The following is a 70,444-nucleotide window of genomic DNA, read 5'->3' on the forward strand; positions in this document are numbered from 1 at the left end:
ACCACAGTGAAGCATGTTGGTGGTAGCATCATGTTTAGCGTTACTATTGGTCTCCTGCTTGATTCTCTTCTAATCTCCTCCTTACCCAAAAGTCACTGACTTTCGGTGGACAGCCTCCTTTAGGCAGCCATGCTTGTGCAACATTCTTTCCATTTTTTTATTAATGGATTTACTAGTGGGGTTTTTTTTTTTACAGGTGTATTTATACTGATATCACATGGCACATAGGTGGACTCCATTCCATCAATTATACAGCATGACTTTGGATGGCAAGTTGAATACTTACACAATCACAACGTTTACATCTTTCATTTGTACATAATTTTGCAAACTATATTGATTTTTCTTCCACACTTAAATTATTATTCATGACATTCATGACATTAAATCCATTCACAAATTTACCATTCCGGCTCCAGGTTGTAGCAATGTGGAAAAGCAACGGTTGTAGCAACGGGTCCTCGAGCAAGGCCCCTAACCCTCGAGTGTGGATGGAAAAACATCTGCTAACTGAATACAAACATGTGAATGTAAAACAAGCCACCGTTGGTAACATCCATCATGCAGTGTGCTGTAAAAGATGCAGTCAGTGGTGTGTGTGTATGTGAGAGAGAAATCAGAAATCTCAAGGAGAAACCAATAATCCCCGGTGCTAATTTATACTAACGACTCTAGTTTGTGTCGCAAGTTTGCCTTTTTTATTGCTCCATCCATTGTCGTTAAGAGTTTCAGAAGTATCGACTTGCACAAGGTTGGCTTTTGCGGCTTTACCTCAGCAGTGATTTAAATGCAAATTATAAATCGTGACAGATGAAGGGGCCGTGACTGAAAGAAAACAGTCGAGTGGTTTCATGGAAAACCATTAACACCTAAGCCTTGTATGCATATTAAAGCCTTGGAACAGTTTGTTGGTGTGATATAACCGTAACTTATCTAACTTATAGAATCAGGTTTGTTTTCTCAATTTTAATGCCCAGCTTCATCCAAAATGGTGCATACCTGCTGTCCAAACTGATGAGCATCATGAACCCGTAGGCATACTGGTCAAATTAAAGAGCACTTTCAGCAATAAGCTGATCCAATCATGGAGAAGTAGGAAGTCATTCTTGCAGAACGTTTGCCGGCTCTGAGTCTGGACTTGGTCGATTACTCAGGAACAAAATAGTTTTTCTGTACGTTGTTATTAAATCAACGCCACCACCAGATCAAACAGATCACCAACATCCCAGTGGATTGACACTTGAATCGCAATTGCAATATGGTAAATAAGTAGAGTAATTCTAAATAGTGTGGGTAATAATCAAAAGATAGTCATTTATCATATGTTACATTGTAATGTAATCTCCGGGGGCTGTAATAAATCTAGCATAGACCTCCCACTCCAACAACAGAAGAATGGTCATTTGTGCTTTTTAGTAAAACTGCTGGAGGTATATTCTCTTATGAGCTAGCTGTAGAAGAACGTTTTGTAATGTGGGTTGTGCTTCAGTGAGAATCAGTTCAGTGGGCTTGAGTTCAGAGCTCTGTGCAGGACTCTTGAGTTCTTCAACATCAACCTTGGCAAACTTTATGCACAGGGGCATCGTCATGCTGGAACATGTTTGTGTCTCTTAGTTCCAGTTAAAAGAAATTGTAAAGCTACATCATACAAAAAGACTTTCTGTAGAATTGTGTGCTTCCAACTTTGTGGCAACAGAACCACATATGGGTGTGATGCTCAGGTGTCCACAAGCTTTTGGCCATATAGTGTAATTATCTTCATCTCATCAGGAATGAAAGCTTCACAGTCTTTAATCAATCGACTAAATCGCCTGATACAACAGAGTTTGAAATGGTTAAAGAACAGAGAAACACCAAGCATGCAATGTTAGCCACATGCTCACATTAAGGATGATCAAAAGCCTTTTGCCTTACTTTCACCCAATATAACCGAGTTTTAAATGCATAAAGTGAAGAAAAATATATCTAAAATTTACAACACGTAAGGGTTCTTTTCTTTGATTGTCCCTCTGGAGAAACCCTATGAACCCAATAACCCTATAATTGAGCTTGTCCAAAAAGCTAGTATTCATCAAATTGTGATTAAAAAATGTCAAATGGCATGCTAGTCAAATCCCAGAGGTGGCCTCTTTCAGCAGGATAATGCGGCCTGCCACACTGTGAAAATTGTTCAGTAACGGTTTGAGGAACATGACAAAGAGTTCAAGGTGTCGACTCGGCCTGCAGATTCCCCAGATCTCAATCCGATCGAGCGTCTGAGGATGTGCTGGACAAACAAGTCCGATCCACGGAGGCCCCACCTCGCAATTTACAGGACTTAAAGGATCTTCTGCTAAAGTCTTAGTGCCAGATACCACAGCACACCTTCAGAGGTCTTGTGGAATCCATGCCTCGACGGGTTAGAGCTGTTTTGGGGGCATAAGGGGGACCTACACGATAGTAGGCAGGTGCCTAATATAATTTAATGTTATGGCTGATCGATGTACCTTCCAGTACATTCCACACTTGGATTTTCTTTCCCAATTAGCTCCTAGTTACTGTTTAAACAGTTGTATTTTTCCCTTCTTGACTGTTTTGCACCTTGTGGCCTTGACCTTTTTCTTTTTTCCTGTTTTAAATTGAATGATGTCTACATGTGTTTTGGTCCCAGCTCTGAAGGTCGAGCACGATTCAAGGATAAGCCTCAATAGAGACTCCGTGATGAGGTCCTGTTCTCGCCCATGCATATGAAGTAAGTCAGGAGAACAGTATTAATAAACAAGTCTGTATTGATGTAGTTCCTGAGTTTGTTCCACCTGGCACTTTTGAGATTGTTGCCCTGCTTTATGTCACCCATTTTAATGTCTTCAGCTCTACTAATTAGCTGAAGACTTAATAGCAGTGAAGAAGCTCTTACAAGAAGCGCTGCCATCTTTAGCATTGTGTTTAGTCTTCATGTGATACAACAGCACACATACCAATTGTATGAAACTTGTTTATTACAAACGTATTACAAAACAACGTGTAGTAATAATGATCAATTTGACATATATTTACAACAGGCATTTGCTTAGGCAATATGTAGAAAATATACTCAACGGCCCACAAATATGTAGTTAAGCTAACGTTTTCATTGATTAGCTCATTTACATTTCCTCCGCCAAGCTTCATTGATAAAAACAAACACACCCTGACAAACATCTCAACGAGGGTGAAGTTTAAATGAAGATTTATCTCAAACTTAATCATGCGACATCAACGTTACCCATTTTTCATATCGATTAGCTTAGCTACGATTAACGATAATTCTCCAGGAGTAGCTTCCTGATATTAACTAGCTAGCCAAGCTCACTAGTCAGCTAGCTAATTTTATATCAACTGATTTTTCCGACACATGCTTAAATTTGCGACTAAATGATCTGACGTTTGGCAAAATCGGGATGTACCTTAAGTTGGCAGTGTGTATAAAAACAGAAATGGAGGCTGGACATTATTTTTTTGTAGCCATGACCTCAAGATCATATTTCTTTCCAGAGATAACAAAATTGTTTCTTGAAATGATTTTTTGTTTGTTTGTTAAAAAGCTAGCTATGTACATTCACTACACACATGCATAAAGCTAATAGTATAGCTAGCAAGCATAGCTTCTAGGTGAAATTCCCAGAACAAGGATCTCATAGCACTTTACATCATTAGATCATAACCGCGATCCTTTTCCACCTCGGTGTATAAAAAAGCAATACATCATCATTTTAACCCATAATGTTGGATCCATTCAACAGGTGAAGATGTCCAAGCAGGAGAATGTCAACATAAGAGTGAAATAAGATCAGTCCAGGAGGATAAATAAGTTAATGTCCCATCCCTTGAGTGGGGGTGAAAACTTGCATGTGGTCCGTTATTAGAACCTGCAGCAGAACCCACAGCCTTTATTCTTACAGCAGTTGCAGCAGTATCGGCACAGAGAGAGGTGACTCTGACGCTTCGTCCTGAACAGCGCCTGGAAAAGAAAATAGTGAAGAAGCTATAAATGACCTATCAGCCTTTTTTTGGCTTGCCTTAGGACAAGGGTTGAATGAGTACACAATGGTTAGTACCTCAGGACTCGTCTCCTTCGCCAACGCTGCAGCCACGCCCTGATCAACACTCCGAGCTGCTTCGCTGTCCTCTGGCTCCTCGAGCCGTACCTCAGGATCGAGCCGTACCTGAGGATCGGGAGCAAAATACGTGGAATTAAAACCGAATCTCATGACTAAAAAGATGTAAAAATACAGCTTAAATCGAATTTCAATTTATTTACAAATTTAAAAAAAAACATAACCAAGAAAATGATGTGAATAAATATTAACACAAAGTTCATGACGCGATTAAAGAAATCAAATACAATTATTTCACGTACAATTGGAAATTTCACAAATATAACTTAGTTTACGTATTTGTTTTCTAATGTTAATAAACAAATAAACAAATCAAAAAAGACTACCAACCGTACTGTATACAAATAAATATTATATAAAACAAATACAACTATTTAGGCTAGTTGTAATCAAATAATTAAACAAGATATTACAATAAATATACGATATCTTAATTAAATTACAAAATTTATATCAAGTAGATATTAGATATGATATTTTATGAAAATAAACTTCAATACAATAAAAATTACATACAAAATAACTAAAACATTTTAGTGTGACTAAATAAAAAAAATTCAGCTGCGTTTTATTTAATTAAAAATATGAAATTGCATAAAATCTAACTTTAAAAGGAAGTTTTAAGGTGAATAAATGAATAAGTAGGATATTGAAGTGGATGTAAAGTGAAGGTGAAAGGTTACCTCAGATGGTAAAGCTGCACTCTGTAACGCGCAGACGCACGCGATGATGACGGCGACGGCGCACGCGATGCTCATTGGCTTCATTTTGTCTTTTAGTTTTTTGGGAGGTTTTTTAACCAGTCGTTTTAAAAGAAAGTTAAGAACTTTCACAAACTTTCGTTCCTGTTTCGGGAAAGGTTTTCCTTCAAAGGTTCTCCTTCTTCTGCTGCTTCTTTTTCTCTCAGGATTCTCGTCTCCTGTCTACCTGAAAACTTCGCGCGCCGAGCTGCCATTTATGCTCGAGGTGTCCAGTACACACGCCTCCTTCAGCACAAGCCCCGCCCCTTCCCGCCAAGCGCACGCCCGGGGCAAACCGAGTGGAATTTCCACATCTAGGTTGTGTAAAAAAAAAAAAAAAAGAAAAAAGAAGAAAATAATTATTAAAAAAAAATAAAAAAATGCTTTAATATTTTCGAATAAAAATACAAATGCCTTATATAAATATGTAATATAATATTCATATCATTATCCAGCATCAGTGTTATTATTGTCATTATATAAAAAAAGTGTCATTATAAATATTTGAATAGTATTTTTAATTTATTTATTTATATATCTAAATAATATACATATTTATATATTTAATCACATTTAAAATAATGTTTTTTTATTTAATATTAAGTAATCGCCCATTATTACTCCATTAGCTCTTTCTTTCATTATATATCCATTTATTTATTTAATTATCTCTCTATCTGTTTATCTATGTATGTATGTTTGTATTTATTTACATTAAGAATTGTGCTTTAATTCCATTTGAAATGTTTTTAATTTAAATTTAAACTAATCTGACATTGTTGCGAATTTGGTTTTAGAAAATAATGTATTTTTTTTTATTATTTAAAAAATTATTTCATTTAAATTTAAACGTAGATTTTTGTTATGTATCCCATGCTCCTATAATTCCAGAAATACAAAGGGGGTGTTTTTAGTCTTATTTTTATGTAGGCTATATCAGTGAAGGTTATTTTAATTTTCAACAGTATTTTATTAATATTCTCATAAACGTGCCACAAAATGGACAAATAAGTGTGGAAAGCTATTAGTGATCATTATTAACAGCCTGACACCAGCTTGTCTTTTACATGCTAATGGTATGAGTCCCTATGAGACACATGGCTAAGTGAAGGAAATCAAATCTATTTAGACATTTCCATGTCTCTTCACAGAGACTGCTGGTCAGAGGGGAATTCTGATGTCCGACCATAGGAACAGGCTCAGTCATGTTGGGACCACTTGGGATTTGTCACTTCTCCTCACTTCTCAACCCTGGGAATTACATTTTACCCAAAAGACAACGGATGCATTTGGAATTACAATATAATATCATCAGTGCTACACAGAACATGGTACCGAGTTGTAATCTGGACCTCAATTTGGAGTTTATTAGTGGTACTTTCCAATATATTGTATGTAATCAATGTACAGTAAATCATTATAAAATGTTGACCCATTAAGAATAAAATCAGGTCAGGTTGTCCTCTTATGAATGTTCCTATTTTGGAAGAAATGTCAGCCCAAGTGCTGAGTCATGTTTAAGAATCTTTGCATTACACCCTTTCAGTCTTGAGTCATGAAAAAGTCCACGCGTCAGGCTGTCTCATTCAGCGATAACCTTTTGCCACTGCATATTGGCTCGGAGTAGCTGACAAGCCTGAGTCAATAAATATAACCCTGAATGGCTTCTGGTTAGATCCGAACATAGTGTCATGGAATTTTTATGTCATGTCGTCATGGACACAACGATAATCAAGTGGATTTCATCTGTGGGTTTTTTTTTGTAAAACTGTGCATTTAATGAATATTTGCCTACCAAAACAAATAATTATTTGTTTCCATGTGTGGCTCTTTTCTAAATAAGGTTTCTGCAATCTGTACTCATCTGCATTTGCCATACTTGCAATAGAAATACAAAATTATGTAGGCCATAGACTGCGGCAAATGGAAATGTTGTCATTGACATTGAAAGGTATAACATGGCATAGATTAAGATAATTCCCTCCAAAAAAATCGGGCACAAAGCTTCTTTCTACGTAACTCTAGAAATGTAAAATACCTAGAAAGGTAAATACCGCTGACAAAAAGCATCACTGTGGGAAAATGGATAGAAATTAATCAGACCCATTATAGTTTATGATAAAAATGTGTTTGATAAAGTGTTTTTTTCTTAGCTTAGGAAAGCAACACCATTTTCACCCTACATGGTTTATTTGATACAAACAGTCTGGAGTTAGTGTTAATGTTAATTTGATCTGTGGCAGTATATATTATTGAATAATTAATATTCAAATGCATTTGAATACTACATTTTTCAACTAATAAAATGTTAGATAAATTTTATAGATAGTAGTTGACAGCCCTAGCCAATAGAGTTCATTTTACATTAGAAATATTTCATGCAGTTGACATTTTCCACAAAAAAAAACTGCATAATGCATGTAAAAGTCAGATTATGACCTTTGCAGAATTTTTCGATTATGACACATCTAAGAATGTATTATTTTTCCTATGCCTAATGTACATGTCTACATGTGCACTTTTAAGGATGTGTCTGTCATTTTCCATGTGTGTGTGTACGTGTCTGTCTGTATCTCTGTGTGTCCCAGAGGAAGGGACGACAGCACTATCATAGAGGATCTTCTGGTCAAACAGAAGCTGGCACCAGCGAGACACACACTATCACCCTGATAGGCGCCACTCCACCACCCTCCCCGTCGCCCCCTCTCTCCTGGTCTAGGCCAGTGACCTCTCTGTCTCTCTGTAGTATATCCAGTAATACTAATGCACATGTTCCCGCCCTTTAATTCATCCCTGAGGCATCTGTTTATCTCTGTTTCATGTTTTCATCTGCTTTCATACTTTCCAAATTACCACTCCTCCCAGACTATGTATTCCCAGAACAACCAAGCATGATTGTTGGTATTAACTGGTCAGATCTGACGCAAAATAAAAACACCACGAAACAAAAAACAGCCTGGGATGTTAGGAAACCAGGTCAGAAGACACACTTATTAAATGACAATTTATAATGATAGACCATTTAGTAAATGATAGAAAATCATTTGTTACGCTCACAGTTTCCATTCACGCAGCAGGAGTTACTCAATTACTTGTGTGCACACTCTGCTGCCATTTAAACACTACATCATATATTTCTTTCTTTCTTTCTTTATTTAATCAAATACATTCAGCGCATGTGTATATTTAATTAAAAACAAAAAGGATCAGGTCCTATCAGTTGTAGTTTTTATGAAGCACTATAAAAGGATATTTGGTTAATTTCGTACCATGCACGTGATTATATAAACTGTATCTAAGTTAAACATACAGCCCTGTTTTTAGGTCAAAGCGATGGATCGAACTGGTGAAACCTACCCTTACTCATACCGTAGGAGTAAAAAGCCGAAACTACACAATCAACAAGACCATACAGCCAATTTTGTCACAAAACCTGAGACGGTACACTTAACACTGTCCCATAATCCAACAAGCTTCGAGCTCCACTGTCAACCAATCAACCTATTCCAAACCACAGGGTCAATCAGACCAACCAGGCAACACTTTCTTAGACCCTGAGCCAAAAAGCCAATCATGCACCAATTCCTATTCCCTGGGTCCAAAAAATAAATTATGCCCCAAACTATATAGTCAACTAGACCAACCTGCCAACCTGGCCAACACCCTTGGTCCAAAAGCCAGCCATGTCTCAAACCACAGGGCCAAAAACCCAACCCTGTCCCAAAGCCATAATCCAACAAGCCTCAAACTACACAGTCAACGAACCAACCTTGTGCAAAACCCTTGGTCCATAAAACAACCCTGTTCCAAATTGCAGAGTCAACCAGAACAACCAGTGAACCCTGTTTTAAACTGTGAGCCCAAAGTCATTGAAACCAACCAGTCAGTTGGGCCAATTTGTTATAAGATCTAAGGCCAAACACTCAACCATAATCCAACAAGCCATGAACTAAACCTCCATCCAGTCAACCTTGGTCCAAAAAACAAACTTTGCCCAAAAGAGGGCAACCTTGTTCCAAACCACACCACAAACTGGACCAATTATTCAACCCTGTCCCAGGTCCAGGTGTCAATCAGGAAACTATCCCGTACCCTGAAGCCCATTCAACCTTTTCCTAAACCAGGGGTGTCCAATCTTATCTGCAAAGGGCTGGCGTGGGTGCAGGTTTTCATTCCAACCAATCAGGAATTAAACAGGTGGAAACAGGTGTGGCTCCTGCTTGGTTGGAATGAAAACCTGCACCCACGTCGGCCCTTTCCAGATAAGATTGGGCACCCCTGTCCTAAACCATAGGGTCACACAGCACATACAGCCATCCCTGACCCTAATGCTTGACCCAACCAGTCAACTGTGTCCCAAACCCTTGTTCCAGCTGATTCGAACAAACCCTATTCCAAGCCCTGGGGTCAACCAGCCAAGCTAGCCCTCATTTTAGTGAAAATGCCAGACGTGTCTCACTTACAGCTGCACCTTCACTACATGGCCAATCTTCCCAGGAAGTCCCAAGCCTATTCCTGCTCTCCAGCCCCATGGCAGCCAAGCAGTGTGTGAAGCACTGGCCTTCTCCTCATACTCATGTATGCTGGCTGTGTAATGTATCTCTCCCCGAAGCGCATCACTTCCTGTTCCAGACCACTTGTCTATTTGGCTAAGAGTGAAATTGCTGCTTCTTTATTTGAGAATGGTGGAAGGAAAGCAGCATTGCACAGTGATTACTGAAGCCCTCGTTGAGAAGTGTCGGGGTATAATGGGATGAACCTGTATGAATAAATAAAAGCAGCAAGCAGCCTGGATGTATTCGCCCATACAAAACCATGCACACAAGCAACACACACAGGCTAAATGTCAGGCTACATCCACTAAAGAAGCATTTATAAAATGTAAAAGTCAACAGAACATGATAAAAAGGAAGTGAAACCGTTTGGCAACAGTTTCATACTGTAGATTTGCATTCTAGCAAAGGTTAAAATGGGGGCATAGGTAGGAAAAGTAACACTATTTGGATTGATCAGCATATAAATGGTAAATGGTCTGCACTTATATAGCGCATTTTTTAAAACCCTAGCAGTTCTACAAAGCGCATTACACCGTGTCTCAGTCACCCATTCAGACACACACACTCACACACCAATGGTAGCATAGCTGCCATGCAAGGTGCTAGCTTGGACAATCAACCTGTCAATCAAGAAGGACACTTCCGCATGTGGAGTCATGTGACCCAGGAATCGAACCGCCAACCCTACGATTAGTGGACAACCCGCTCTACCACCTGTTTTTAGATCAGCATATAAAAATGTTAACTCGGTTAACTCCTTATTTTTATGAAAATGAATTCTGCTGATGGTCAGCTTTCACATATGCAGTGTTTTATCCATCTACATTGATTCATTTATGCAGGTGAGAACAGAGCAGTCAGTCCAGAACTTCAGTCCAGTTCCAGTCCAACGCTAGCTTGGTTCAATTTCAGTGACAAAGTGAGTCAATCCTGAATCAATACTACTGCACAAAGTGAACCAAACATGCCATGTGTTTTGGGTTGTGGGTGAAATTTTTCTTTTCGATACGAGCTGATAAACTGTACTACGAGGCCAAACTGAGCCACAGTATAGTACTTAACTGAAGTGTTACAGACATGTTCGAGAGATTTGGACTGACAAATCCAAAGAGAAAATACAATCACAGTGGATACAATCCCAAACTGTTTTACACTGGTTATTTATCAAAGTATCTAGCATTTGTTTGAGCGTCAGCACTGTGTTGTTCATGCTTGGATGATTTTTATGATTTCTATCTGCATTTGTCCATCCATCCATCCATCTTCTATACCGCTTTATCCTTTTCAGGGTCACGGGGAACCCTGGAGCCTATCCCAGGGAGCATCGGGCTCGAGGCGGGGTACACCCTGGACAGGGTGCCAATTATCTGCATTTGTTTACTTTTTTTTTTCCATCGTCAGATTTCTGACCAATGAACGGACGAGGTTTATATATGCATTTTTAAGCCCATCAGTCAACATTTTCTTCGCTTTCTGATTTGTTTAATTGCATACATTACGGAAACAAAACAAACCAAATATGAAAAGTATCAAATTTCACTCCGATTCAATCTACAAAGTGTGAAAGCACACTATGAAATATAATTTATGACACATCTGTACTCCCTTGCTCATTCTAAAAAGAGTTTTCTGAAAAGGTACTCATTTATTCAGCACTGTTCAGGTTGGATTGTCTGAATAAATAACTAGCTTTTGTCTGGTGGAACAATTCCTATAGACGTGTACGTGCTGCTGTAGAAGCAGTGGAAGGTTACTGTTTTTGAGAAAATGAAGTAGAATAAGCAATTATTTTCCTCAGCATGTAGCTGAGAGTTTAATGCTACGGTCCTGTGGGGCCGTGTGTTTATCGTGGTTATAAGAAGCTCACGCTTGTGCAGCCTTGAGTTCACATGTTTTGATATACTGTTGACATTTCTCAATACGGAAGAACCCACGGAATCTACGATGGCCCAGCAGTACACAATACAACGGAATTTTTTTTTTAAAAAAAGCAAACATACATTAACAACACAATGGAAATGCAAGGCAGTGTCGGCATGGAAACCCACCCCCCAGATATTTGTGGTGTTATCCACCGCTGGATAAATTGTTATGGGCTAAATTTCCAGTATCTAGCAGAAGTGACCATAATAGCAGAGGTCAGATGGAGTGTGTTTATTGATTGAAAATACCTGACTCCAATTTAACCTTATATATATATATAATATATATATATATATATATATATATATATATATATAATATATATATATATATATATATATATATATATATATATATATATATATATATATATATATATATATATATATATACACACACACACATTCAGAATATATTTATGTCACATCCCATTTGTTTAATTGGGTTCTCGTTGTCTACTTTTACAATTTGTATGAATATCTGATGATGTTTTAGGTCATATTTATGCAGAAATATAGAAAATTCTATAGAAAATTCACAAACATTCAAGCACATATATATACACACACACATACATACATACATATATATATATGGTACTAATATATATATATATATATATATATATATATATATATATATATATATATATATATATATATATAGTAACATAATCTAATAATAAACAACTGCAGTTTATTCAAGATGTCCTTGAATAAAGGAGCGGAAACACACCACTATAACAGCAAGCTGCATAAGTTCATACATTTCATTTATAACGTATTGCATGTAATCTCAGTGCTAGACAGGACACACTATAAACCCCAGCTGAAGGCCGTGTAGTTGCAGTAATCCTGCAGCGGTAAACACTTATTGAAAGTGTAAAGGCCCAACAAGGGTTCAGAGATCAGTCAAACAGAGCAGGGGACACACAGACGCCTGTCTATATGTAGTAGTCTGTCTGACTGGCGGCTGACAGACAGGGCCGAGAGGAAAAAACAGGGTTCAGGAAAGAACGTAAAAGTGAGACAGTGCTGAATAAAGGCTGCATGAGCTGAGTGAAGCAGGGGGAAAAAAAGCATCACAGGCTAGAGAAGACAGCTAGACAGGTGCATGAGCTGAACAATGAGCTGAGACATGACAGAGCAGATTTATGACACGCAGAAATCGTGCTCCGTCTTTTCAGACTGCTAACGTCGGATCACACCGAGCAGTTTTAGCTGCAACGAACTGCGCCGAGACTCCTACTTCTCCCTGATGTCGTTTCATTCAGCGTTTATTATAAACAAGCCTCTTCCTCCAGCAGCGTGTAAAGATAATTTATAAGCAGAGCTGCAATCTATAAGGTATCTCTTGAGGAAAAAGCAATGGCAGTGAACAGCGTTCCCTAATGCAAAGATATTGTGCTTTTTAATAACAGTGTGAGAGACATTCCCACAGTAATTCAAGCATTATAAGGAGATGGTCAATAAAACTGATGGTTAAAAAGCTGTTACTGGGCATCACACTGCACTGTACATTCTGCATTCAGACACATCATATGTGCTACGTACCGTATAACCCGGCTTTGAAGTGCAATCACGGAAATGTCAAGGTACACCGCAAATGATTTATCAAAGAACTTTACAGAACAGATTACGGCCAAAACTGTGTTTTTTCTCTACGTAATTTGACACCTCAACTTCATTAATAACATTAATATTAACGGAAATATCATTTGGGGTAAGAGGAAAAGTGTGTACATGTCATTTTTGGTTATAAAAAAAAAATATCGTAGCAAATGAACAAAGGAAAAGTTATCTAATATATCTTATCTTATCTAAATATAAGACTATTAAGCCTATTTCTAGACATATTTACTACTTCCAATTTTATTCTATTGGCAGATAATTTAGCTTCTTTATAAAAAAAATTTTAAAAAAAGAAAGAAAAAAGAAAAAAATACAATAAGGCTTGAAATAAGCTAAAAGACTACAATATTCGAGAAATATGAGAAATATTAAATGAATTTATATATAATGTATTCAAGATATTTTTGTTCCATTAAAGGTTGTTCTGTTGCTTTATCAGCTCAAAAGTAAATGTTGGTAGATGAGGGAGTCAGCTGACATAACTGTGCCCAGAAGGCAACTAACATAATTTCTTTAATGAGATACTCTGAGACCGACAAAGCATATTTGATTAAAACAGCTGTTTCCCACAGTTACAACTGCCCCAAACACACAAACATCTCTGTGCTGTTCGCTGTAAAGTTTTGTTTTATTGCTTTATTATTGCTCGCTTCAAGGTAGGAGATTTGAAAAAGCTTCTTGCAAAGCAGAAAAAAACAGAACAGGCAATATATAATTCGATAAGTTTAAGCCGCAGTAGTAGATCAGATGGTTGTGAGTTTAAAATCGCAGAACTGCTCAGGTCTGGAAGTCTGCTAATGTAATGCGAAGATAAATGCAGCAGCTAAAACTAGAATTATACGTGTGTACCAGCTGGTACTGATCCGATTTATTTCATTTGTGATACAATACACATATTGAAGCTGAGATTTGTCTGATACCTGAGATGAATTTTTAAGCTAATGACGAGCTTAGGATGGAAATCATAATCCTGTCTGAGCTACTTCACTTGGGGGGGAAAAAAAAGTCAACGTCGCACACGTCCAGAAAAACAAAAGAAAAGAAAAGAAAAAAAAAAGATCAGATCAGAACACATGTTGTCAAATCCAACTGATCCAGTGTTTGAGGCCAATATTTGTCCAATACTCAGTAATAACTCAGCAATGCTAGTCATAGAATTAAATAAATAAACTCACCGTCAGTTATGTTTAAATAAGATTTATAGTGGTTTCATTTAAAATATATATATATATCTTTTAAAGCTAACGTGTATTATAAATTTGTGTTCCTTGGGATGATTTCTCCTGCCTAGTTCCCAGAATTCCCAGGATAGGCTCCAGATCGGTCATGACCCTGACCAGGATAAACAGTTACTAAAGATGATGAATGAATGGTCCATCCATCCATCCATCTTCAACCGCTTACTCCTTTTCAGGGTCGCGGGGGAACCTGGAGCCTATCCCAGGAAGCATCGGGCACAAGGCGGGGTACACCCTGGACAGGGTGCCAGTCCATCGCAGGGCGAAGAATGAATGGTGATAATTATAATTAAAGCTTTAAAGGTACATTCTTATTGGGCGAAAGAGGGGGAAAAAACCTTTTAATTCTTATATTCATAAGTGTTTGACATCAGCTTGATTGATCTTTGACGTTATCATACCTGTCAGTGGTGGTATCATAGAGGGCAGTGGTGGTTTAGCGGTTAAGGCTCTGGGTTACTGCTCGGAAGGTCGGGGTTTGAGTCCAAGCACTGCCAAGCTGCCACTGTTGGGCCCTTGAGCAAGGCCCTTAACTCTCTCTGCTCCAGGGGCGCCGTATCATGGCTGACCCTGCGCTCTGACCCCAGCTTCCTAACATGCTGGGGTATGCGAAGAAAAGAATTTCACTGTGCATATGTATATGTGAAGCCTCATATAAATAAAGCCTCATTATCATTACCTACAAACAGCAGAAGAGTTTAGCCAAAAATTGAAATTCGCGCAATCATCCAAATGTGGTCAGTCAGCCAAGATATTTTTACGTCTGACGTTCGCTCCTTTAATTCTTGCGCTCCGGTTCTGAGGCTAATGTAGATAACAAGTAATGGAAGCTTATAGCCTCAAGCTTACCATCATGCAAACTGTATTCATAATCTTCAAAAGGCAGACTATTTCAAAAGACAGATTGGATCAGTAATACCATTTGTACATAAACAGATTGATAAAATAGCAGAATAAGTATTAAAAAACAAACAAACAAACAAAAAAATTACTATGCAAATCAACTGGAACAATATTGTCATCTGAATCACTTCCAACCTTCGATTCTGGGGTAAAGCAAACCATTTTTGGCCAAACTGTTCCTTTAAGCATCTCAGCATGAGTAAAAAGCTGCTTCGCTGATACTGCAGAAGTAAAATTACTTAATAAAAAAGGGCTCTAGCCGCAACCAGATTGCCTGAAGGCTCGTCGGCGTAGAGAAATGTAACAGATCCCTCAGTTGTAAACTGCATTTTCACACATGAAATGTACCAGCTTTTAGCGACAAATCGGCCCGTTTAGCCCATCATGGTGTGAAAGTGAGTTTCATTACACATGGCTCATTATCCATCAGCACCGTGCCCTTTCAAATGGCTACTGTACGTGCCGGCGTTTTTGCTTTATGTGTAACATGAAATTTACTTCTAAACACTGAAGAATTCATTAAAAAAAAAAAAAGAAAGAAGAAGAATTCAGTTCTTTGTTTGTACTGGTCCACTGAGATGTACTTCAAGGATTCAACCTGATCTCAATCTACTGCATTAGTATCACGGGTGTGATGAGCACAGAACAAAATGTCCACGTATTTCCCTGTCCCGAGAAAAGAACAGAAAAGCCAATTACTCGAAACTTTCTCTGGACTTTTAATGCTACTCTAAGGGCGGCTATACAATTCCACTGATAAACACTTTTCTGTATTCTTCAGTCAAAGCATAACACCAGCTTTAGGACGTTATCCCTCCCCACCAGCAGAGGTCACACTCTCCTCAGTTCCACCATGACCTTTAACTGCAATTTCCTGTTCACTTCCTCATCTCATGTACTGTATATAAGCTCACGGTTAGGCGTGGCTAAGTAACTGGAAATACTTCTTAACTTTATTATTCCTGTGCTATAAAGTTATACTTTATTTTAAAAAAAAATATTATAAAGTTATACATTATTTAAATTTTAAAAAACCCTATATAAAAAAACATTCCCACGTGTCTCTCATCCTGTATTGTCACACATTTTATACCAATCATTGAGAACATTTCACAACTGCCCTTAGACTTCTATTACAAGTACAATTTGAGTAAACAAAGTTTTTGTTCTTTTCTCACTACAGGGAAAGCTGTTGCAATGCTTGTTCATGGGCATAATACAATGACGCATGCTATGGATAGAGATGAGGTTGAAAAGCTCTGGAGTTTTCCTTTAATGAAGCGGTGTAAATTGAATCGAATGGTAGTTCAGTAGTCGTGAGGTTCAAATAATACAGAATTACTGTTACTGACTGAATTGCAAGTATATTAACCAAGAAGCTGATATTGTGAATAGCATGAATAGCAAAATGGAAAAGTGAACAAAGTTATTAAAATAATAAGAATAATAATAATGATAATAAATACTTCAACACCATAGTAAAAAGGCCTACATGGCATAGGAATTCACTAAGTTGTGACAGTAAAGCTTAATAAATAGACAAGAATAAACTAAAGCAGGTGTCCGGGTTCTACATCTCACTCAGTCTTTCACGCCTTCTATATTTAGCATGGAGCACTTTTTGCTTTGGAATAACACTGCTCTGGAACGCCGTCCTGTTCATCATTCAGTTCATGTTAATATGCGAAAATCCCCAAATTGCCACAATAAAAAAAATTGTGCTTCATTTTTTTAAAGAAAGAATCTTTGTCCTCAGGCTCAATGCGATGGCACGTCTGTGACTTCTGTGGCGGCTTGGCACTGCTGTAGCTCAGCTCGGAGCAAAGCGTTCTCGTTCTTCAGCTCCTCCACCTGAAACCAGCAGGTTTAAATTACTTCAGAAGTCATTTTAATCCCGAAAACCGCTGATTTTTGTAGCTAGAATTTCTGAACACTGCCTATGCACTCCTGCTAATAAAGTACTGGTTGGTCTCAGTATTACGCTAGCGGCAAGCTAGTACGCGGTCGTTTAGTTCACCACACCGTGTGAAGCTTTAAAATACAGATATTTGAGGCTGGCTGACATTTTCATCATTGTACATGATACTTTTTCCAGGCAATTCTGTGAAGCACATACGTAGCTTGATTAGCACTGTTAGCACATCTTTATGCTAGCATGATCGGCCCGCGTACAGTATCTTCCTCTCCCTCTGACATGCTGACAAAGTTTCAATTTGGTGATCGGTTCATGGTTTCTCGCCTAACAAATAGTTTTTCTACAAGTGTGATATTTAACGAAGTGTTATTTTCACCTCAGGTGTCGGTGACAAACTGACCATAAACACCAAAGTAGCTTGACTAGCATTAAAACTTGGGGGAGGGGGGCATATTACAGCTAGGCTAACAATAATTACACTAACCTGAATATGTGTTGAGGAATATATCTGTCTTGCATGAAAAGTCATTAACATAAGTTATAATTTGTGTTTACTTTTTACATATTTCCTTTTTAATCAATGTACTTTTTCAACAAACAAAAAAAAGAAGTGAATTAAATAAACTCCATCTAAATGATTATTTCTAAGGAATACCTACGGAATGAGAAAAGTGCCGATACAATCTGAATTTAAAATGTACAAATCTGACTTTTATGGCCTCGCATCTCCGGGGTTGGGGGTTCAAATCTCGTCTCCGCCCTGTGTATGCAGAGCCTGCATGTTTCCTCTGGGCACTCTGGTTTCCTCCCCAGTCCAAAGACCTGCATTGTAGGCTGATTGGCATTTCCAAAATTGTCTGTAGTGTGTGAGATTCTGCCCTGTGATGGGTTGGCACCTCATCCAGAATGTCCCGAACCTTGTGCCCAGAGTTCCTTGGGATAGGCTCTAGTCTCCCTGTGTAGGATATGCGGTATGGAAAATGGATGGATGGAATTTTGCTCTAGTGCAAAAAATAAAGAATTAAATGCCAGAAAGCGAACATCTTGGCAGAATCACGTTTAAGGGGTAACCAAAAAAATGACGTCAATTTAAAATTTTCGCTGGATTATTCATTTAAAAAGGAGTTGCAAAAGCTGTGTACTCCAACTTCCCAGATGGCATTTTAATCCCTGGATGTTTTTTTTGGACTGGCGTGACCTCATTACTCTGGTCACACTGGAACTAAAAACAACTGTTATAATACGTGATGCAATGAGATGATGTTCAGTGAAGTAGTATAATTATCACAGACCAAGAAGAGATCCACCCTCCTGAGATTAATTATCCTACCTAACACTTCACACACTCTTTGCTCTATTTCTAGATAGTGCTAATTATGTCTTGTGTAGTACTCTATTATTTTGCTTCCTTTTAGTATTTCTTCCTCAGAATGTCATGATCTTGGCGAGGCAGGTTTTTTGGCAGGGCTGAGCTCATGGCACCCGGTCTTACCTGCTGTCGAAGGATGTCGTTGTCCATCTGGACTCTCTTCACTTCGTGGAGACTCTCGTGGAGTGTGTGGTTGCTCTGCCGCAGCTCCTGGATGTAATCGCAGGCCTTGGACAGGATGCCTCCTTTACTCTGAGACAGAAAGTGAGTAAACATGAACTAAAGGCTATTAGTAATTATTTAACTAATATTATAGCAGCTACAAACAGTTAATAAGACAAAAAAGCAGCTTGTTACATTACAAAGGAATCAGAAAGCACGTCCTGAAGACTTTCCCTTACTGCAAAACTTAAAAGTTACAGCTTTACCTCTGACTGATACTGAGCTCTGACACTGGAGACTCCTTCCAAAAGTGTTTTCATTAAATAAGCATGTATCTATACCATATTGATGATTATACATTTTTTTTTTTTAAAATAACAATGTTTAAAAATATATATATATTACACAGATTATGTGGAGAGTACCTGTAAATTCGCTGTTACTATAGAAACGATAACTTATTGGAAAGAGGGCATTCATACAGTATATGCACCGGTGATTTGCCTTGTAGGATCGTAGGAACTACAATCAGAGCTGCTGTTATAGAAAATTAATCAGATCTGAGACTTAAAATGCCAATCAAATATGAGAATTTAACAGTGCCTTGGTATGATGAAAAATCAAATACACAATTTGTTTTTCTTACCTCAAAAGATTAACCCTGAAACAGTTAATTAACACAGACACATTTACTGTCCAACATTTGTCTCTTTTTTTTTTATTTTATTTTTTTTTAAACTGGAGCTATGATAGTTATGATGGAGGCAGTGGTGGCTTGGCAGTTAAAGCTCTGGGTTACCGATCGGAAGGTCGGGGGTTCACTGCCAAGCTGCCACTGTTGGGCCCTTGAGCAAGGCCCTTAACGCTCTCTCCTCCAGGGGTGCTGTATCATGGCTGACCCTGCGCTCTGACCCCAACTTCCTGTCATGCTGGGGTATGCGAAGAAAAGAATTTCACTACGCATATGTATATATGATCAATAAAGACTCATTATCATTACACTAACAATCAATGGAGGTCTATCTCACCCAAATTGTGTTTTTTTTTGTTGTTTCTGCCTTAAAATACATACCGATATCTTCACCTACTTGCTCCACATGATACTGTTTAGCTACGAATTAGTTTTTAAATACACCATTTCCATAGAAAATGACATTTTTACACTTCTCCGCCTTTAAATGTCAGGAGGCTATGCATTGTGAATTTCAAACAACGTTCCTCTTCAAACGTGCTAAGGCAAAGGATGATTACGATTTTATGGCATGGCCACCCCCATACCGTTATACTGTTCAGCTACACGCTGTTCGTGTTTACGGATGATACGGTGAGTCACTGTATCTCCAAGACAGATATTTACTGAAAAGACATTGGGGTGAGACAGATTTCCCTTACATGTTAGCTAAATTCGTGTGAAAGAAAGCATGTACATATTGCTATTGTACTGGTTCAGATATCGAGCTGTCAGAATGACAAGTATGACAGACGCTTCTCACCGCTCCGGTTTTAGTGCTGTCCATGCTGCAGTCTGGGATGATTTTAGACAGCGTCACGATCCAGTTGTTGATCTTGTCTCTCCTCCGTCGCTCCACTGCATATTTTAAAGTTCAAAACAGCTGTAAGGATGACCTGCCGCTGCGTTTAGGTATAGTTTTAACAATCCCTCATTTCCTCGATTTTCCTTCATGGTTAAGTGTGTATCACATACAACGTCATCTGTATCATTACGTGTCACTGGCGTGGTACCTTTTAGTATGTATCTTTTACCTAGAAAGTGTACAATGGGTAACATTAAAGCTTTACTCTTCAGTAAAACCTACACAATATCCATAGTTCCAGATGACATATGCATAGTAAAAAGGTAGAAAAGTGAAGACCCCCACCCCAGTGACAAGGTACCCTTTTTTCTAAAAGTGCAGTTCATTCAGGTGACTTGTAGCACGCACGGGAAGCTTTTTTATTCTTTTATTTTTCAGTCAGAACACGTTTGACCTTGGGGGCAATGTGGTTGAAGTGTTTTTTTGTTTTTTCTTTTGTGACAAATTATTTGATTCGTTCCCTTTGAGCTTTTGTACAAAGTCATATCAGCTTGCTAACTAGCAATGAAGTCAAATCAGATGGAGTAAATGTATACTCAGAAGTCAGAGTTCTGATATTGAAACAATCAATTTCCCACTATCCAACCAGTAATTTCAGACAATATCCGTAATATTCTCGGCAGGCTTGGAGAAGAAAAAAACAAAAACAAAAAACAACAACAAACGGACAAAAACAATAGACACAGATTAACTGGACTAATTCTAGGTGATGCTGGTCCACCTGGATTCTCCACAGATTTCCTAGAGCACCCAGGGTATTAACAGAAAGTGTTGCGTTTTTCTTTTGCAACATCGCATTCATGGTGTGAATTTTCATCATGATAAATGGCAGCAATTGTGCAAAACGGGCCCCAAAAAAGGTTTTAAAATTGGTGCAATCCGTCGAGAAGAAAGCAAAGAGACCTGGAAAGACCCACACTCTCGAGGAGTAGATAGGCACTATTAGAGAGTGGGATGAGGTGAACGGTACTTGGAATACATTTTCCCCTTTAAAAATAACATTAAATAGGCGTCCAGAAATCCAGAAGAAATCCTGTGAATACAGATTCCTTGAAAGGATTATGCTCATAGTGGGGGGTTTTAGTGGATGTATTGATTTAATTGATCTTCAACTTCACGTTCACTGGTTTGTGACGTCTACATATTCACACAATCCCTGAAAGTGACGAGGGTCAATCTAGATCAAAATCACTCAAGCTTCAATGAACTATTAAGATATTGTTAAATAAATACTCCAGGGCCGTTCAACGGGAGTGCTATCTACTGCACCTATAATGTCATTTCGATTACCGTGGATAACAATTTCAACACTTTTCTCTGTACTAAGAAAACAGAAAACCTATTTAGTCCAAATTCACTTATGACGGACATCTAAGGGCAGTTGTTAAATTCAGTTAAGTTGTATGGCGGTAGTTTTCCACTGGATGAGCAACTAACATGGTTGAATGACAGCTGATACCTTTTGATGCTTAAACATTAGTGATTAGTTTATGGCTATAACTAAGACCATTTGAATTGGTTGTTTTGTTTCGCAGTGGCGTTACCACTTTTGCCTAGCGCCATGGACGCTTAACGCAGACTTCTTTGTCCATTTGTCTTTGGTTTTTAAACAATCCATGTCATCACCATGTCGTGTTTTTGAACATGTCCCCTTTTCTGAACTAATGTCTCTTGCCCTGTAGCTAGTCTCTGGTGAGCTGGCTTCAGCTAAATAATTTATAAAAATGCATGTGATTGGATAAACCCCAACACAGGATCAGCTACAGAAGCTGCGCTGATTGATGTTTAGAAAATCTGAGTTTTCTGCTTGACTCAGCTTGCTGAAATGCTTTGTTCGTAAGCTGATGACGATTAGTGTATGATGATGCATGTTTCTGAAGAATATATATATAGTGTCATTAAAAATGATTGGGCATAACTCAAATCAAACACAGAAGCACCTCACTCTCAGCCAAATGGCGCATGTTGCATTAGTATTGGAAAGATGGATAAAACTCCATTGGAATAGCTCTGGTAAGACTTTCTCATATGTTTATCTCATCCTAAGACATTAAGGTGTCCAGATTCTTGTTGGTAGTAATCATCTATACACTGGTGCATAGATTAGGTTGACTTTTCCTTTAAGTTGGTGACAAATTCAACAAGGATGCGGTAAACAGTACTGGAATGCAGTGTTTTGCTAAAAGGAGCAAAAACACACACACACACACACACACACACACACACAAAATATTCTAGTCAATTCATACCGCTCTCTAGTGGTAGACTCATGCTATTGCTGAATGAGACTTCAAAAGCAATTTTAACCTAACCCCCTGATGCTTTCAGATTGGACCCATATTTGGTGGAATGCTCCAAATACAATAACCAAGTATATGTGCAGCGTTCAAAAAACAGTAAATCCACACACACACACACAGTCACCTTCATTGTGTTGCGCCCTCCTGCGTTCGTCTCTCGGCGTTCGCAGTCCTTCCATCTTCCTGCGGAAATGACAAGAAAGGATGACAAAACCTCAGCCATGACCTTTTGTTCATCCAAATGCACACAGAAGCAGCACATGTTTATACTGACGGAAAGAAAGCAGAACGCAAAGCCCTGAGCTGGCGCGCACAGCTTGGTGCTTATCGAGGGCTTTAGAAAAGCCCACCATTCACTCTGGGGCCAACAGGGGTGTCAACTTTAAAGTGCCGGTGGAGATGAGGGGTTTATGAGACATCAGAGGGACTGATCCATATGCAGACCAGCATGGCAGCCTTGACAACAGCTTCACATCCAAACCAGAGAAAAAAATATCTCGTTGCCCTTTCGTGCCAGTAGAATCATCCCGTAATAAACTGCAGCGCCCGAGGCTTGGATTCGCTCTAATGACACGAGTGTTCTCGGCATGCAATCTTCTCTCAGGTACGCTTTAATTAAATCGAGGTGAGGACAAGAACAAGGACGAGGTGCCGGAGTAAAGGGAATGAACTTCACTTTTACAGCGACCTGGACAAAAACACCATCAATATAAGAGATGCGTTGTGTTTTGAAAGGGAAAGTGGCAGGGTGAACGTATGTCAGTGAAGTCTGGTGTAGTTTTATCAGCGGCAGAATGGGAAATCCAGACCTGAGACAAATGCAAAGGTGTTACTACCAAGCTCCTTGTGGGATATGAGAAAGAACATAATGGTAAAGGTCACCTAAAAATCACATTTTCACCACACACACAGTGCATGTTCTCTATCTTGGTCTAATGTACTTTATTTATTTATTTATTGCATTTCTTCAACCTGATTTTGTATTATGTAAAACATTTCAGGTGGTTAAAACGAATGATTAGAAACGAAAGTTCACCTGCAGTTCAACCTGAAGACAGCATTTGTTTCAACTCAAAAAGTTACGTCTCACAAATTTTTACAAGTCACAACAATGGATTATTATAGGTCTCATTTTTGAAAACTTAAACATATTAACTTAGAACCTATTTTGATTCCGTCTAGAATGGAAAGCTAGATCCCTTGTATATAAATGCACTTTGCTACCACAGCACACCTTCAGAGGTCTTGTGGAGTCCATGCCCCGGTGGGTCAGAGCTGTTTTGGCACCACAAGGGGGACCTACACAATATAACTCAGGTGGTTGTAATCTTATGGCTGATCGGTGCAATGTATGTATGTGTATGTGTCATACTTTTAATAAATAAAAAATTGTAATCGATGGCAAATTCCTGTGGTATGAAAGGAATAAAACACTTCGGGATTAGATGATACGGTAATTCCACCATGTGTCAGGTTGTATCACGATATATAACAGCAGTCCCTGTTGTGTTTTATTCCATACATAAATATACACTACTGCGCACACGTATTTGATTCTTACTTGCACATACCGAGTCAATATCAGGATTTAGCCATTAAGAGATATCAAGTAGCGTAGATGTGTTAGTATTTGAATAAAACGCATGCGGATTGTAAAACATAATAGAACGGTGTGCAAAAAAAAAAAAAAAGACGTTCGGGTTCAGATATGAGGATTTCTCCCAGCACATACAAAGTGATTTGTCTCTAAAATAATGTATTCTTGAATAACAAGAATAACAACTGAGTGGAATTTTCATTTTGTGTTTCTGATTGAAGAAATAAAGACAGCTGGTGGTAACGGCGTCAGACCCTTCTGTAATGCTCACTCGGTTTTCTGATGAAGGTTAGAGAGTTGTTTGTTTTTGTAAATGTTGAATTGATTTATTGGCTGTTATGAGGGTTTAAGCCTTCAGGCTGCAATGTGTGACAAGCTTTCCAGCGTAAGGAGTGACAACGGCTGTTTAGAAGTTTTTAATTAGCTATCACGCTCTCTCTCTCTCTCTCTCTCATTTTATATATTATATATATATATATATATATATATATATATATATATATATATATATATATATATATATATATATATATATATAAACATTGCTGGTCCTTTATTCATTATTGTGTTTTGTATAGAAACATGGAAGAACAGTCGTCCATTACGACTGTTTATTCAAATATACAGTATAAAACTCCATATTTCCTTTTTGTTACAGTTTAGTACTATAGTTGTGCAAAAGTCTGCACACCCAAGAAAAGAAATGCAATTTATACCCAAGGTATATAATGTGGTCCGTCATGACCATAAATAGTAAAAATGGTTAAACAATGTATTTCCCTTTCTGAATGTCATAGAAATCTGTATTTAATCACAAAAATATACCCACCCTTTGACTTTTAATAGATCAGATATAGAGCCTAAATAAGTTTTTGTTAAGTTCTTGTTTTATACATTTTTAATCTGCTTGTACATATTCAATTATGTCGACATATTACGCCAATGAATTATAATATATAAATACATTTTTCTAGACAAAAATGTAAAAAACAACTTTTTTGTTTTTACATTAACTCACATCACACAACTGTGAGCTTAGCAGAAGCACCAACTGTGTCTTGAACTAAGTCGAATACTTTTCCAGTACTTAGTTAAATGAAATGATTTTTTTAAAAAAAAAAAAAAAAAGATTAATCAGATGTTTGTTAATATTAAAGCAATATGTTAAATACTTTTAGACACTAACAGGTCTCAGGCCCTTATTGGCTTTTCTTTATCCATCCATATCGGGATGTTTGGCTGAAGTGCAACTTTAACAAAACCCTGCTCTGTAGGCTCCCTCAAGTACAAACAATATGAATAATTTACGCCGGCATGAATGATTTTGACTTGCGTCCATCTCTGGTCTTTAAGAATTTATCCTTCAATAAAGAATTGTAGAAAAATCAATTGAAGCGCCATAAACGAAACCTCATCTGAACACAAAACAGCGGAACGCCAGCATTAACATTTAACATTTCATTATCAAATCTATCTTTAATATGTGGATAGAAAGGTTACCCGGGTAGGAAAACCCACAAACCCACCAAATGTCACTCCAGACGGGCTGTTAACCGGATTCGATTTTCTCTCTCCCTTTCTCTACCACGCCAAATCTGTTATGGCCGATTGTGATCACATGATCTAGGCAGAACTACAACGCGAACTCCTTCTTCGTGTGTTTCTTTCAGTCCGCTGTATTTGTGCAGTAAAAAAACATGACACTACAAAAAGCAAAGGTGAGAAAAATATTGTTAGCACATTTCTCCTGCTGCTCAGTCCAGACTGTTCGTGATGGGTAAAACACCATGGGTCTTCTGCATCTGAAGGTTGAAAGCTTGCTGCTCCAAAGTCCAGCTGAATATAAAGTGTACACAGTGTTTCATTTCTAGAGATGATGATTTAGCTATCTCTATTATTCTGGACAGAAGTAAATAGGCTGCAGGTGATCAAAGTCATGTGTAAATAAGGAATAAAACCTCTTGATGGTAAATTCATGCACAGTTTAGTTCACACACCAGGTGAATTAAACACCTTTTTCCGAGACCCACCGACCCGTGGACATGTTTGTCAAAACTCCGCAGCATCCAGATCAAAAAAAATAATAATCCACTAGCAAAAAAAATTATAAGAGTATAATAATGTTAAAGTGAAGCTGCTAAAAAGCTGCTATGGTTAGCGCCCCCGTGTGGCAGATACTCACGCTGCATATGGATGAGTGCGGGGAGCTATGGTACGTGGTGCGCCTGGCTGAAGAACTTCCGGCGTGCTCGTCACGTAGAACTGACCTGAGAGAGAAATAGAAAGAGAAAGAGAGCGATTATTAAGTCAGAACCGAGTCCTCTACTTCATCAGGGTACCTATATATATCTGAATAATAAATATAAGAATCATTTTTGCACCCAGAGCAACATGTACGCTTTCATATAGTGCAGAACAAGTAAGGAATACAACACTTAGAGGTGTGCTCTTATAGGAAAATAATCAACAAATGGGTGGTGTGATTAAGTTACTGGTACCGCCGCAATGCTCATTATTCTTCTATAACTTCAAGTGTTTTATTCTTGTTATATAACACTAATTTGCCAACAATTTTTTTTTTTTTATCCATTTATAATTTAATGTTAAGCTAGTCCCTGTTATTACTTACATTATGACAGTTATTATTAGTCCTTTAGTTATAAAAGTTGTGCCCTTTTTTCATCTCTCAAAGAAATTAAAGTTACCTCTGGCTGTTACAAAGCACTGACACTGGAGACTCCTTCCATATCAACAATTATGAGGCCAGAAAATGGAATTGCCATCTGTTTTGGGGTGCCTGTGCTCATTCATTCATTTATTTATTTATTTGTGATACCAGAACTATATCTCCCTGCAGTCCCACTAAAGTGAAGCAGGGTTGAGCCTGGCCAGTACCTGGATGGGAGACCTTCTGGTTGCTGGAAGTGGTACCAGTGAAGCCAGCAGAGGGTGCTCACCCTATGGTCTGTGTGGGGCCTAATGCCCCAGTATAGTGACAGGGACACTCTACTGTAAAAAAAAATAATAATAATTAAAAAAAAAAACGGCTACATCACCCTCCTCTCCATGAATTGTTTGCCCAGCAGGGGATCCCACCCCTCCCGTTTCCCATCATCCTGCTCCACAGCAGCTAAACAAAGACTCATGATACTCTACACACAGAAACCCAACAGTGTCCTGACTAATCGTATAACACGCTTGCAGTGATAACATTCATTTGTTTATACTCATTGAAAATGTCAGATAGGTCAAACGCCAGTGTACTGTGAGAAAGGGATAAATCAGACTAAATGGAACATACCTGAGAATTAGCCATTACTACAGAAACGATAACATATTAGCAAGCGAATTCATATAAACCTGCGATATGCGATATTTCAGCCGGAACTACTGAGCTCCTGACCAATCAGAATCGAGAACTCAACAGCACTGTAGTATAAAGAAATGACATGTTTGTATGATAGGTTTGACAAATGTTCTTTCTTTCTTGACCACAAATACATAAATTAGAGCTAAAAGATTCTTCAGAGAAACATAGTTGGGGGAGAAAATGCAGAGCTTTGAGTGTGAAGCCAAAAAAATGTACTCAAAAAAGTGCTGTTTGGTGCTTTTTTAGGTTCAGGACCGCCAACAAGATTAAAGTACTTTGCAAGCTGTGTAAGAGCGAGCTCATATATCATTCCACTATTTCTAATTTAAGGACCCACATGCAGTCTGTTCAACCCAAAGTGAGTTCTCGAGGGCGCAGCTTTAAAACTTCCTCTGTTCGCATCCTCACATCCGGGTATAAAACACAGGAATTACTGCAGCAATGTAAGAAGAAATCAAACAAAAAAAAATACTAAGGGCCATATTCAGAGTTGGCAAATTTGCTATATTGTTGACAATATTTGCTGTAATTTCTCTTGGCACGCCGTCTATCTCACCTGCTGTGTGAGAGCGTGTGGGTTCGGCCGGATGGGCTGAAACTCCGGCGGTTGTCGCATCGCTTACGGCAGCTGGTGGGATGTAGGAGAAGCGTGCCTCGCCTCCGATCGTCTCTACTGCAGGATTGCCTCCATTACTGAAGGGACTCTGGATCACAGCCTACCGTTCACACACACGGCACTTTTACTATTAAAGCTACTGAGCTGACATGCACAAAGCAGCCGAATTTCACAGAGATGTTGTTTATTGTAACCACATGCAGTGTAACCAGATCTGCTGAATCAGCAATGTTTCTGTGAGAGATACAGGCATCAGGTCAGTTATAATATATAAAGTCTTTACTCATTGTCCCAGAGGACTCGTTTTTAATATCATTAAGCACTGAGTAATAGCTCTGATTCTGAATTTCTGTTTATCAGTCGAAGTGAAAAAGGTGTGGGCTCTGGATATAGCTTTGAAAATACATGGCATGTAGATCTGTCCTTGAAAGAGGCATGACCTCTGGAGGTGTCAGTCCCATTGAAAGAGGCGTGGCCTCTGGATCCGTCATTACAATGGGCATGGCCTCTGGATCTGTCATTAAAATGGGCGTGGCCTCTGGATCTGTTATTAAAGAAGTGTGGCCTCTGGATCCGTCAATCCTTGTCAAAGAGACGTGGTCTATGGATCTATCATTGAAAGATGAATGACCTCTGAATCTGTTCTTGAAAGAGGCGTGGCCTCTGAATCCGTCAGTCCTAGTGAAAGAGGTGTGGCCTATGGATCTGTTAGTCCTAGTGCAAGAGGCGTGCCCTATGGATCTGTCTGTCCTAGTGAAAGAGGCGTGCCCTATGGATCTGTCTGTCCTAGTGAAAGAGGTGTGGCCTATGGATCCGTCAGTCCGAGTGAAAGAGGCATGGGTTGGTGTCAGTTTATTCTGTACCTGTTGGGCTCCAGTAAATGAAGTAGAAGACACCACGCCAACTGTCCCACCCACCAACGGCTGATTAGTCAACTGAACAACCTGATAGGTTACCTGAGAAAAAGGAAGTAGACATTTATTACCTCACTTACATAATTACTTTAATGTTAGACACTTAACTGTATGCTTAGCAAAAGACCGGATTGTTTATGCACTAAGCACTTTAATAACACTCTTCAGATACAGAACAAGCACTCCTTGAACAATGCCTAAACTTGAACAATTTCCACCCATTTCCACTGCAAACCAACCGGTTCTCAGGGGGAAAAGGGGGCTTATCTTAACTGGGAGAGTGAGTGTGCAATGAGATGCTCACTCGACCATTTAATGATGATATTAGTGCTGAAACTCGGTTCAGTTCGCTTCCAGCATGAAAATGCTGTTGGTCTGGAACCAAGTACAAGTGATGTCATGGGTTTGGATGTGGCCTCATCTTGTCGCCATGACAAGCTGTTAAAATATGCCTGGAGTAAGCGAAATGGGATTTTTTTTTTTTTTTTTGATATATAAAACTACCGTTGAAAATGAATCAAGAGTTTAAAAACATTTTACTGGCAAATGTAATGGACTAAATGGGAGCTACACAATCAACATAAAATGTCAAAGCTACTTTAATAAAAACATATTGATGACTTTAATTCACATCATGTATCAGGTATCATTCAATTATATATTTTTTTTAATCCCAAGGCCATCTGGAAAAGCAGACAACTTCCATCTTCCCATGAACAACGTGGTGGGAATGCACCGTTCAACAAGAAAGCCAACAATTCCCAAAGAAGTTTAACATTAGCAATGTGTTTCTCATGCTTTAACTATGCTGAGAGTGGTGTGCGAGTTAATTTAATCTATGGCGCAATAAGAGCACTAGTTGTTCACTCTGAAGAATAAGGATTTGTAAGAGTCCTACACGAGCATCCTTCCTTCCCCAACCTCCCCCCTCTCCGTCCTATCATGTGACTTTCTTACTGACTGACATGTGACCTAGGCACAGTTCCAGTCCAAGTGAGGAAATACAGTCACATGACCGCCTGCAATAATTGCAGCAGCGACCGCATCCTTTTCTTCAGCATCTGTTTAAGCTACAGCACTCGTTCTTAACGTGTCTCTTGAGTGTTATTATTTTTTTAAATAGTTAGATATATGAAGTATTAGAGAGAGAGAGAGAGACTTTGTAGCACGAGGTTGTTTATATAGGATCATGACATAAATGAGCAGTAATGTGCATCATAAGCAAAAATCAATCCTCTAAGAAATACCAGTTGTCGAAATGACATCAATAATCACAATTATTTATGAAAGTTTATCTGTTTTAAATGATAATTTACGAAAATATAAATCGAATCATATTTACAACTAACATAAATACGTGAAACGTCACGTCGTTTATTAATCAAACTTTTAATGTATGAATTGTATCATTTAAAACAACTGTCTCGTGATTACTCTACTCTGTGCAAGCTTTCTGCCTTTCCTTTCTTAGCTACGATATCCCCTAGAGCATTTTAATGCTGGACATGTGCCCTGTCTTTGCTGAGTGATTGCCTTCGAGGTAATTGGAGACCCAAAGCGCGCCTTTAAGAAAAGAAAGAAGAAAAAAAAAAGCCCACCTGCGTACCGCTGCTGTCGGGGAGAAACTGATACTGGACGCTCCGGTCAGTGAAAGCTGAAGTGTGAGGAAATGCAGCCGCTTCACCTCCTCTCAAAGCGTCTGTATCAGGAGGATATGATAAATAATTTGGGAAAGATTGGAAAAGATTGAGAGTTTAAATTCCATGACAGCCAGAGGATAAAGCCTAAGTCGGCCTAATGTCCAATAGTATTATATTAGATATACAACAAATGATATAGTCCAAGTTTTTTATTATTATTTATTTAATATTGGAAGCTGTCATTTATATGTTATTGATTTCAGCCTCTTGATTTCTTGAAGTTGGAAAATAAAACTCTGCGTGCATTATGTACCAGTATCTATTATATTCCTAGACTATTTGTTCAACCTAAAGTTGGACGTTAATCCATTTAGCTTCTGCCTCCTATTTTCATTTTAAATCAGCCTGATTTCTTATTAAGTTACTTGTTATATTTATTTATAACATTTCTTCTACTATTCTAGATTCCTTCCTAAAATAAGAAGGTGGTCTTATTTCTAACCACATCCTTACCACTTGCTGTGTAGTTATCTTAGAAAAACCTAACACATGCATAAAAACAGCAATTGCCATCTAAAAAAAAAAAAAAAAGGATTATTATGAGCTCATCATACCTTCGGTTATCTCTGATGTGTCCTTTTCTTGTTTCATTTGCCTGAAAACCATTGAGACAATAAAACTGTATCATTATAAAAGTAAAATATTTTATATTGTTAAACAGTAAGCATAAGTTTTCTACATTAAATAACTTTATAATAGTTTCAGTAGTTTTATCAAATTTATGACAAACACAAAATATAACCGGTTAAATATGTTCCATGAATATAAATGACACACAAACACGTCAATACTCATTTACATACTACTTACAGACACTTTTTTTTTTTTTTTTTTACATTTATTCTGATTTTTAAAATAAATTCTATCTATAAAATGTCTGCTTAAACGGTCATATTTTTAAAATAAATAAATAAATCTACACAACAGGAAAATTATTATCTGAAATTTTAAAGAAGACACTTTGATAAAAGCTCCGCCCACTTTCTAATCACCTCAGGTCATACATATCAGTTTATGTGTCGTTATTATATACTGTATAAACATGTTATTTTTCTTTATAAACCTTACAAACCAGACAAAGTAGAGTGGAAACATTTAACAACATTGGTGTCTTATATTATTTGTACATCAATTCTACACCTGCATTCATGAAATGGCAAAAAAAAAAAAAAAAAAAAAAAATGACTTGTTCAGTCCTTGCAAGGAATTTCCCAAAAAACGTTGGATTTATTTGACATATTTATACTGAAAACGACATAAAACTTTCTTTTGTTTTGTTTTGTTTTTATAACAGTGCAATATATTTTCTTGGTTAAACATTAAAGAAATGCTTTTCCAACAGTATTTTCTGTAAAAGCCTTTCTCATTAAGATTAAGTCTTCAGTGGGAGAGGAAACTGTGAGTTCTACATACAACATCAGAAGACTGGATATGGGTTTTTATTAAGTATGCAAATTTATGTAGATTTAATTAGAGCAAGTCACATTTGCATAAATAATTACTTTTATACTTACAAAAAACGTATAATATATATATATATTTTTAAATACCTGTATGAATATCAGACATTAACTGGTAAAGGCTGGTTATAATATTTAATAATAATAATAATAATAATAATAATAATAACACTTTTAATGACCCTATTCACCTGTAGTGTCTCGCCTATAAATTACAAACTCAACATAAGATTTCTGCATTAATTACTGGCTTTTAAATTAAACTTTCTTTTATAAGAAGCAGGTGCCTCTGTAGTGCACTAAAGATTTACCTCAACGAGGAGTCCAAAGTCTGCTGCAGCACATCCATCTACCTCCAACTTCCCAAAGCGTTTAATGGAAATGTTGATCACGGGAACAAACACTTAGGTCATGTGAGAGTCCGGAGAAAAACACACACACACACACACACACACACACACACACACACACACGTACACACACGTACACACAGAGAGAGAGAGAGAGAGAGAGAGAGAGAGAGAGAGAGAGAGAGAGAGAGAGAGAGAGACAGAAACTGTGGCTGTGCTCCAATTCGCTTCTTGTTACACATTTAGTGCACTATATAGCGCGCAGAAGCCGTTATTTCGATGCCTATGTGTGTGCCCTAATGAAGGAAGTGAAGCGCTATTAGGATTCAGCCTGCGTCTTACGTCACGCATGTGCGTCAACATGGTGCGCATGCGCAGTGTATAACCTTTTCGAAACTAGTGTGAATTCGGAATTTTTTTTTGCAAGTGCTGAGTAGCTGAGAGTTCGTGTAGCCTATTAAATATTCTTATTAAAAATCTTTTTCTATTTTTTGTTGAGTTTGTCTGTTTGTCTATGTAATGCGTGGGTTGATAAGAATTTGATCAGTAAGGAAACTTGTTTAAACAAACACAATAAAAACAAAGACTGGAAAATGTTATCCGTTCTGTCCGTCTTATTATATTTTTTAAAGCAATTCAACATAGTGTTAATGTTATGCACTATATGGCTAAAAGTATGTGGATACCTGAGCATCACATTCATACTGTATGTGGTTCTTCCCCGAACTGCTGCCATGAGAATGGAAGCACACAACTGTATAGAATGTCTTAATATGCTGTGGCATTGCAATTTCTCTACCCTGGATCTAAGAGGTACAAACTTGTTCCAGCTCCGTGAAGACATGGTTGGAGTGGTAGAACTCCTGCACGGAGTCTTGACCTCAACGCCACTGAACACCTTTGGGGTGAACTGCCCATTCCTCCTTGCCCCAACATCAGTACCTCAGCTCACTAATGCTTTTGTGGCTGAATGAACACAAATCCCAACATCCACGATCCAAAATCTAGTGGAAAGCCTTCCCAGAAGAGTGGATGTAATAGCAAAGAGAACTAAATCTGGAATGGGATGTCCAACAGGGACATATGAATGTGATGGTCAGGTGTCCACAAACTTTTGGTGATATAGTGTATATACACGCCTGCTATATTTTATATTTTATCATTATGCATGAGGCTACATTTCCTTTGAAAACCCAACTAACAATTATCGGTTCCCAGAATGACCTGGGAATGTTTGCATTCATGGAACTTTCTGAGGACAGATCTCTTTTAGTTCCGGTTTAGATTTCCAGGATAGTTTTCTTTATGGATTTATAATATTTCAATGCGGTTCAGAGAATATTCTTTGTAACTATTTTTGAACCTTGCACTAACATGGGATGGTTTGGAGAACATTAAGGGAACATCCTCTGAACCCTTAAATCAGTGGTTCTCAAAGTGGAGAACCCCCAGGATTCTATGAGTGATGTTTTTTTTTTTTTTTTTGTGTTACAGTTGTGTAATTATTATTATTTTTAGTTATTATTAGTCTGTTTAACTGGTCACTTGTTTTGAGTAGTGGTAGCTCAGTTGTTAAGCTGTTGGACTACTTATCAGAAGGTCATGAGGTCAAACCCCAGCACTGCTAAGCTGCCATTGTTGGTCGCTCTAACCCTCAACTGCTCAGATGTATAAATGTGATAAATGTAACTCGTTCTGGATAAAGGCATCTGCCAAATGCTGTTTATGTAAATGTGTTCTGTCAGTGAAAAGCTCTATGGTCCTAAAAAAAAAAATAGCCAAAACATTATTTTACACATTTAAATATTGTTCATGTAAATAAATCTGTTATCAGGGAGTTTATGGAATTTACTATACAGTTAAAGGTATACCCGTCTATAAAGATTTTGTGAACCCTTGCTTTAAATTTAAATAAGTTCCTTATTTATTCTTATGAGACCATGAAAGAATGTTATAGGAATGTTCCCTGAACATTAGTATGAAGTTACAAAAATAAAGTACCTAAAAACAACCTTAGTTGTCAGTTAACTATAACAGTTGTGTTTTAAAAGTTCCCAGAATGTTTCAGGGATAAGGTGACCAAAATACAACGTTCCCAGAACGTTATGAAATAACGCTTGTGTGTTTGCTGGGTAACACTACATTATAAAAAGTGTGTATACAATAATCATTGCTTGTTCTTTATTTTATGAACGTTTAATTAATACCAATTATACAATTAACACCGTTTGTTTTCTTACAGCATAGAAATCCCACTAGTAACCTTTAACCTAGATAGCAGACACGGAACTTTAAATAGACGAGGTTTCTGCTAGATTTGTGTAGCCTGCAACACGCAGCAATAGTTGTTATGTAGACCATTTGATTGGCTCGCTTTCTGCTTTCTGGAATTTCATTGGCTGAACATGTAGGCGTTTGTTCCATGGTCCCGCCTCTTATGGTGTTGCACTGATATTCTTCCGACTGCGTTTCCACTCCGGTTTGTGATTCTTCAGCTAGCCGAGTGCTGCCACTATGACCGGCCGGGTTCTAGTCGGAGTTAAGCGGGTTATTGACTACGCCGTAAAGGTACACGTCTCCTCTCTTTACCGTCTGTTTCTTAATTTGGAAAGAAATGCATCACTTTTAAAATATTTATCTTCCAGACGGTTAACTTGAACCCAGCTGTTTGGCAGGTTAACCGAGTTAACCCCGGGTGGAATTCCAAAAAGTAACGTAGTGCACTACTAAAGGGTGCAGACGCCGCCATTTTCTCGCGTGTGTAGTGCACTTCTGTGGCAGATACGGAGTTATTTGTGATTGGGCCTTAGCCTAGTTTTGCTTGCAGGCAAGACGGTTAAAGGCAGGATAAACTTCAAACCAAGGTCAGCGCGGATAGGAACGTGTTTGGACGGAGAGATAACTAAATAAAATTTATCTCCATATTTAGGGTTATAAACTTTAATACAGAATGTTTACATTTTGTTTAGCTGTAATTCAGCTGTCATAATTATGACATTTGGCTAGCAAGTGTTCCTATCTTGGGGGGGTGTCTTCATTAGGGTTGCCATATTTGGACTAATACCTTCAAACTAATGCCCTTTTTAAATCTTTCGTGCGTCAGTAAAACGGAGTAAACACATTTACATAAAAAAAACACATTATTATACTATTATTTATAATTAGTCCTCATCTATATATCTACTCTGTATGTCTAGTGTGATAATATTAAAAACCAGACCCTGTTAGACAGGGATTCCTATCAACCTGGCAACATCGTATGTTATATTGAATAGATAAGTCTATCTATTCATTATAGACTGAATAATCCAGTAGATCTGCCATGTTATGTTATGTTATGTAAGGAATAAAACAGTTTGGGGTGTGCGGTTCTGGGGAAATAATCAATGACACTGCTTCGACTAATACTACTTCGAAGTTGATTACTTTTCTATAACGGCACATCTCCTACCACAATTTGCCAGCAATTACACATTTTTATTAGCGTAATAAAGTCCCCGTGTAAGCTGTTACTATAGAAACCATTACGTTTAGAACAAGCGTGTTAAAATAAACCTGCGATTTTCCTGCAAGCTGCACTCTTGTCATACCTGCTGTTATAGAAAATGAATCAACACCTTCTGACCAACCAGAATGGAGAATTCACCAGCACTGTCGAATATGAAATTATGAATCAGTATTGTATAAATTATAAAAAAAAAAAAAAAAGTGACTTTCTTCAAATAATCCTCACCTCAACTTGTATTAAAGCTGGAATACCGATTACTTGACTCTTCTTGTGGTTCTTGATTTTCTTCCAGACCACTGGTAGGTGAATTTTTTTATTTTATTATTTTTTTCGATCTGCTGCTATCTGCTTGATGACAAGATTGGGACACGATCAAAGTCAGCCTGGACGGCACGTAGACGCGTAACAACAATTTTGCAATATATTGCGATATACAACACCGATAGTGAGCATTTAAAATATTGCACGTAGTTGTACAGGATGCTGTTTTGCGCGTCATCATTTTTGTGCCAAATTTATTAGGACAATTTATTGTTTTTGTTTAACATCGTGTGGTCATTTTTATCCGTTTATAGTTGCATATAATGTTTCAGCAGTAGTCCCTGTTTCAAGTCCTTGTGAATGAGAAAATGAATCAACACCTTCTGAGTAATCAGGTTCACAAATCCTTTTAATTGGGAATCCTCAAGGGAAGTTTCTCCAAAAATCCACAGTAGTATCGAATTAGGAGCATCTGAGAACTAATATTATACATGATTTATTGTTCTCTCTCTCTCTCTCTCAGATCCGAGTCAAGCCTGACAAAACCGGCGTGGTTACGGATGGCGTGAAACACTCGATGAACCCTTTCTGTGAGATCGCAGTGGAGGAGGCTGTCCGACTGAAGGAGAAGAAACTGGTGAAGGAGGTTGTGGCTGTAAGCTGTGGACCTCAGCAAGTCCAGGTAACACATTCGGCATTTCTAACTCCCTGAACCTTTGTATTTATTTGTCCAGGGCTTTAAACGAGCGCTTTATTAAAGGCGCATGTGTTTTGGTGATGCCGTTACTATAAGACTGTAAATTACTATAAGATGAGATTTGAGTTACAGTCGATATCAGACAGTGTTAATAATAATAACTGTAACACAATATGTTTTGCTAAATATATTCGTGTGATCCAGATTGGCCTGTTCCCATTATATCCGTTGTTTTCCCCAAATTACATTAAAAGTTCTAAACATTTTGGTTCACTTGTATCTATTTCTTACGTACATTCTGGAGGATTTGACTTAAACCCATTTTGTGTAATCTCAATGAAGGGTGTTTGGAAAAGTATTGCAATTTTGGAAAAACAGTTTACAACATTACTGTGGTGGAAGAAATTCCTTCATGTTTAATGCTCTGCTGAAGCTTCCAAGACACAACATGTAATATTTATATATTTATTTCATTTTCAAACAGTACAGTACATTTTCACCATACAATCAGTACTGTTTATTTTTGTAATAAAATTCAGCTATATTTTTAATTGAGTGTTATGTTGTCATTCAGTATCATTTTTAATAATTATCGGTCGATTGATTAATCGTTTATCGGCAGGTACCGCCCGGTCCACCTCTATTCTTCAGTATATATATTGTAACACATCCCATTCCCTGTTTGATCCACGATCAGCATTTTTTAAATGTTCTAACAAACACTCAGTCTGATATGCATCCATGCACGTTGTGTTAGTTTCATCAGACTCGACTAACTGCTGAAATGTGTATGTTCAGGAGACCATCCGTACAGCGCTGGCTATGGGGGCAGACCGCGGCATTCACGTGGAGGTTTCCGGAAAGGACTACGAGTCTCTCGGGCCTCTGCAGGTGTCCAAGATCCTCGCCGCGTTGGCCAAGAACGAGGACGCTTCCCTCATCATCCTCGGGAAACAGGTAGCGTTTTTGAAAGGGATTTCCAGAAAATGGAGCTCACAGGGTGCTGAGAGTGTAGAGGAAGCGCCAGTGGCTTCACATTGCAGCTTTCTAGTTCTCTAAAGGTGCAAATGTATTTCAGTGACCACGTGTACGTGCACACTGCATTTTTCACATACTGACTTACATATCATCTCGGTGTCCACTAGGTGGCACACGAGAGCCTCACTATCTGCTGTCCGATATACTTTTATCCAGACTTGTTTAATATTTTTTTATTTATTTATTTATTTATTTTTTTAAGTACCATCTGAACAGATTATACAGTTTTTATCCTGTATAAATTTTAAGCGTCTTATTTAATATTTTAAATATTTATTGATGAACCTTTTTGTTCGACATGTGAATAGCCTGGCTGCTTACATGGTGTTAAAACGAATTTAATAATAATAATAATAATAATAATAATATCCAGTTTCCTAGTTCGACTGCAATGTTTAACGATTTCCCGCACAGCGATGTTAAACACGCTCTTGAGTGCCATTTTTTGTTTTGTTTTGTTTAGATTAGTGCAACACTTTCTGCCGTCGTCGTGACTGTTGTCATGATAATCAATAGTCTTAAAATATATCAAAAATCAAAAATCTTAAAAGTGCAACATGAATTAGAAATGATTTGGATTTGTTTTTTTTTCTTGCATTGAGCGAAGTGATGTACAAAAATGTATACACTTATGTGCAATAAACAGTTTTTCTTTAATATGCCTTCATAGTATTTATAAAAAAAAAATTTAAAAAATCAATAACGAATGGTCTCATTACATACCCATGATATACGAGCTTTAGAGTGAAGCAGGTCAAAGGCTTCAGGTGTGATAAAATAAAAAATAACCGTAAGTGTTTTTATGACGTGTAATGTAAAAGGGTTTTTTTTTTGTTTGTTTTTACAAGTTCATTATATTACATATTACATTTTGGGTGTTTACACAGCGTTTCAGCAAAGAATACAATTCCTGGAATTGCTAACATGCTGTATATTGCCTGGTATACGAGTTGACAGAGTTTCATAGGGACTTTATCTTTACAGCGTGGGCAGGTTAAATGAACTCTTCCATGATCTCGTGGATAATGTATCATTAATATGTTTCAAGCGCTTATGATGTCGCTTTGGTTCCGTGTAGGTTTATACGAGCTCCGTGAAGGTTAAGTGAAGCACGTTCTTTGTGTGTTTGTTGTGCAACAGGCTATCGATGACGACTGTAATCAGACGGGTCAGATGACGGCCGCTCTGTTGGACTGGCCCCAGGTGTGTATGTGCTTTTTGTTTGCGCTCTCTCTCTCTCTCTCTCACTCTCACGCACGCACACACGGAGAGCGTATTATCTTATTTTCTCTGTTTACAACATGTGGGAATTCCATATGGGTTGTTTCTTTGTGTTGTGACATTTGTTTACGCTTGAATCAGAATCTCATGTATTCGCCATTTACGTTTAGATGTGTTAAGAATTTATCAGAACGGACCACAGTACACACAATCACACTTATTAACATAAGAGCTGTAAGGACGTAATTACCATGTTATAAGCTGTATACGTATACAAAACCTGTACTTATAGTATATATATGTGTGTGTGTGTGTAGTATAAAGAAAATGCACTATTATAAATATGTGAAGGATGAAAATATTATATATATTTAGTGATACTATGAGTACTAATAATAATGGTAATGTATTGTATACATAATTTAGGCAGTATTATTTGATATTGTTATATCAAATATAGTATGTTGCAATTATTTTTAATGTAACTTATATGAAGGATCTAGTTTAAAAAAAAAAGCACTATATAATTAAATATGTTAGGAATAACACGCAAGCTTTTATATGAAAATAATGCACGCCTGGGTGGTGTGACGTGGCAAGACGCACAGGTGGAGTGCATAATTACCCCCAGAAGTACATAATTTTCATATAAACAGCACAGTCTGGAGTTTGTTATCCTGCTTATACCACAGGGATTTGCCAATGATAACACTGTTTAATCATGTATGTATGACACGTCCTACGTTTTAACAGTTTATTATTCGATTTAGTGTTGTGGAACATCCGAGAGACAAGTTAGTTCCTGTTCTTACTTATGTTAAAGCTGTGATAAACAGTCTCACTCTCTCTCTCTCTCACTCACACACACACACACACAAGGCCTGTGATTTCCCCGTTAAAACATAATCGAGATCCGGGTTTATTATTAGTCTTAGATTATGTAGAGCGTCTGCTGTAAAAGTCCCTGTGTATGAGCTGTTACTATAGAAACAGTAATGTATTAGAACATGCAAATTAAATATTAACCGGTCATTCATGTTCCAACCATAACAGTGTATAACCGTGCTGTTATACAAAAATAACGCCTTCTGGTTAACCTTTGGTTAATGGTTAACCTTCTGACCAATCAGACTTGAGCATTCGTCCATACTGTGGTATTTAAATATATATATATATATATATATATATATATATATATATATATATATATATGAGAGAGAGAGTGTGTGTATATACAGTATAATGTTGGGCAGTTACTAAATTTTACAGTATTTTTGTAAAAGTATACAATATTATCAGGCTTTTGTATTACACGATAATAGTTCAGTACTAGATTGTAAGGCTTCTGAATTCTTGGATACATTTGCTCTTAATTTTTATTTAGCTAGTGTTTTAGATTACAATTACAGGGTACATGTATCCTTATCAGAGGTGACCATACCAGAATTATAGCAGTAAGATAAAAAAAAAAAAAAACTGATATGTAGTACATCATATCATGTAGAAAATACGACACAAGATAAGACCCTATAATGTCTAAGGATATAAATGTGTCGATTTGTACAGGGGATCTGATCGCTTGCTATCGGAACAGAAGTACTTATCCTCTCAGTAAACTGTGACCTTTAGCCATTCTGTCCTATGTTCAGTATTTGAAGAGAAGCCCTTTCCTTTTTCCACGTGTATTTCTGTAGTTCATCCAGCAGAGGTCGGAGCAGAGCTTCACAAGCGTGTCCCCTACAAGCCCGAAGATCACCAGATCACCTGTTGTTGTGTCAAATCTGTACAATATTTCTGAGCTGTAGATAGCTTGCAGAGGAAACAGAGAAACGGCGTTTGTAATCAGGATCGCTGAACCGTGTGCTGTAAAGAACCGATCCGTTTTCTTTAACGCAGGGGACCTTCGCCTCCGAGGTGACGTTCGAGGGAGATAAACTGAAAGTGGTGCGAGAGATTGACGGAGGACTGGAGACCATTAAAATCAACACGCCTGCGGTGGTGACTGCCGACCTCCGCCTCAACACACCCCGATACGCCACACTGCCCAACATCATGGTACAGGAGCTCTATTAACACTAATACCACCATCCAGCTTCACTGGATTATAAAATTAGTCTGGGAAATATGACTGAACAATATGAGTACCGTGATCTAATAACCTCATTTCTAAGTATCGTCATTATCAGTCATGTGGGAGTGCTGTCAATAAAATCTCTTTTTATATATATTTATATAAAGCAATAATTTTCTTTTCACACCTTTTTCTTGTAATTCTTATAAATGCTGGTGAAGAATCTCTGAACCTATAGTGGTTCTTGTTAGCTCTTTGTTAGCAAAACCTCAGCAAGATTATATATTGTGGTACATAACGTGTATCAAGTATTGTGATTGGTCAGGAGGTAAAAAAAAAAAGTCTCTTGATGTCACATGACCTTGCCTTTCTGGAAACATGAACTTTTTTAAGCTGGTGGTTATGCAAACAGGAAAGGGGGGGGGGTTTAAGAACAAACCTATGAGACATAAATTGTTTATTTAATTAAAACTCAAGGGTAGGTCTTGCACTTCAGAACGCAGTGTCTAGAAAGTATGTTGTTGTAGTTGTTGTTGTTGTTGTTGTTATTTACAGCTTCATATAGGAATGGACCAGATTGTAAACAAAAGCTGTTTTTATACTTTTTATTTTATTTATTTATTTTTTTAGAAAGCCAAGAAAAAGAAGATCGCCAGCGTGAAGCCAGGAGACCTGGGAGTGGACATGAGCTCTCGGATGGAGGTGCTGCGGGTGGACGAGCCGCCACAGAGGCAGGCTGGAATGAAAGTGGAGTCGGTGGAGGAGCTGGTGGCTAAGCTGAAGGAGGCAGGAAGCATATAAAGGCCAAGGGAGGAGGTGGAGCTAGTGCACCTACTCACTGGGGTAAAAGCCGTGTTGACAGAAATTAGCAGCATTGTTCTTAATATTAATAAAGTGATAATGTAGCAGTGTTAAACTAATGTGTAGATAATAAAGTGATGTATAGGGAAAAAAAAATGGAATATGTGGTCAGTCTGATTTAATAAAAATATTCTCATCAAAACGTGATTTTAAACTAGTTTCCAAGTACTAGACTGAATTATGTAGAGTAGCGCGAGCGTGATCGATTCACATAGTATTAACGTAAACCGATTACGTTCTGAAATCTTACGAGAGTGTTGCCACTGACTGGAATGAAGAGCTATCGTATTAAATTGACGCGCTCGCAGTAGAATAGAGCAGCGAAATGCCAGAGACCCGGGTTCGAATCTCAGCTCAGGCGAGAGCACAGATTTCGATGTTATTCAGGGCTTTGGAAATACACGATCAAATCATGTTGGATGTACAAAAACATATCGTGTCACTGTAACTCGATTCAATCACGTAAAATGGTTGTGTGCATTTGAATTAAGAAAAAAAAAAAATCATAGAATTTACTGGACTGTCTTTCTTTTCCAGATCTATTTTACTCATCGCCATAAACCCTGACTCAAACCCCACGGACGTTCGACACTTTCACCGATTCTCTGACCAGCCGGCTGTAGCGGTGTCCGCTCCGTTCTGTATCCCGACTCCATCGTTATTTCTCGTCCTGGTCCTTATAACTCTCACACTCATCTTTGTAGTAATTTTTCTGCTGTGTTACAGCTAGTGTCACTACACTGTCTGGTGTAGATTAATGCTGAGAGACACTTTCTCACGTTAAAGAGAAGGAATGCTGATCTAGGATCAGTTTTTGCTTCCTGTTTGATCACATCATATATTTAAATGATCAGAATTCAGAGCGGTACTGATCCGTATTCATCTCTGACTGACGGCTGGAGGAAGAAGCGTTTTTGCTTTTTATGCTGTATTCAGTATGTTTATTAGATACTTCAATTGGAAACCTTCCTAGATTAGCACTTGTACACTACCTGATTCAAGTAAACGAACCGGTTTCCCGTTATTTTGTCCGTCCTGCGTCCGTCCCTGTCAGAAAGACGAGATGTTTATGATACGAGGGTGTGTCTATGATCCTACACTCTTTATAAACAAAGGACGTTTCTAATAAATACACACACCGTCTATAAAAACCTCGTCTGAACCGTAGATAAATCACACGAGTACCGTTTCAGCTTGAATAGTTTATACTTCAGAGAGTGTCTCTCAGCATGGGCCAGAACGAGAGAAATGAGCTCTTTTTTTTTTCTTTTTTTTTTTACCACAAACGCTTCTGGTTTTGAGTTTTGATTGTACAGTATCTAACTGTGAAAATAAAAAAAAAACAATCTGTTCTTTTCATGTGCGTTTCACACGTATTTCCTCTTCCTAGCATCAACGCTGATTCGATATTGTCGTAAGATCTTTCCACTGAGAAAGGCCAAAGTGTAAAAGTTCAGTCTGGTATATTGATGTGTACTCCAGTCTTGTTGAGTTGTGTACAGTACACTCGGCCAACCTGCTGAGCGAAACCGCGGTGTGAATGACAAGACAGGGTTGCCGGTAGCAAAGGACCGCATATCCTGTCAGTGATGCGACTTCACATGCTTCACTCGGTGATCTGTATCTCTCCCTTCTTATATCACGATTATGTATTTGCAGAGATGATTGTACTTTTAAGTGAGGGAGAATGTTTGAGACTCGCTGACGAGATTAACTGACAATTTCCCCATCAGGAAATTTTAAATGTCACACTAGTGTACAAATAATACAAAGCAACATGAGTGAAATGTAATGTATTTAAATATACACTACCGGTCAAAAGTTTACACACACTCATTCCTTATTTTTATTTTTTCCCCCCACATTTTAGAATGATATTATTATTATTATTATTATTATTATTATTATTATTAAGTCATGAAAACTCCGGAATAACACAAATGGTAATAAGAATCATTTATTTTACTTTTTTCCCCCATAAAATCATTCACCATAACTTGGTTGCAGATGTGTGCACGCCCCTAAACTAATACGTAGCACCTTTTTAGATTTTATCACAGCATTTAATCTTTTTTGGGTAAGAGACAATCAGTTTGGCAAATCTTGATTTAGGAGTATTCTAACTCCATCAGATTGGTTGGGCATCTCCTGTACACAGCCCTCTTCAGGTCACCCTACAGATATCTGATTGTATTTATGTCTGGACTCCAGAACCTTGATCTTGTTTTGGTGAAGCCTTTCCTTTGTTGATTTGCTTCGGGTCGTTGTCATGCTGAAACGTGAAATTCCTCTTCACCTTAAGTGTTCTAACAGAAGACACCAAAATTGACTGGTATTTGGAGCCAAACGTTATTCCTTCCATGCTGATTAAATCCACAGTTCCAGCTGGAAAAAAAAAAAAAAAACAGCCCTAAAGTATGATGCTTCCCCGTGGTTATGGTGTTCTTTTGGTGATGTGCTGTGGTGGTGTTTTTTTGTTTGTTTGTTTTTTGTGCCAGACATATCTTTTGGTATTATGGCCAAAAGTTCAACTTTGGTCTCATCAGACCATAACACATTATTCCACATGGTTTTTGGGAGATATTTTTCTTTATTTATTGTTTGGTTAAAAAAGGCTTCCGTCTTTCCATCCTACCCCGTCGCCCAGAGATATGAAGAATTCGGGAGATTGTCGTTACATGTAGGGTGCAACCAGAAATTGCTGCAATTTCTTTTCATGTTGCTGTAGGTCTCTTAGCAGCCTCCCTGCCCAGTTTTCTCCTGATCCTCTCATCAATTTTAGAAGGACGTCCTGTTCTTAGTAGTGTCGCTGTCGTGTCATATTTTCTCCACTTGTTGATTATTGTCTTTACAATGTTCCATGGTATATCCAATGCCCTGGAAATTTTTTGTAACCCTCTTCTGATTGATATTTTTCAACAATGAGACACCATACCGGCTTTGTAAGCTCTTTGTGGCCCATTGCTTTTGCAGTTACCAAGAAGATGTCAGGAAAATCCTATAGGAACAGCTGTACTGTATTTGGGGTTAATCAGCCATTTTAATTGATGGCAGGTTTGAATGTGATTGGTTGATTCTGAACATTGTGCACACTTCTGCAAACTGGGTATTGTACTCTTCCCCATCCCCCAATAATTCTTGTTTTTGTGATGTGTTTTTCACTTTAATAAGTTAAAATTTCACAATAAAGGTAGAAAAGGTTCTGACATCATTTATCTTGGTTTCATTTTTTTTTTTACGTCACAAAATCCTGCCATTTTAACAGGTGTGTGTAGACTTTTTCTATCCCCTGTATGTTCACCAGCAGCATGTTGGTTGTGTCTTCGTCAGTGGATGTTGGTGGACGTCCACTTCTCGGTTGGTCCGAAACACTTCAGGTCTTTTTGAGTTTGTTGATGAGTTTGGCAGCAGTGTCGTGCGTGATGTGCTCGCCATGTTTCCGGTTAAAGTCCATCGCAACCTTGCGACAGCTTCCCGAGCCAGCTGTGAAAATGATTTCAATACGTTCTACTTTTGTCAAATGTGTTCTTAAAGACTATGTGGGTGGGAAAAGTGTATAATATAAGCTATGAAAATTGTTGGAAGACAGTTTGCTTAAAAGTGTTCATTTCCTTTATATATAAAGACTTTTGGGAATCCCTGCTTTTGATAACACAATTTATAACACTAAAAGTATTGGTTTACTATGAAAATAATAATATAAATGTGGTGTGTTTTATTTTATTGCTGTGTGCTCTTGATAAAATGATTACATCTTAATATTGCGTTTATATTTTGCATTTTTCTCTGTATAATGTATTATACATATTCATGCAAGTCTCATATAAAACTATTATTATTATGTTTATTATTATTATTATTATGTTTATTGTTTGTATGCAACGAAAGACAAATGAGCACGTGAAAGGGGCGGGGCTTGTAACACCTTTCTCATCCCCGCAATGTTGATTGCGATTCGTTTTTTGATTCTTTCACTTAAGTGAATCGAACTAGGCGAGTTTCGATTCGTTTGACTCACCTTCACCGTTTCATACTGTGTAATTATCTACTGAAAAGGATACGAAGGGTGTGTGTGTGTGTGTCGGATAATACCAAATTAATATAACAAACAGCAAACAAATACAATACAACCGAAACGAAGTGAAAATTACGTAAAAGATCCGTTATACCTGCTTGCGAATCGACTCACTTTAAAAGAGTTGCTTAACGTGAACCGATACAGTAGAGAAGCCCTTATCTAGCTCACTCATCTGCCCTTGTCTGTTGAAAAACGTGAGTATTTTGACCTGGAGGTTTTTAGTTAGACGTCGTTTCTCTAGTGGTGGACCCTTTAAAGTTTACTTTGCTGAACCCTGCTGTTCTTTCTTTAGTTTCATACAAACCTTTCGGCATCAATGTCTCATTGTCTAGTGGCCAGTCTAACACTTCTGCTCGCGTGCAGCTTTACAGGTGAGTCACTTTATCAACTCTGTTCACACACATTCACTTCTGTTATCATGTATTTTTATTATTATTATAAATCATAATTAAATAATGCTGTAAAAATGATATTTAAAAAAATATATATGAATCATTATAAATCTTTTGATAGAAATCAAAATTATTATATATCCTTTGTATTATTTAATAGAGTATTTAATTATTAAATATTATACATTATTTCATTTGTATTATTAATAGGTCTACTCGTTTTTGAGTTGTTGAGGTCATACGTTTACATACGCCTTGTGGAATCTGCCAAATGTCATTTTATTTAATTTTTTTTTAATTTAGAGGGATCATAAAACTTGCATTTAGTTTTTTATTTAATCCTGCCCTGAACAAGCTGTTTCATATAACAGATGTTTACATATAGTCCACAAGACACAATAATAACTGAATTTACACCAATGAACCAGTACAAAAGTTTACACACGCTTGATTCTTAATACCGTGTGTCGTTACCTGGATGATCAACGACATGATGCTTTTATGTTTGGTGATGGTTGTTCTTCTGCATATCTGACCCCTTTCCAACAGCGGCTATATGATGTTGAGATCTATCTTTTCACACTGAGGACGACTGAGGGACTCGTACATGACTATTACTAAAGGTGCAAACATTCACTGATGCTCAAGAAGGCGACACGATACATTAAGAACCAGGGGGTGTAAACTTTTCAACAGGATGATCGGTGTAAATTGTTATTTTGTTTAAAGATCTTTTTTTTCCATTTAGCACTGCCCTTCAGAAGCTACATGTTTCCCAGAAGACAAATGCTTATATATGATTAACATTTTGCAGATTCTGCAAGGCATATGTAAACTTATGACCTCAACTGTAATAAAACGCATTCAGTTCAAAGGACCAGATAAAGTAGCTAATAACTGTAAGGCTCGAACTATAATTATTAATCACTTATAATGGTGAGTTGTGATTAAAAAATAGTAATACTAAAACTCTAATCATTTGTATGCCCCACTTTTTGGGTCAAGGCTATGAACTATTTAAACAATTGAACATGATCTAAACATTATATTTTGGGTTGTAGGATTATAACATCTTGGAATTCTTTCTATATTTAGAAAAAATAAAGGTAAATTTTCCTTCTTTTCATTCTACTGGTATGCAAACTTTGTCACTAAACTGTATTATATGTAAGGTACGTATACATTCAAGTACAAATCTATAGTATGTACTGTAGTAAAAGATTAACTTGAAGTATGGTGCTTGGTGGGAAAAGGCTAATTTGCTCACTTGAACATAAAAAAAAAAGGGTTTTTCTTTGGCCATGAATAGGTTTTGTGTTCCTAAAGTAGGTCTAGCTTCACCTGATCTGGGAAACACACACCCGTTCAGAAATGGCTTAACTTCTGTGAGTGTCTGAATCGTTTCATCCAAATCTCAACTGAACAACAGAATAATACTGCCAATATCCGTGTTGTATAACACACTTTCATTGATTTTAATCTTCCCTTTTGTAACCAAGAAGGAAAGTACGGAGAGTGTTAGGAGAAAGGAGTTATAATTCAGTAGTCCTTCATTAATATAACAATGAGAGATTCATTTCTCTGGTGATAAGGAACAAAAATTGGTCGACTTGGTCCTGACTTGCTCTGAAGACTTTTAGCATTGTGCATGTGCGAGTCCATGGAAGACATGATGTTTTATTTTGCAATCACAGGCACTGACTGTTTACTATTCATCTGGCCCAATGGACCTACGCTGGTTAATGCTTTTGTGGGCACCAACGTGACACTTGGCGTTTCGTATAGCGGAGTCACCGAGCCTCTAGTGACGTGGTTGAACGGGACATTTATCCTGGCCACGTGGACCATAGGCCTCAACACTCCTCCAGCCATCGCCCAGGCGTACAGCAATGTCTTATCCATCGATCAGACCGGATCTCTGGTCTTCAACAAGGTTCCCGCCAGCTACAGCGGCACATACACGGTGCAGATGGTGAAGCCCGGGGCTCATGAAGCTTCAGTCAACTTTACACTATCGGTGTACAGTGAGTACACCTCAAACTTTGCTTTCCGTTGGTTGAAACGTGGTTCCGCTGGGTCTGTGTGGATAATAAGCTACTAAGTCAAGATGTACTGTAGTACTGGCCAAGGGTTAGGTTCTGTACAAATCCGTACATCATCTGTGGTTTTACTGTATTACGTTTATTCATTATTCAAAGTGGGTTCACACTAGACAGTTATGCATCCTGGATGAAGAAATAATTAGTCTGAGCATCGTAAACAAGCAGATTATGGATCAGTTTTTCCGTTAACGCTTGCCCTGAGGTCCATTAGGTTCAGCAGGCAGTTGATGAAATGGTCATTAGAATTTTGTTTACTTCATTCGACCACCAAGCAGCAGAAGAAAAACAAAATGCTAGTTTGAAATGTTTGTTATGCGGAACATTTTCCAATTGGTTCACGTATTTCTCAGTACCACAAAGCGCTCTGGTGCAATGAGAAGAATCCATGCCAGATAGAAATGCAATCACACCAGGGTGGGAAAAAAGCCTGAAATTCAATGTATTGGTTTTTCATCTGCGACAACACGCCACACTGAAAAGCAAAGCATTCGTTCCGTCGCGCTCGCGTTGCTTCATCTCTTCGGTGAAAACCAATCGGAAGGGTATTGCTTTTTAAGAATTAAATGTCCTGTAGGCTAGCTAATAATTTGATGATTTGTCCACCTATGCGTATACTCACTCATACTCACATGGAAACATTTTCTGTTCACAGACATCATCACAGCCGTTTCTGTGGTCGCGGTCTCGCAAGACGTTATAGAGGGAGGACCGCCGTTCACACTGTCTTACAGCTCGATGCAAGGACCGGTCTTGACTTCAACGTGGTACTTTAAAGGCTCGGAGGTGGTGAACAGTTCTCGGTACCTGATAACTCCGAAGAGTCTGACCATCAATCAGCCGAACCACAACGACACGGGGATCTACAGTGTGGTGCTCACAAATCCATTCAGTAACGTGACACAGAGCGAGAACATCACGGTGCTGTGTAAGTGTTTTTTTTTTTTTTTTTTTACTGACTCAGTTTAATTGGATATTTTATAGGAGGAAATGCACTAAAAGACCTATTTAAATATACAGTTCAAATTGGGACTATATTGTTTCTAACCTCCAATTCGGCATTTAAACTTTCTGCCGAATGTTCTAACCGAGTCTGATCCTCACAAAGAGTGAAACTCAACAACATGGAAAACAAATCTCTTTTTTTTTTTTATGTGTCAGTATGTGACACAGTGCCAGAACCCACATTAGCAAGTCTGTTTGTGATACTTCAGATGTTTTAAGTCAATTGTGTGACGATGCTGGCGTGTAGTTAGCGCGATGCTAACTTCCTGTAAGCCTCTCTTACTTGTTAGCGGCATACTGTAGCTCCTGGACAAAACTTAAGCAAATTTCAGACACCAAACATGTCTTGCCTGTTTGACATATTTGGATAAAAGGTTTTTAAAAATAGTGTAAATGTAATATTTGGCTGAAACGTTCACCTTAAACTAGCATTTCTGTGGGGAAATAGCTGTAGAGCTGTGAATGTACTGTATTTACACTCTTGGATTAATGAATCCATGTTAAAGTTAAATGTTTCTCAATCATAGTCTTCCCTCAATCGTTCCAACACCTTACATTGACCATCACTCGCCAGCAATCACGTGTATTCCACGTTCTTATTAGAACATTACACGTTTTAAGAAACGTCCCAATTGCTACCATGCGTAAAATCTGTTCTGAAAGATCTGTTGTTCATGGACGTTATTTTTTTTTGTGTTCTTATCTTACATTCTCGATAAGGTTGTGACTGTTTATATGTCGGATTTTAATACTGGCTAAACTGGCTGTGGACATGGCAATAAAATGATTGTGTAATAAAATAAAATGTAAAGTGAGCTGTATTAATTCTAATATTTATCATATCTGTTTAGCATCATATCTGTTTAGCATAGCCTCATCTGTCAGGGTTTAGTGGAGTGTATTGATTTATGGTACAGAATCTCGCTAATTGCTAACCTGTTAGCTAGCCAGACCTTCATTTAGCTAAACAATGTGATAAATTACACAGAATTATTATTTTTTTTTCCTAGTGACCTTTTGCGGTATAGTTTCTGTTTACACAGTCCAACTAATTAAAATGAAAAACTCTTGAGGAGCTCTTTTAAAAGGAATACATTTTTAAAAAGAATCTTTTAGGACCAATTAGGCTGTGTTGTACGTAACAAAGCGAGTATTATCAATTTTCTCTCATTAGCTAGTCCTTTCTACAGTCAGCCATTTTGTTTCCTTCATCCTTTACATGGCCCAGAACAGCTGGTATTCATAACTTTAACACACTGTTAAAGACTTTTCTGCTTCCAAATGCTAGCATTCATACCGTATGTAGTTAGCATTCTGACTAGAATATTAGATATTTTTAGAAATACATCAACTCATAAATACGCGTAAACAGGTTAGTTACATTATTTCTAACATTATCTACAGGTCATGTGTTTTTAACAACACTCCTCTGTCAGGGTTTAGTGGCGTGTATTGATTTGATTTATATAGCATGGAATTTCGCTAATCATTGATTGGTGTGTTAGCTAGTAAACTATTAGCTAGCTACATATCCAAGCAAAATAACACCGGTGTTTTTCCTAGTGACTCTTTTTTGTGATATTTTTCTTAATTTTTTTTTTTCCTTATGAATGGAATACATAGTAATGTGGCTAACATTTTCGAGGATAAGTTAGCGCGAGAGTCTTTGCTTTGTGACAACAAACCCTTGCGTCCTTATTTCATTAGCTAAAATAGCTTTGCCAAAACAGCTATTTCTGCCAACACTTCTCCATTTCGTTGTCTCCCTCCTGTAGATGGACCAGATCAGCCGGTTTTGGAGGTCAGTCCCACAAAAGCAGCCTTTGTTTCTGGAGAGACTGTCTCTCTGTCCTGCCGAGCTGAAGGTGTACCGCTTCCCTCGGCCTCGTGGGTGTTTAACGGCCAGCCGCTGCCCAGCTCCAACGGCACACTGCAACTCGCCCATGTTCAGGCGAGCCAGAGCGGCGTTTACAAGTGTGTTCTGGTTAACAGCAGGACCAGCATGGGTATTACGAGGAACGTCACCATAAACGTCTTGGGTAGGACTTATTAGTGTGAGGGGACAGGATGAGTGCTTTTCTTATGACGTTTTACAAAATCTGTTCAATCACTCCTGCACACATGTTGCCTCGAATACTACTAACTACTACTAAATCCTACACAAAGGTACTATACGCCCACCGGCCACTTTAATAGAAACACCTGTACACCCACTCATTCGTTCTATTATCTAATTAGCCAATCACGTGTTAGCAGTGCAATGCATAAAATCATACAGGTCAAGAGTTTTGAATAACGTTCACATCAGACATAAGAATGGCAGGAACTTGTGATCTCGGAGACTTTGACAGTGGCACGGTTGTTGGTGCCAATTTTTTTTGGTTTGTTTTTGTTTTAGTAATACAGAAACTCAGTATTACAGAACTCCTGGGATTTTCACGCATATCAGTGTCTAAAGTTTACACAGAATGTCGAGGGGGGGGGGGACATCAAGTGAGTGATAGTTCTGCAGCTGGAAACACCTCGTTGATGAGAGAGGTCAGAAATGAATGGGCAGATTAAAGGTTCGAGCTGACAGGAAGGCTACGGTAACTCAAATAACCGCTCTTTACAACCGTGGTGAGCAGAAAAGCATCTCCGGACACACAACATGTCAAACCTTGAGGCGGATGAGCTAAAACAGCAGAAAACCACACCGGGCTCCAGGCATGTCCGCCAAGAACAGGAATCTGAGGCTACACTGGTTACAGGCTCGTCGAAACCAGACGGTTGAAGATTGGAAAAAGTCCAGGCGATGTTTATTTATTTTTTTTCCGATCTTCAGCTGTCCCAGCCTGTTTTGCTGTTCTGATGTGCCGTGATCGTGATAAAGATCGAGGCCCATGTTGTCGATGTAAACAGTGTGAGCTAGTTGGAGTGGTTTTGTTGATGATTCAGCAAGTAATTTGAGACTCATCTTGAAGCAGTGTTGCTGCTTTAGAAGATTTAACCCTTTCAGTTAAAATAGATCTTTTAAGACAAACTAAAGAGATTTAACAAAAAATGGTCATATCGTGTAGACTGGTGTCGAGCTCCATTGTGCATGATGACTTAAACATTGTGTGCTGTATATTTATACCACAGCAGTTGAATTCTTGATTCTGATTGGTCAGAAGCTTCTACGTGTATATATACAACATAGCTGCTATAATGTAAGTGATAACAAAAACTAATTTTGTAGACGTTATGTAACTATAAATGGATAAAAAATTCTTTAATAATACAAATTTTAATTGTCGACAAATTGCTGTGGTACAAGAGGAATAAAACACTTTGGGACACGCTGTTATTTGTTTGTTCGGTCTTTGCTGATCCAAATAAAAATGTAAAAATAAAACGTGTGTGTTTGGTGCAGGCCTTAGCGGGTCAGCCATTGCTGGTATAGCTGCCGGAGTTCCGTGCGCCATCCTCCTACTGCTGCTCTTCGCAGGCCTCATCTACCTCTCTTTCCACTGCTATAAAAAGAAAGGTAATGGACATCTCTACTCATCCATCCATCTTGCAATTTTAACTACAAATACATTTTTTTTTTTTTGCTTACTAATTAAGTCTTTAATCTGCTATGTGCATGGAGCAGCAACTCAAAATCTCAGATATCCCATCGCAGGAGCCGTGAAGAAAGTAAGTTGACAAAGTTCTTCCTCAAAGCTCCTAACGTCACTAATAACAAATGAAAGAGAGCAGGAGTGAGTTAGCATTAATGCAAACATCTTGCTAACTAACTGGATTTAAAGATCAGAGGTGTGCTCTTTTCTGTAGGCGGTTATCAGTCAGCCTGAACTGACCAAACCTCAGCACCTGCTGACCAGCGGCTTTAAACTGCCTCCACCCTACAATCCCCACCATCACCAGGTGCTGGATTTCACCTCCACCTGTTCTCTCATTTCACTTCGCTTGCTAAATGATGATGCGGTTGTAGCTCACGGTTCTTTTAAAAAAACTTTTGAATTGTTCAAAAATAAAAATGTAAAGATTTTTAAGTCACTGCAAAATTATGAAAGGTGGAAGTCGTACTGAGTTTGTTTGTTTGTTTATTTATTTATTTATTTATTTGTTTATTTATTCATTCATTTGGTTTCCAGGCGCAGAGTGAACGTTCAGGCTGGCTGCCGTTAGGAATTCCACCTGTCCGAATGGCCACTACGGTGTAATACAACCTCAACTCGGTGACCAGTAATATTTTTCCATGTCCTAAAGACATTTGATAAGAGACCTGGCATTGTTCAGATCTACCTCACACACTATTCATCATCAACCCAAGCTTTAATCATTTCCTGCTTTATTCATTGTAATTTAGAGAAATTATAGTCGAGGTCATACGTTTACATACGCCTTGCAGAATCCGCAAAATGTTTTTAAAAAATTGAACATCCAGTTCAAAAGTTTACCCCCCACCCACCCCCCCGGCTCTTAATGTATCGTGTTGCCTTCTCGAGCATCAGTGAATGTTTGGACCTTTTGTAATAATTGTGTACGAGTCCCTCAGTTGTCCTCAGTGTGAAAAGATGGATCTGAATATCATATAGCCGCTGTTGGAAAGGGGTCAAATATGCAGAAGATGCCGGAAAAGCAAAGAATGTGCAGGACCTAGAGGATTTCTCTGAAGAACAGTGGGTAGTTTAACTGCTCAGGACAAACAAGGGACTCGTGAACGACTCTCACAAAATATAAACACAGTCGTTGATCATCCAGGTGACGACAAGTGTGTAAACTTTTGAACGGGTTAATTTGTGTAAATTCAGTTATTATTGTGTCTTGTGGACTATATGTAAATATCTGCTATGTGAAATAGTTTATTCAGGGCAAAACAAAATGCAATTTTTATGATCTCTCTGTCTTTTTTTTTTTTTTTTTTTTCAATTCTAAACATTTTGCAGATTCTTCAAGGTGTACGTAAAATCATAGCCTCAGCTGTACCTTAAATGTAGGACCAAATAACTGTTCGACATTTCAACAAGCTGGCCGTTAACCCAAAACACACACTCTTAACGTTCATTTGCGGCTCTGCAACCTCCTCCTTTTAAGCCACAGACCGTGAATGACTCGATAAACACAAAAAGATGCTTAATATGCACTTTTACCTTGTGAATTGATGTATTTTTATTAAGTTGATTTTTTTTAAATAAATAAACTACATATATAAATGAATTCTGTATGTGTATGCAGTGGTGTATAGTGTGTTCGAAATTCGTTTCCGCTGTTTTAGTGGTATGGGTGTTTCCTACACACCTTGTGTTTTTATTTATAACTGAATGTCCTTGTGGTTTTTTTTTTTTTTTTTCTCTCTCAGTAATAGTATACCGTAGTTTCTATGCTGGCTAGACTCCTTTTGTAAGGGTTTTTTTTACCCTGGAAAAAGTGAATATTGGAAAATCGGAAACAGCACAGAAAAAAAAAAATGTTGAAATTAATGTATGTAGAAAACTCAGGGACCGATTCACATACAAATCTTCTCAAGTTCTGAAGTATGCAGCTTGTGTCCAGAGTAAATGCTCATTTTAGTCACTCTGTGCAACTGGAGGGAAATTACCAGGAGGAAAAAACTCCATAGAACAAAGCACGAGGTATTCATTTTAACTTTGAAAAAATATCCAAAGCTTATTTAGTACATAATTGGAAATTGTCAATCATTTTGGCTCAATCTGACTTCATGGCCATGGATTCAGTGATATCTGGTCTTTTATAGTATGCACTTCTGCTTCATTTTCCAAGGTAAGCCCATGCCAGTGTTTGTAAAAGCATAGCAATGTTCTTTTACGTTTATTTAATAATGTAGAAATGTAAAATACATGACTTGGCTCTGGGTTACTGATCGGAAGGTCGGGGGTTCAAGCCCTGGCGCTGCCAAGCTGCCACTGTTGGGCCCTTGAGTAAGGCCCTTAACCCTCTCTGCTCCAGGAGCGCCGTATCATTACTGACCCTGCGCTCTGACGCCAACCTCCTGGCATGCTGGGGTATGCGAAGAAAAGAATTTCACTGTGCTGTGACCAATAAAGACTCATTATCATTATTGAATGTAAAAATTCTGACAGCAACATATAACCTGCACTAATGATTATTAACCCTTAAACAGTTAAATATGTTTGTTTTTTTTTAAATAATGTAAAAAATAATGTAATGATGATTATTCTTAATACATACATTAAGTTGTTACTATAGATACAATAACATGTTAGAAAGAGCACATTAATATAAACCTCGTGGCCAGAACTATTGTCAAAGCTGCTGTTATAAAACATTAATCGACATCTTCTGACCAATCAGAATCGAGCATTCATCAATGCTGTGGTATAATGATTATTAACAGAGAGAAGAGTCCGTTTATTTATTTGCCTATTCACTGATATTATATCATATAAAAGAAAAATACTGAAGTGGTAGAGAGAGGTGAGGTTGGAACATGATGGCGTCTTTCTTTAACTGTTCTCAAACTGATATCCTTTTCTGACACACAATCCATTTTGTTTTGTGTCAGCACCTCCAGAACGGACAGTCTGTCATGCTGTCCTGTGTAACTCCTGTGTTCCCTGCAGTCCTGTCCTACAGCTGGTTCCAGGTGCAGGGAGACAGATATTCTGCTCACTGACACTCACTAACACTCTGGTTAGCATCAGTGAGCATTATTGCTGCTCGGCTCTTAACGAGATCAGCTACGACAGCTCTGACAACACAAGAATTCACGTGACCCGTGAGTGTCTGAGGATGTTCTGTTTACACATTACCAATGACACAGGCTGCCTTGTTATTTCAAAGATACTCTATAAATCTTGAACAAATAAAAGCTCCGATATGCTGCCTAGTCCCATGTTTTGTTCCTTGGAAACATAACTGACAAGTGGTAGCTAATGTAACACAATAACGTATAGCAAGCTAATTAATCCAGACTAAGAGAAACAACGAGTTTATGATTATTATCCTCTTCTAACAAATTTCTAATGTTGCGCAGCATGTTTTTGCCCTTCGGAAATTGTTGGCCTGTGTTGTTTTGTCCTCGCATCTCAAGTCAAATTATTATTTGAGTCTTGCGATTAGTTTTATTTTCCTCTCAGTACTGAATGTTTAACCATGAGGTGATGTATTGTGAGGTGATGCATGCCATCACTCCCATTCAGAGAACCTTAGATCTCTAGTCTCCTGGCCACAGATGCTGCAGATGACAATGCTGAAGATTGACAGTGCTGTTCCTACTGTAGATCACGTGTGACAACGTGGGAGAAAATGTTGGAAGACAATTTAGGGTTTCCCCATTTTAGGTCATTTCCCCAGAGCTTGCCTGTACACTTGACAATAGAGAAGTTTGCTGTGAGTGTGCGGTCTACTCTTAACCTGAAATGCCTCAGTCATTCACATCAATCATACGTTCATCTCTGAATCCCACAGGAAGCTGAACTTGGCACTGATTAGACGTTTTTAGATTAGAAGTACACAAAAGTCTCCCAATCATCTGCAGTTCCATCAGTGAACACGGACTGCGTTCTCTAAACCAGTCAAAAACCAATGCTCTTATTATACAATGATTAGACTTGATAACTATTAGAGAGAGAGAGAGATAGTTTGCATGGTTCATATCACTAATTGGATAATTGGTTTTGACAGGTCTAGGTCAAAGGTCATCAATAATTATAATGTTCTTGGCAGGTCAAAGGTCATCACCGCCTGTCATTTTCTTAAAAGGTGAAGGTTAAAAATGGATAATGGTTTATTACAATAAAGGTTTGTTGTAATCTGTTGCACACATATATATACACACACACACCCACGCACATACGTACATACCCGCACGCACGCACACATATACATACGCACGCACATACATACATACGCACACACATACACACACATGCACACACACATACATATACACACGCACGCACACACACATACATACACACATACACATGCACACACACACATACACACACGCACGAACACACATACATACACACATATACACACACACATACGCACGCACACACACACATGCACACACATACACACGCACGCACGCGCACGCACACACATACACACACACAAAAGTGCAACTGTTTTTTACGATCTTTTGCGTGACACTTAAATGTGAATTTCTTGTCTTCGTGTTTGAGCCTCCTGTAGAATAGTTTTTATCTAATTGCTAGATATAATGACTGGATTTATTCATTTATTATTTTTCAAGAGTTAAGACTGATTGCAGCAAGAGCAAACATGGCGTGCTGTATGTTAAAACAATGAGAATTCTGTTTTCTTTCTTTCTTTTTTTTTTACAAGTAAAAATGTAAAAATAAATAAATAAATAAATAAAATCTGCAAAGTTGTGTAATATATTTAGCCAGGTGAATGTGGTGCTTCCAGGTTTATTATAATATCAATGTCATTATAATATACTGTGTTTGATGTTGGGCAACGTAAATTAAACACTAATCATGAAATCATGTAGTTTCAGGCCACAGCTTAGTGACGTAAAGCCATGGGCGTAACCATGCATTCTTTGGAGGGGGGGGGGGGGGGGTCGTGTGTCCCACAATGTTGAGAAAATACCAATCTGTCCCCCCCAATATACAGTACAAAATATTTTCTATATGTCCCCCTTTAATGAACCCTGCCAACTTATGTCTTTTCTTCATCTATTCTATTTATTTATGTCTATTCCTTTTTAATATATTTCCGTTTGTTAAGGAAAATAAGTGTGTGCCCCCCATCCCCCCCCCCAATTGTACAATTGGTTGCGCCCATACTCAACGCAAGTTCGTTGTAAATATGCGAATTTTCACCGTAAAAAAAGTACAGCAATAATAAGAATAAGAATAAGAATAAATATAAAACAATATCCCCTCTAAATAAATAAATAAATAAATAAATAAATAAAGCTACCGTTGATTCTGAGCTCCTCCACTATGACGTCAGCTGGTTCTAAGAACGCTGGAATTCCGTGACTCTGGAATTCTAGAAGTTTCGGTCTTTATTAAACAGCCCTGTGTGAACGCTCATCATCACGGCCTTTGACGAAGAAAACTACAGATTCGCCTACAAGTTCTGAGAGAGAGACGAGTGAAGACATGACACGGTACGATGTGCTGAACGAGATGCGGTTGAAGGAGGAGCAGTGCGACGTGGTCCTCAGAGTGGACAAGGTGGAATTCAAGGTCCATAAGATCATCCTGTGCGCGCGCAGCCCGTATTTCAGGTAAAAGAAAGAAAAAAAATCCCAATTATTCTTAAAAGTGTTAGCTAGTGGGCAAAACTATACAGCAGATGAGTGAAGGATGGAATGATGTGTCTAAAAAGAGAAAACTGGGTAATTAAAAAAAATATATATATATATATAATACAGTAGCTAATAACTATACTATAGATTATAGACTATAGAGAAAACTGTTGTTCCTAATATGTTTCCTCTTCCTGATATTCCAGAGCCCTGTTCACGAAAGAGGCCCGCTCGGATCAGACGGTGTACACCTTCTCGAATGTATCTCCAGACATCATGGAGCTTATAATCCACTACATGTACACCCAGGATGTTCGAGTCACCTCTGATAATGTGCAGGCTCTGTTGGTCATGGCCGATTACCTGCTCATGCGAGACCTTGTTCGCAACTGCTGCGACTTCCTGACAGAACATCTCAGCTGCTGTGAGATAACCGTGCTTCCCAACTGACACCGTCGCGTACGAAGACCTTCTCTAGACGTGGAGCTTTTTTTAAAAAAAAAAAAAAAAACAAAACGCTAATAAACCACACTCCATTGGCAGAACCTCTGTCTCCGGTTGTTTTATTTCAAACGAGTTTATTCGTAGAACCGTTCCCGAGAACTGAGGGGGCGCTAAAACATCTGAGGCTGTTAAGAGTCATTTCAAAATCAATGATCGTTTGAACCATGACTCACAAAAAACCTCAGAAAACTTTATTACAAATCCACATCTTGCTTTTAGCCCCGTACCCGTAGCAAAGAGAACAATGTCATGTTTTTTCATCCATCCATTTTCTATACTGCTTATCCTTTTCAGGGTCACGGGGAAATCTGGAGCCTATTCCAGGGAGCATCGGGGACAAGGCAGGGTACACCCGGACAGGGTGCCAATCCATCGTAGGACACAATCACATACACACTCACACACCCATTCATACACTACGGACACTTTGGACTTGCCAATCAGCCTACCATGCATGTCTTTGGACTGGGGGAGGAAACCGGAGTACCCGGAGGAAACCCCCGCAGCATGGGGAGAACATACAAACTCCGCACACACAGGGCCACGGTGGGAATCGAACGCCCGACCCTGGAGGTGTGAGGCTAAAAATAGGTTAGCTATTTTCTCAACGATAGCTCTTTGAAAAACTCTCAACGCCAGCATACGAACCAGGTTCTGACGGCGTATAATATATTCTTCACCAATCGTTCATTCATTTTTCGAGTGTCAAGACAAGAACGATCCAACGCAAGTGTAGATTAAGCATTTAATCTCAGACCACGTGAGCATGGTGTTACGCATTCAATCAAACTAACGTTTTCCTTTCTAAACAATTTTAAATCGCACACAGGTTTAGACACATGATTAGTTTTACATTCAAAGCATGTAAGATAAAACTCGATACACACAAGTGTTTTCTCTTTGACCTCGTTCAGCACGGTTTTGATGTGAGGCTCGTCTCGATGGCTTCGGCAATACCTTGCATTTTTTCCAGGGATGGAGTGTGATTGATACCACACAATTTCAGACCTCTTGCCAACGTGTATTTGAACCGTGGTTTAAAAAATTTTCAGCAATCTGTAGGTGCTTAGGTGCAGATAGTACTCATCTGATCGATCGCACACCCGTGGCAGTTGTCTTTCAGATCTTGTTGTACTGCTCCATTTACGCCTGTACGCATCCGGGGAAAAGAAGTCCATTCTAACACTGTAGTCAAAATCCTCACACCATTTTCTAAACTTTTTCCAGTCACCCTCACCAAAAGTTACGGTCTCTGTAGCACGGCTCCAGTGGATGTGACCCGGGACCGAGAACTTGAAAAGCACAACGTCTCCTTTTTCTGCGTCGAAAAAAAAAAATCCGGCTGTACAACCGTTTGACATTACCCAATATTGAATCTCTTCATGCGCTAAAATTTTTTCTAATTTTCCAGCATTCATGATTACCATCATTCTCGCTCACAATTCAAAGAAGAAGGTGGTACAAACTCGGCTGCGGATCAGGTGGTAGAGCGGGTTGTCCATTAATCGTAGGGTTGGCGGTTCGATTCCTGGCCCATGTGACTCTACATGCCGAAGTGTTCTTGGGCAAGACACTGAAGCTTCCCGATGGCAAGCTAGCGTCTTGCATGGCAGCTCTGCTACCATTGGTGTGTGTGTGTATGTGTGTGTGTGAATGGGTGAATGAGAACCAGTGTAAAGCGCTTTATAGAACTGCTAAGGTTAAAAAAAAAAGTGCTATATAAGTGCATACCATTTACCATGATTTTCTGGGATAATTATTCAGACTAATGCTGAAAAAAAGACCAAAACCTAATCTTGAGCCCAATGCGAATGAGGTCATCCTAACTGGCTCTCCTAGCTTGTGTGTATATATATGTATATATATTTATAGTTGTCATGGAGATAAACTTAATGTGTTCAGTGTGTTGAAGAGGACACACTATAGGAGTGAACTCATGCCTTCATATCCTGTGAAGCAATGGGTAAATTTTGCAACATGACACATCCCACAGAAGTTTCTTTCATGCTAAGTGTAATTTTAGTAAACTCTTAGTCATGATTCTTTTCTTGGAAACTTACCAACACTGAGAATTTTTTTTTAATGTTCCTTGTAGATGTGCATTTCAAGCAAGTGCCTTGAAAGTAAAAGCCTAAGTTACTGAGCAGTTGTGACAACACAACTGCTCAAACGCAAGATAAACACAGGTGGCGAGGGAAAAACTCCCTAAGATGATATGAGGAAGAAACCTTGAGAGGAACCAGACTCAGAAGGGAACCCGTCCTCATCTGGGTAACAATGGATCGTGTGAAAGTAAAGGAAAGTTCATTATGGTTTTATATGAAGTCTGTTTTGTTGAACTAATCCACTGTTCACTAAAGGAGACCTGAGTGCAAAACTGCACGTTGTAATTGCAGTCCCAAGGCCATCGCAGCAACCGTAGTCCCAGCAATCACAGCGAGAATGTCCATGTGGAATTGAGGTCCAAAACCATTTCCATGGTACTTCAAGCGGTACCGTCCTCAGCAATCTCCAGGCTGTAGCCTCCAGTTGATGAGATCTCCATCCAGAGATAGGGCTTCTGAACAGATCAGGCAGGTCCAGAGAGCAGAAAGTGTCTCTAGTATCTCCATAAAATCATGTGTAGCTCGACATGTGTTTCAACACACCTGTTTCAGTTGATCAAGAGCTTCTTACGGCAATGAATAGATGGTCAGGTGGGCACGATTACGGTTGGAGCTAAAATCTTCAGGAAGGTAGATCTCCAGGAACAGGGTTGGTGACCACTGCTCTATAGTATACAATTTATTTACTTATTTGTTTTATAACTCAGTGTATTCGCTTAATTTAAAAAATAAATAAATAAATAAATAAATAACAAAATCCCATGACACTCGCTAATTATTAACACCAAAACGTTAAATTTTTTGGCATTTCCAGAATATTCCAGTATTAACAATGACTATGTTTACATGGACAGCAGTAATCTAATTATTGACCTTAATCTGAGTAAGATAATAATGTGATTAAGGTGTTTACATGAGTCACTTTTAGAATACTCCTGTCATGTTCCCGTTTTACATGTTTTAGAACATAATTAGATTAACAGCCCGCGTCATTACGTCACCGCGCCACGCCGTCCGACGTCCCTCCAGAATTTCACGTATCAACATACAGTTCGTCTTCGTTATGGTACCGTATACAGTTTTGGGTGTTTTTATTTATTTTTTTTACGAACGCTTTAAGTGCAGTTAATTATTTGTCATGCTATACGTGCTAATAGATAACTGCTTGAAGCGGTGGGTGTGTCCCAAATCGCGTAGTTACCGTCTATATAGTAGCCGAGATACATGTATTTTTCCCCACTACAGGCCTATAGTAGGAAAGTATGAGATTTGGGACACAGCCCGAACTCCCTTGTTCTCCGTAAAACATAAAACTGCCGTGTGTGATCGTGTCCTGTGCGGTGAAAACTCCCACACGACGTTCATAATGTGATTAAGGTGTTTACATGTCACTACTACACGTCCATAATGCGACTAAACAGGAGTACTCCACCTGTCTTAATTAGATTATTGCTTACTTCGATTATGACCTTAATTAGATTAAGTTAAGTAAAAATTGCTGTTTACATGCTAATTTCTTAATTAGAGTATGGTCTTAATTGGATTAAGAGTGGATTATTGTTGTCCATGTAAACGCAGCTAGTGACATTGTGTGATGTCCACTTCCTTTAGCTGACTTGTGAGATCTGTATCTAAATAGGGCAAACGCCATGAAAGTCAACCCCGAATAAACATACTCTTATATAAAAATGCCTCTTCCCCCTCATTTCAAAATGAACTGTAATCATTAAGTACTTGTTCGTTTGTCGTTTTTAACATTCCCTTTTAATGTAATTACATTTAAACATAAATAAAAAAGAGGAAAGAGGGGAAAAAATGAAATCTCGAGCTTCATCGTCTTCTTCTAGTCATGAGCTTCCGTATGGATACTTTGCATAATAAATGTTCCAGCTTCATTAAAATGGTTATTTATTATTAAAGGTTCCTCCAGAGGAAGAACTTTTTATAAAGGAACTCTTTATAAAGATTTTTAAGGCTTGTCCGTCCTTATGTTTAATACATTTAAAGACCTTGGAATCATAAGGTTATATTTAGCAAGTCTTTGATTTTATGACGGACGTTAAGGTTTTGACCCTCAATAATGTAAAAGCAGGTTTGATAAATGTTTTATACTTTTGTTTATATGTTTATACTTACTTATAAGTGTTTACTTACGTAATATGTGTATACTTTTAAGCAATATCATGTATCTATACGTTGTCACGTAATTACATGATACATTTTTTGTGAAAGAAGTTCTGCTATAATTCTGCTGTAATTCCAATACGTGTGTGTGTGTGTGTGTGTGGGTATGTTTTTATATCTTGGTGGGGACTAAATGTCCTTACATGGATAGGAATATTTGACAGTTTTGACCATTGTGGGAATACTTTGCTGGTGCCCATGAGGAAACTTGCTTTATTTATTTATGTATTCATGTAGTTTCTTAATTTAAAATGCATTTATATATTTATATATATATATATAAAACAAAACACTTAAAGAGCTGAAAGGTTTGCTTTTGGTTACTGAGGTTAGAGTTACAGTAATACAGTAAAAATTACAGTAATAATTATGTGAATGGGATGTTCATATAATGGTAGTAAGACAAATGTGTGTGTGTGTGTGTGTGTGTGTGTGTGTGCGTGCACGCAAATCAGTGGTCATGTGTCACTATGAACGTGGCCCCTCATGTTCAAACAGCACATCCAGTCATGGCCTGAAAGAAAGTGTGAGCTTCAGCATGTTGCATTGACAGCAGCGCAGCGTTACTGCAAGCCTCTGCACATCCACCGTTCTAGAAAAACCCATACAGGAACAAAAAAAAGGGGGCCATCACACACATACACACACATCCATCCCCTCCCACTACCATGACCCAAGTCAAAACACTGACCACGGGTCACGTGGCTCCGGCCGGCTCGAGTGCATTTGTTCGGTGTGAGCAAATGTGTGTTTTTAAAGGATTTTGCCACCATCGACAGAAAAGCCGGGATAACTTTTTGGAATTCAGCCTAGGAGGTCTTCTTTAGTGTTACGCTCTCTGCGAGCTTCCCATCTCCTCTTTCTTCCTCTCTCTTCCCCTGTAAAAAAAAAAAAAACCCAAAAAAACACTTCAGAGTTTTTCTTTATCCTGAAGAACTCAGGTAAGAATTTCTTCATTTTCTTCTTTTTTTCCCCCCAGATGATTAGCAAAAATGTGATCTGAAAAATGTTCAGAAGTTAGTTTCTGTTGTTCTTCAACGCTAACTATGAAGAACAATATTTCCTTTTAAGCACGTCTTTGGTTGGCCATTTGCCAGTAATTTATAATAGTAATAACAAATAATCAGTTATTATTATTATCCTGTAACAGCCATTGTTTTTTCCTGTGTCCATGCAAATAGTATTACTGCACCGGGTATTGACTCCAGCCAGGAACATTTTCATATAATTAGTATCATTTGGTGGTGCAAATGGAGGCCATTTTCATACTTTCCAGGAGATCAGAATGGCTGAGACACAGAAAACCAGTACAAATGTGATGCTCAGAGCATAAATAGTTCAATTTCAGCTCAGAAGCTGGACTGGACAAACCCAATGAAGTTTCAGACTTTAGGTCTAAAGATTATAAGTCGTAACCTTGATTTAACCTTGCTGTCTGTGGAATTATTTAGGTCCTCTTTTAAAGGGATGGTAGTTCAAGGAAGAGATCTTTGTTCGTTGTTTGTGATGGCGTGAAAAGAAAGACCTCGGTTTAAACTGCAATGCTGTGAAAATAAAGACTGACAAATGACTTCACTTCTAGGGAGAAGTTGAATGTAGCTGTGTTTTAGAGATAAAGTTGACAGTAGAGTTGGTGTATAGTGACTTCCTGGGGAATTTTTAGTGACGTTTGACTAGATGGTGCATAGATGACATTTACTAGTAGATAAGACCATTTCCTAAAGGCCAAATATTATGTCAAGGATCTCAGATGCCTATTTGACAGTGATCGTACTATTAGCTCTGTATCATGCAAAAACCTACTGCTTTTTTTTTTTTTTTAACGTCACTTAAAAAGCAAGCCCATGAGCTCTAATTACTAACGTAGGTGTTCAGAAGGCTGTCGCTAAAAGAATCCAGACCAGTATAAAGGAATTTTTGAAAGGTTTCTAAGTCCCAAGCTCGGGAATTTTCTCCATGAAAATTTCAACTGTACTGATACAGTAAAATAATAATAATAATAATAATAATAATAATAATAATAATAAAACAAACCATGTAAATACAACATTGTATTAAGTTTAAAAAAATAGATTTTAAGTGTTTATATGTTTTGGTTTTATTTCATATTAAAATTTTTGTATTTTCAAGTCTCCTGAATATCTCATTATTTAATAGCAAATTAAAATACAACATGAATATCTAGTGATTTTCACATTATATTATAATTTGTCCTTTATCTCTACCTATTTTGTGCTTTTTTTCAATATAATCCGGTACATAAACTTGTAAAGTGTTAAAAGTACAGCAGGTACTTTAATAATATTTCACTGGCAAAATTTGTATTTTTAATGTGCATTATGCTTTGAATATGCAGTTTGTATGTATGTGTGTATGTATGTATGTATGTATGTATGTGTATATATATATATATATATATATATATATATATATATATATATATATATATTTAACTAATACTAAATAATTAATAAATAATAATAATAATAATAATAATAATAATAATAATAGTAATAAATTGCTTGACATGCTGCTTTCACAAAAAAAATGTCATAAGGAAACAGATACATAGGAGAATGTTATTTTGTCACAAAATTGAAGAGCCTATCATGTTCAATATGCAAATGTGGACGGGGAAATGGAATGGGGTTTGTAATGGTTAGACTATTGATTACTTGCTGAGAGTAAAAGTGTTGGCACTTCTTCCATTTTCTTACTAGTTTTTAGGAGCGAGATGTCAATTTACTTCTCAATATAGATACACATTATTATTATTATTATTATTATTATTATTATTACTGTTAGTTACTGCTATTTTGATATTATATGTAATATTTTGATCCACTATTCAGTATATTACGAATAAAATTGAATCAGAAACTGTTCATTATGTTTTATTCTCAAGCAAGTGAGGATCATTATATAAGTACTGTCCCCAAAAATCACGGATATACTATACACCTACTATATACATAAACCACAAGATTACCAAGTATTGTCTGTCAAAAGTGCAAAATTAGGCTTCTGAGTGGTCTTCATTTGCAGTAAAGATCCACAGCTGAAAAATTGCTGAAAATTCCTGCTTTTCCTAACTGTGCCGTCTGATCTGTGCGTAGTGTGTTGAGCGTCAATCAGGATGTACAGCTTCATGGGAGGAGGCCTTTTCTGTGCCATTGTGGCCAACATCCTCCTGGTGGTGTCCACAGCCACTGATTACTGGATGCAGTACCGCCTATCAGGCAGTTTCGCTCATCAGGGCCTGTGGCGCTACTGCATGTCGGGCAAGTGCTACATGCAGACGGACAGCATTGGTAAGTCAGACTGGATTCACCGCTTATTAAACTAGATTGAACTAAATGTACATCTAAACGTTCTTTAATAAATGAAATGTTGTCAGCATTGGCAGCTTTGCTGCGGTATAAAGGGAATAAAACATTTCAAGACATGATGCTATTGAAAAATAATTAATCAGGGTGATAGCAGTAACTCGCGTCATGTAAGGCCACATCACACCACCCCATCGTTGATTATTTTCCCATAACAGCACACCCCTAGGTGTTTTATTTCTTACTTAATGCCTAGATTAGTATCATAGCTTCTGGTTTAACGGTAAGATTATCCATTAAAAAAAAAAAAAGCTGTCCAAAGCTGCCCATAGTGGCGGTTTCATGCTTAAGGTTCTTCAATAGTGTCCATAGCGGCCCAGTTAATTGCTTGGTTATATTTATGGATTGGATTCTGCTTCATTTGTACATCACTTCATTTTGATCACTTCAAGATCTCCCATAATGCTTAGCTAACTTTTATATTAGGAAATAGATAGTTTATTAGGAACTAGATAGGTGCACTTAACAGACTGGTCTGTCTGGATACTGTCTAATATCAATGAAATATTTGTTCTAATAGTACAGCTTTATAAAAATGTACTATTAAAAATAAAAGTTTTATTAATAATCTTGCAACTTTTCAAATTTCACATCAGTTTAAAAAAAAAAAAAAGGCTAATTTGATCTTATCTTCCTTTTTGTTTTTTTTCTCTCTCATGCAATTGTTGTCAGCATACTGGAACGCCACAAGGGCCTTCATGATCCTGTCATCGATGTCATGCTTCGCAGGGATCATCGCCGGCATTCTTTCCTTCACCCACTTCTCTGGATTTGAGAGATTCAGTCGTTCCTTTGCTGCAGGGATCATGTTTTTCGTTTCGAGTCAGTTCCAGAATCTTTTACTTTTAACATATTCTTCAAACAAAAATGTCGAGCTTGCTAACAGTCTCTTAGAAAAAAAGGTTCCATCTTGCACCATAAAGGCTGTATTCAGAGACGAGTTATGTAACATGCACATCAATATTCAGACTTAACAGATATACGCTATACGGCCAAAAGTTTGTGGACACCTAGCCATCACACCCATATGTTGTCCCCTTTTTGCTGTTATAATAAGCTCCAGTCTTCTGGGAAGGCTTTTCACTAGATTTTGGAGCGTGGCTGTGGGGATTTGCGCTCGTTCAGGGTTATTCATTCACTGATGTAACTTTTGAACTCTGAATACGCCTCAAATGGTTTAAGTAAGTTAATGTAGGACATAGAGTTTCTCTTTCAGAAACTGATCCAGGTCAAACCCCTTTAGATAACTAGAACCATCCAAAAAGCCTTTTGAGGAACCCAATTTTCTAACTGTAGTGGATGAATAGGGCCAGTTACCTAAGAAAGCCCAGACCCTTTTACCCAAGTGCAGCCATATTACCTCAGACTGCTCAGACTGTGATACGGGGAGCTAATTCTGAATGTCAGCTACTAAATCCTGGGCACTAAAGTCTAATATCTTTTGTAGCTCTCTTTGTTTTTCTGGCCATGGCGATCTACACCGGGGTGACGGTGAACTTCCTGGGAAAGCGCTTTGGTGATTGGCGTTTCTCCTGGTCCTACATACTCGGTTGGGTTGCTCTGCTCATGAACTTCTTTGCAGGTAGTAACATATGTAAATAGTAAGTAAACAGTCATGTTTCCTGATATCTATCTGTGTAACTATTGTTTCTTTTTGTGTTTGCAGGAATATTTTACATGTGTGCTTACAGGATGCACGAGTGCAGGCGAGTCGCCGGATCACGCTAGATGGATAAAAACAAGAGGAATCCATAGCGGAATTGTAATATGTTGTTAGTATATTGCTAAACATAAATGAAAGATATTATAGTAGATATTAACTTCATAGGAAGGACAAGGATAAGCAACTAGCAAGCCTCTTTCCAGAAAAATCAAGTCACTGAATCAATCTCAAGAGTAAATCAGAGTAAATGGTGGAAAAGCATTAAAAATGTCCTGAAGTTAATGGCAGTCTCTGTTTAACTCTGATAAATGACTTTCACTTTCAGCAATAACAACATTATCATCATCAAAGCAGTGTCGAAATTTAAGTGGCAAAGTGAACAGGATGTAGATTGAAATGTTGCATTCAAACTGGGCAGATTTGGGGCAGAATAAATGATCAGCCCATTCGGAGATTTTTTATTGGCTGTGTTTATTTGGGTTTAGAACACATTGTGTGGTTTTTAATAATGTATAGTAAACATTTCATATGCCAGGAAGTAAGAAATATTTGCCTGAACATCAGTGACAAAGTACATTGACTGCTTTCAGAAGCGTCTTCCCATCAATAATGTAAATAAATAAATAAATAAATAAAAAATAATAATAAAAAATGGTTAAGCACTTATAACAGCATAATCAATCGAGACATTAAATTTGACCTCTGACCTCATTTTTCTTAACTCTTGAAAATGAATTTGTGGCCCATATTTGGCCCTGGGACTGCAATTACAACTTGTTTTGCACTCGGGTCTCCTTTAGTGAACGGTGGATTATTCCAACATACAGACTTCATATAAAAACCATAATGAACTTTCCTTTACTTTCACATGATCCGTTGTTACCCAGATGAGGATGGGTTCCCTTCTGAGTCTGGTTTCTCATAAGGTTTCTTCCTCATATCATCTTCGGGAGATTTCCTCGCCACCGTCACCACCGTCTCGCTCAATAGGGATAAATTCACACGCTTTAAATCTCTATCCTTTGTTTATATATTTCTGTAAAGCTGCTTTGAGACAATGTCCATTGTTAAAAGCGCTATACAAATACAATTGAATTGAAAACATGTGATGACATGGAACTAAAAAAAGGCCTAAACATTCTACATAAAGCACATGTGCAAGCGTGTGCAAACACAAGACAGTACAGTAAGTAATAAGTACACAGTTCTAGTATGAAAATATCTGATCTAACAGAAACTTGGTTAGAATTCATAAAATAGGTCTCAAGAAATTGTTTTAAAGTTAAAAGCTGGACTAAATGCAAAATGATGTCTCATTTGGCTCATAGTTGTGTGACCAAATGTAAAGCCACTGAAAGACAAACACAATACACCCTTTTCTCTATAGGTCTGTGGTAGCATTGTGTATATTTCACCAAAGTATAAATCATTAATGAAATCAATCAAAAATGTCAATTTTAGTTGTTGGGATCTGCGTCAGCTGATGAATTTGCCAAAAACATTTATTTCAAGCTCAATGTTTAAGGTGCACAATCATTGTAGTATCTCTTTATTTTCTGGTGTTACTATTGTGACGGTCAAATTCCCGGGCTTTATCAGAGTTAGAATCTCCCTCAACACTCAAATTGGGATGGGTGTTCAAGCCTAGACGGCGC

At 37.9% G+C, this 70,444-nt stretch overlaps 7 protein-coding genes across 10 annotated transcripts in view; 4 read left to right on the forward strand and 3 right to left on the reverse strand.

Moving 5' to 3' along the window:
- Window positions 1-2,960: 2,960 nt before the first annotated feature.
- hamp (hepcidin antimicrobial peptide) lies at window positions 2,961-5,087 on the reverse strand. Its single transcript, XM_053612013.1, has 3 exons — window positions 4,820-5,087; window positions 4,077-4,184; window positions 2,961-3,979 (listed from the first exon to the last, which is right to left on the reverse strand). The coding sequence occupies exons 1-3, from the start codon at window positions 4,901-4,903 to the stop codon at window positions 3,881-3,883; spliced, it is 291 nt and encodes a 96-aa protein (XP_053467988.1). The 5' UTR covers window positions 4,904-5,087; the 3' UTR covers window positions 2,961-3,880.
- A 6,953-nt stretch (window positions 5,088-12,040) lies between these two features.
- On the reverse strand, window positions 12,041-32,574 carry LOC128599764 (upstream stimulatory factor 2). Its single transcript, XM_053611700.1, has 10 exons — window positions 32,437-32,574; window positions 31,220-31,260; window positions 30,564-30,664; window positions 28,915-29,007; window positions 27,992-28,151; window positions 26,248-26,332; window positions 22,593-22,651; window positions 20,067-20,161; window positions 18,535-18,663; window positions 12,041-16,978 (listed from the first exon to the last, which is right to left on the reverse strand). The coding sequence occupies exons 1-10, from the start codon at window positions 32,472-32,474 to the stop codon at window positions 16,886-16,888; spliced, it is 894 nt and encodes a 297-aa protein (XP_053467675.1). The 5' UTR covers window positions 32,475-32,574; the 3' UTR covers window positions 12,041-16,885.
- Window positions 32,575-34,913: 2,339 nt separating this feature from the next.
- Window positions 34,914-43,491, forward strand: etfb (electron transfer flavoprotein subunit beta). The gene is made up of 7 exons (XM_053611718.1): window positions 34,914-35,043; window positions 36,768-36,926; window positions 37,740-37,898; window positions 39,120-39,182; window positions 41,097-41,255; window positions 41,902-42,114; window positions 42,670-43,491. Exons 1-6 carry the CDS (start codon window positions 34,990-34,992, stop codon window positions 42,070-42,072), a joined length of 765 nt encoding a protein of 254 aa, XP_053467693.1. The 5' UTR covers window positions 34,914-34,989; the 3' UTR covers window positions 42,073-42,114; window positions 42,670-43,491.
- A 2,562-nt stretch (window positions 43,492-46,053) lies between these two features.
- vsig10l (V-set and immunoglobulin domain containing 10 like) lies at window positions 46,054-55,548 on the forward strand. Of its 2 annotated transcripts, XM_053611717.1 has the most exons (9): window positions 46,054-46,404; window positions 46,503-46,581; window positions 48,297-48,626; window positions 49,357-49,629; window positions 51,482-51,745; window positions 53,101-53,214; window positions 53,323-53,366; window positions 53,505-53,597; window positions 53,828-55,548. In XM_053611717.1, the coding sequence occupies exons 2-9, from the start codon at window positions 46,527-46,529 to the stop codon at window positions 53,894-53,896; spliced, it is 1,242 nt and encodes a 413-aa protein (XP_053467692.1). In that variant the 5' UTR covers window positions 46,054-46,404; window positions 46,503-46,526; the 3' UTR covers window positions 53,897-55,548. The 2 variants fall into 2 exon arrangements, with proteins under 2 accessions (XP_053467692.1, XP_053467690.1); XM_053611715.1 differs by having other exon boundaries at window positions 46,054-46,581.
- A 3,133-nt stretch (window positions 55,549-58,681) lies between these two features.
- LOC128599768 (kelch-like protein 10) lies at window positions 58,682-59,505 on the forward strand. The gene is made up of 2 exons (XM_053611711.1): window positions 58,682-58,926; window positions 59,154-59,505. The coding sequence occupies exons 1-2, from the start codon at window positions 58,799-58,801 to the stop codon at window positions 59,395-59,397; spliced, it is 372 nt and encodes a 123-aa protein (XP_053467686.1). The 5' UTR covers window positions 58,682-58,798; the 3' UTR covers window positions 59,398-59,505.
- Window positions 59,506-61,303: 1,798 nt separating this feature from the next.
- Window positions 61,304-69,640, forward strand: lim2.5 (lens intrinsic membrane protein 2.5). 3 transcript variants are annotated; one of them, XM_053611686.1, is made up of 7 exons: window positions 61,304-61,414; window positions 61,547-61,722; window positions 61,812-62,622; window positions 66,857-67,051; window positions 67,799-67,948; window positions 68,574-68,708; window positions 68,793-69,640. In XM_053611686.1, exons 4-7 carry the CDS (start codon window positions 66,877-66,879, stop codon window positions 68,852-68,854), a joined length of 522 nt encoding a protein of 173 aa, XP_053467661.1. In that variant the 5' UTR covers window positions 61,304-61,414; window positions 61,547-61,722; window positions 61,812-62,622; window positions 66,857-66,876; the 3' UTR covers window positions 68,855-69,640. The 3 variants fall into 3 exon arrangements, with proteins under 3 accessions (XP_053467661.1, XP_053467660.1, XP_053467663.1); XM_053611685.1 differs by having other exon boundaries at window positions 61,547-62,622; XM_053611688.1 differs by having other exon boundaries at window positions 61,547-62,205.
- Window positions 69,641-70,156: 516 nt separating this feature from the next.
- Window positions 70,157-70,444, reverse strand: part of si:ch211-231m23.4 (free fatty acid receptor 2) — a 4,457-nt gene continuing 4,169 nt past the window's right edge. Inside the window, exon 2 of the mRNA XM_053611684.1 lies at window positions 70,157-70,444. This exon is cut by the window's right edge and continues 884 nt beyond it. Within this exon, the coding sequence (XP_053467659.1) occupies window positions 70,339-70,444 (106 nt within the window). The 3' untranslated portion in view covers window positions 70,157-70,338.

The sequence above is a fragment of the Ictalurus furcatus genome, chromosome 23 (genome assembly GCF_023375685.1).
Source record: "Ictalurus furcatus strain D&B chromosome 23, Billie_1.0, whole genome shotgun sequence".
In the NCBI taxonomy this organism is placed as follows: Eukaryota; Metazoa; Chordata; class Actinopteri; order Siluriformes; family Ictaluridae; genus Ictalurus; species Ictalurus furcatus.

What these genes read in the sequence shown, in the direction of transcription:
- lim2.5 (XM_053611685.1), top strand. Translation starts at nt 66,877, where the DNA reads ATGTACAGCTTCATGGGAGGAGGCCTTTTCTGTGCCATTGTGGCCAAC. An exon ending in GATCATGTTTTTCGTTTCGA is followed by an intron (nt 67,949 to 68,573) that starts GTCAGTTCCAGA and finishes TATCTTTTGTAG; the next exon opens with CTCTCTTTGTTTTTCTGGCC. An exon ending in GCTCATGAACTTCTTTGCAG is followed by an intron (nt 68,709 to 68,792) that starts GTAGTAACATAT and finishes TTGTGTTTGCAG; the next exon opens with GAATATTTTACATGTGTGCT.
- vsig10l (XM_053611715.1), top strand. Translation starts at nt 46,527, where the DNA reads ATGTCTCATTGTCTAGTGGCCAGTCTAACACTTCTGCTCGCGTGCAGC. An exon ending in CTTTACACTATCGGTGTACA is followed by an intron (nt 48,627 to 49,356) that starts GTGAGTACACCT and finishes TTCTGTTCACAG; the next exon opens with ACATCATCACAGCCGTTTCT. An exon ending in CGTCACCATAAACGTCTTGG is followed by an intron (nt 51,746 to 53,100) that starts GTAGGACTTATT and finishes TGTTTGGTGCAG; the next exon opens with GCCTTAGCGGGTCAGCCATT.
- hamp (XM_053612013.1), bottom strand. Translation starts at nt 4,903, where the DNA reads ATGAAGCCAATGAGCATCGCGTGCGCCGTCGCCGTCATCATCGCGTGC. An exon ending in GTGCAGCTTTACCATCTGAG is followed by an intron (nt 4,185 to 4,819) that starts GTAACCTTTCAC and finishes CCCGATCCTCAG; the next exon opens with GTACGGCTCGATCCTGAGGT. An exon ending in CGAAGGAGACGAGTCCTGAG is followed by an intron (nt 3,980 to 4,076) that starts GTACTAACCATT and finishes TTTCTTTTCCAG; the next exon opens with GCGCTGTTCAGGACGAAGCG.
- LOC128599768 (XM_053611711.1), top strand. Translation starts at nt 58,799, where the DNA reads ATGACACGGTACGATGTGCTGAACGAGATGCGGTTGAAGGAGGAGCAG. An exon ending in GCGCGCAGCCCGTATTTCAG is followed by an intron (nt 58,927 to 59,153) that starts GTAAAAGAAAGA and finishes CTGATATTCCAG; the next exon opens with AGCCCTGTTCACGAAAGAGG.
- LOC128599764 (XM_053611700.1), bottom strand. Translation starts at nt 32,474, where the DNA reads ATGGATGTGCTGCAGCAGACTTTGGACTCCTCGTTGAG. An exon ending in CATTTACTGGAGCCCAACAG is followed by an intron (nt 28,152 to 28,914) that starts GTACAGAATAAA and finishes TGTGAACGGTAG; the next exon opens with GCTGTGATCCAGAGTCCCTT. An exon ending in ACGACATCCTTCGACAGCAG is followed by an intron (nt 16,979 to 18,534) that starts GTAAGACCGGGT and finishes TGCTGGTTTCAG; the next exon opens with GTGGAGGAGCTGAAGAACGA.
- etfb (XM_053611718.1), top strand. Translation starts at nt 34,990, where the DNA reads ATGACCGGCCGGGTTCTAGTCGGAGTTAAGCGGGTTATTGACTACGCC. An exon ending in TCATCATCCTCGGGAAACAG is followed by an intron (nt 37,899 to 39,119) that starts GTAGCGTTTTTG and finishes GTTGTGCAACAG; the next exon opens with GCTATCGATGACGACTGTAA. An exon ending in CTCTGTTGGACTGGCCCCAG is followed by an intron (nt 39,183 to 41,096) that starts GTGTGTATGTGC and finishes TCTTTAACGCAG; the next exon opens with GGGACCTTCGCCTCCGAGGT.